At 41.7% G+C, this 61,986-nt stretch overlaps 2 protein-coding genes across 4 annotated transcripts; both read right to left on the bottom strand.

Moving 5' to 3' along the window:
- Positions 1-7,239: 7,239 nt before the first annotated feature.
- sh3d21 (SH3 domain containing 21) lies at positions 7,240-29,533 on the bottom strand. Its single transcript, XM_083903759.1, has 17 exons — positions 29,378-29,533; positions 28,733-28,890; positions 28,601-28,658; positions 27,544-27,653; positions 27,046-27,136; positions 26,895-26,956; positions 26,756-26,795; positions 25,737-25,831; positions 20,154-20,255; positions 19,856-19,907; positions 15,245-15,295; positions 15,046-15,163; positions 12,444-12,606; positions 11,361-11,435; positions 11,031-11,227; positions 9,649-9,712; positions 7,240-7,600 (listed from the first exon to the last, which is right to left on the bottom strand). The coding sequence occupies exons 1-17, from the start codon at positions 29,379-29,381 to the stop codon at positions 7,568-7,570; spliced, it is 1,473 nt and encodes a 490-aa protein (XP_083759885.1). The 5' UTR covers positions 29,382-29,533; the 3' UTR covers positions 7,240-7,567.
- A 4,029-nt stretch (positions 29,534-33,562) lies between these two features.
- Positions 33,563-59,241, bottom strand: thrap3a (thyroid hormone receptor associated protein 3a). Of its 3 annotated transcripts, none has more exons than XM_083909248.1 (11): positions 59,129-59,241; positions 47,409-47,553; positions 43,185-44,090; positions 41,382-42,053; positions 40,248-40,420; positions 39,653-39,764; positions 39,289-39,373; positions 37,463-37,638; positions 37,194-37,374; positions 35,513-35,656; positions 33,563-35,382 (listed from the first exon to the last, which is right to left on the bottom strand). In XM_083909248.1, the coding sequence occupies exons 2-11, from the start codon at positions 47,528-47,530 to the stop codon at positions 35,137-35,139; spliced, it is 2,817 nt and encodes a 938-aa protein (XP_083765374.1). In that variant the 5' UTR covers positions 47,531-47,553; positions 59,129-59,241; the 3' UTR covers positions 33,563-35,136. The 3 variants fall into 3 exon arrangements, with proteins under 3 accessions (XP_083765374.1, XP_083765373.1, XP_083765375.1); XM_083909247.1 differs by lacking the exon at positions 59,129-59,241 and adding an exon at positions 47,656-47,816; XM_083909249.1 differs by lacking the exons at positions 47,409-47,553; positions 59,129-59,241 and adding an exon at positions 45,794-45,901.
- Positions 59,242-61,986: the final 2,745 nt, after the last annotated feature.

Genomic DNA, 61,986 nt, shown 5'->3' with positions numbered 1-61,986 from the left:
AACGGTTACTACATTCAAATTCAAAATACCGAGGTCTTTTAGGATTTTTCGTTTTTCTGACGTAACTGGCAACCCGTGGTTGCTCGGCAGCTGAGACTCTACCGACTGCAATGATTGGTAGATGGCGGTAGGTGGCGCCACATGCCAAAACATGATTTCAAAACATAATTTGCAGTCTGCAGCTCGGACGCTTGCCCCCTAAGAATATGGTTCCCCCCCATTATTTTACCTTCACACATAACTTAAAACTTAAAGGTGCCATATGTAAGAATGTGACCAAAAACAGTTACTACATTCAAATTCTGACGTAACTGGCAACCCGTGGTTGCGTGGCAGCTGAGACTCTACTGACTGCAATGATTGGTAGATGGCGGTAGGTGGCGCCACATGCCAGTTTCCCCCCCATTATTTTACCTTGACACTTAACTTAAAACTTAAAGGTGCCATATGTGAGAATGTGGCCAAAAAAGGTTACTACATTCCAATTCAAAATACAGAGGTCTTTTAGGATTTTTCGTTTTTCTGACGTAACTGGCAACCCGTGGTTGCTCGGCAGCTGAGAGTCAACTGACTGCAATGATTGGTAGATGGCGGTAGGTGGCGCCACATGCCAAAACATGATTTCAAAACATAAGCATGATTTGCAGTCTGCAAAATATTTTTTTTTTATGCAAATATTTTGTCTGTACTGTTGTTGTTGGTGAGTTCAGTTTGTTATATGAACATTATTCCTGAGTCTCTGTGACATATTAGGAGGATTTTATGGCCAGTTAGCTTTAGATTTATTACATAATGCACCTTTAACTATTTTAAACTCCATAGAGAAAATCTAGGCTTTTAGCTCCAGGGGACACAGGAGATGCTTCCAGATGCCAAAGGACGCCGAATTTAAATTTACTGACAGAGGTAACAGTGGAACAACAACTTCTGTGTGTCATGATGATGATCTCTGTAGACTTTGGTTTAGGGAGTGATTGGTTTATAGATATGATATGAGACATTTGTAAGATTCTATTGGGTGAGCCTTGTGTTAAGTGGCTAAAATTCACTTTTCCTTTGGTCCCCACAGACAAGCACTGTGTCAGTACATCTTACAACCAAACCTTATCAACACCTGAATTATCCCTTCAAGGACACTTAAATGCACAAAGGTTTTATGTAGGCTATGTAATAATTGAAAAGCAAAGCATAAATAAAAGGTTGAGGTTTATGTACTGTGTATGTTGCAATGAAGAATGTGTTTGCGGTTAATAGCACATATCAGTGAGTTGTGGGGTCAGATTCTGATGAGACGATTCAAATCGTCTCGAGTCTTGAATTTAAAAGTATTCATCTACGTCTTCAGGGTGTGCTTCCACCAACAGGAAATGACAGAATTAAAGTATTAAGCTGCAATAATTTGTTTCTCGCCGTAACGCTTTAAAATTTCCTTTTCCATACCTTTGGGCCATGAATTTTGAAAATAAAAAAGTTACATTCCAAAAGCCTATTTTTTACTTTCTGCCAAGGAGGGTTATGTTTTTACTGATGTTTTCTGACATAACTTCGTTAACAACAGATTTTTAGTGCATGTTTTTATGGTCAATTACATTTTGGTGGTTGGATCCAGTGGTGGATTCAAGATTTACTCCCACAAAGATGTTTAATCTTGCAGTTAAAAAATGCTGACATTGCTTTGAAAAAAAATAAAAACCCTATTTATTTACTTATTTAACAGTTTATTTGTCAAGGACAACGTGAAAATCATCATCGTCAAATCAAAGTAGTATGAAACAGATGGCTTGTATTTTGGATTTCGAGCCTCAACTTATTTGCAATCCCTGTCCTTGGTTAAACTTTTCTAAAACATACAGTAAATAAAAAAAATACACAACAGTGACAATCCTGTTCATTTTATTTTTTGTAACCTTTATTTTGCTAGGAAGCCCCTTGAGATTAAACATACATAGACGTCATAAAACCCTAAGAGTTTTAGACAGTCCTAAGAAAAGTCACTAAAAATGCAAGAGATACATTAGCTGAATATACTGTATATACAAAATTAACATTATCAAAAATATAACAATGTAATGGTACCTTTGCCAAGGCTTCTGTATCTGGATCAACCACCAAAATCAAAATCATCTCTTCTTTGGGTCATAACCTGCTGCACATCCACACAAAACATCATCAACATTTAAAAAATTTTTTTAAATGATGCTGCACACATTGCACAATGCAGCTAATTACTCATTGTATCTATATCCAATTGAAGAAACAGCTTTAAAAAAGAGAGATTATTTTCTAATAAAGCATCAGTAAACCAACATTTGTGTGATTCCTTTTTCCAACGACTCACGTTAATGGGAAAGATGCTTTTGGAGTGTGTGACACTTTGATGGAGGTTTGTTGACCGAGTGCTTTTTGTCATCTCCAGGACCCACAAATGGGTATTTGGTAAATACTTTTGGGTGTCGCCAAATAGATTTCCAGCCTGTTATATAAGATTAATTAAATAATACATATACACAAATTTAAGTTTTGATCCATTTACAAATATTTGTATGGCCATTTACTTCATTTGATTGAATGATTTGATGCTTCAGTTTAAATTGTGAACTGGGTTGTGATAATTAATTGCAATTATTAAAAAAAGTAGTCAACATTTAAAAAAATGTAATAAATAACAAAAAGTAATAATGATAAGAATTATTATATAAGAATATTATTATATATATATATATTATTTTTTATTTTTTAAGTACTAAAATATTGTACTCAAGTAATAATAAAAATATATATTTTTATTATTTATAAATAAATAAATAAATAAAATATTACCCAAGTAGAAGTAAAAAGTAGTTCATTTGAAATGTACTTTAAGTAAAAGTTACTGAGTTACTTTGCGTAAATTGTGTTTTAGTTCAGAGAACAAATAAACAAAGATACAGACAGACAAAAAAATAAACAAACAGAATAACTTGAAAAGTGATTTCCGGGAACCGACTTCCGGTCGCTCATCAAAAGCCACCCGTATGAAATTTGTGCTCAACGTAATTAGTCCGCACCTGCTCACTCTTTTGCTGCTTCCGCTCGTGTTCCTCCACTATATTACCTTTTCTTTTTTTTATTATATCACCCTCCTTCATTCATTCATTAGTATTCTTAATGTTTACGGTGTGTTTACGTCGCCGCTTAATTGGATATTGATCAAGAACAACAGTCCCTCAAACGCCTCTTCAAACCGGAAGTCAGCGTTTCATCGCCCCCCACCCCCACCTCCACCCCGACAGCGCGAGACCACGTTGCACAGGTAAGATCTAAATGTTTCTGAATGAAAATGGAGTGAAAAAGATTCACCTGCTAGCAGTTAATCTGCTCTGTGCTACAATGGTGTTAGCCTCGTTAGCATTGAGACGACTGTTGTTGTTGTTTGTACCATGTTTTGTTGTTGTGACAGACAATCACAAAACATGGCTTCTCCTGTCCACACAAGCACATCAAACCATAATAACATAAGAAATTAGTAAGAAGAAAACAATAAGGATGTAAACAAATGTGCACAATAACAAAAATGTGTGATTAAAAATGGGGATTGATAGCAACTGTGTTAATTCCTTGGAGTAAATCAAGCTAAAAGGCAGGTAAAGTGACAAATGAATTCAATTTAAATCTCTACAATCTCACTAATCTCTAAAAAGGAGGGTCTTGAATCTACATGAGATTGTTTGATTAGATTAGATTAGATTAGATTAATATACAGATGCTTGTACAGGTCTTTGAGTGTAGTTTTACCAAACTTGCATATGTTTGGATTTTGCTGAACTTTATGCAAGTTGGATGCACTTTTTTGGATATTTTTGCTATTTTGATATACTTTAATGTATGTTTAAATGAACATATTAATGGGAATCATGAACTAAGATGGTGATAATGTGATTTGTTTGCATTTGTTGTTGTTATTGTGCTGTTAATGATGTATGTGCTCGGCCATTTTCTGCTCCTTTGCGGTTGTTGATGTTGATGATTTAATTTCTTTAATCGTTCTGTGCTGCTGATTATTTGCTCTCACGCTGCAACACTTGACTGATTTTTTTCCACTTTTCCTTTGCTGTTGATGATGATGATGATGATGATGCTGACTCCTAATTCCTGCTCTTTTTTTGTTTTCTGCACTGCTGGTTATTGAATTTGCTCATGTTGCAACACAATGCAGTCCGTTTCCCATGCTCTTTGCAGTTATCTGGCCAAAATAATTTGCAATGCTTTGCACTTCTGCAGGTCTTCAACTAATGATTATTTTCACAACTGATTCAATTTTCTTGATTAACCGAGTACTTGTATTCTGTAAAATGTCAATCTCTGTTTACCAAACCTGGAAAATAAGGATGTTGTCAAATATTCACGTTTTAAGACGCTGAAAAATCAAAGATCCCGTTTCTCCAAACCAATTCATCGATTATCAAAACAGTTGACAATTTATCTAGTAAGGGATTAATAATCGAACGTTACGTGAACGTCTTAAAGTGGGAAACGAGGATCTTGCGTAAGACCTGTTATAAATCATGGGTGTTTTGGGATGACTGGGAAAAATGCAGGTTTCACCTTTTGTGGCACTTAAGAACATAAATTACAAGGACTGTATATTGTTTTTTTTTTATTGCAATGTCACTCATAGTTGTATATCATCCCATTGCTCCACATTTGTACTGTAGAGAAACGCTATTTAATTTCTTCAATTCAGTTAAAATAATAGTGTTTTTCTTTTAAATATTGACATCTGGACATCGGGAAAAGGCTTTGTTTGGGGGTGGCGATATAATGCCCACCCCACAGAAAGAAGCGTGCACAGTAAATATTGTTCTTTCGTTCCCTAGAGGTAGTAGCCCACACGTGGTACATTCCACATAGTAGCTGGTGTCGAGCCCCGTTTCTCGTGTGGTTTTTGAGAAACATTGGCGCATTCTCGCGGGGGGGTGGGGCGACGACGAGGTCAGAGCGTAGATGGCGAACGGCAACTCTGTATTCACGTTATGAATTCGTTCCAGCGCGTTCAACGACTGGAATATCGTTTGGCTGCCAATAAAGACTTTTCGAGAACATTGATTAATGGCTTTAAACGTTATGAAACGATGAATTCTTGGCCTCGTTAATAAAAAGCAAAGTATACTAAATGCTCGTCAGGGGGTATGGCGAGGTTTCCACGTTCTTTCTGCCCGGCCCAAAGCGAGAAATTGCAGTCCTTGGTCCGCGTGCTGCGTGGCTGGTGTAGTGTTGCACGGTGGTGGGACGTCGTCTCGCTCGGGAGAAGGAAATGAAGCCCAAAAAAAACGTGTACAATAGTCGTATTAAAGTTCACGCCGTGCTGCAGGAGCAGACGGGGTTCAGGTTTGCCTTGGGGGCCCGACTCTGTTTTCAGTGGGAGACCACACTGAAAGTCCTCTGTGTTGGCGTCTCGGAAAAGGCCCCCTCGTGCGGTCGAAAGGCCTTTCGCAAAAAATCGGCGGCGCTGATGGCGTCGGCTCTTTCGAAGAAGCCGCGTGTAATTATATTTATATAAACCTCAAAATCATAGGACTCGAAATATGTTTTTTTATAAGACCCGTGATTGACTTTTTTTTTTTTTGTTGTTGTTGCAGGATGTAATTAGAAACAACATGTTTTTAAAACTGTGGTAATTATGAAACAATACATCAGTGAAATCCACTTCACAGCGTGGGAAAGATCTGCACAATGATGATGATAATAGAAAATATGAGGCTCCCTTAATAACATATATCTGTTTTATTGCTATTTAACCATTCCTTTAAATAGATAAATTCTTTCTTTTTTAATTACAATGATCGAGTTGAAGCAGTTTTGGAGTTTCAGATGCATCAGAGAATATCGTTATTATAATGGAGTCGCTGTGTTTACAGATTTATCACCGTTTCCCCTTGAGGTTGTCTTTGAATCGGCCCCATCTACTTACTTCTCAGCTCCTCTTTTGCCTATTTCTAAATTTATCACAACATTTTTGACCTCTAAACTCAGAAATTCTTTGGTTTTCAAACAAAAACACTCTCCCAGCAGCAGCAGCAGCAGCCATAAATATCTCCAAAATGAATCGTCTACTGCGCTGATTGGTCGTCGTCTGTGACCCACAGTGCAACGTTTCTTCCAGGAAAGTCCTACAATAGTTATATTGTTGTAATTAATAGGATCACTGAGTCGTCGTTGAGATTATTGTAGCTTTTAAAGGTCCCTCAGTGGAAGTAACTAAAACTACCCCATATTTGCAAGGCTTTTACGAACAGAAACATTATTTTTTTTTAATATCTTTATAAAAAGTCAGACAACTGTTCTATCATTTGTCCTTTTGTTTGTTTACACTGTCCTCGATGACCGTTCTCCAACACAGTTTTTTTAAAAATAGTATGTTCCCATGGCATTTTCAGAAGCACTTTGGTCCCTGATGAGCTCCAGATGTTTTCCAGATGTGGGGCTACGCTACACACTATGCTAAGACAGGAACACACACAGCACCACAACCACCACCACCACCACCACCACCACCACTCGGTGCCAAAACCCAAACCTATGTGCCTTATCGTGACGATGTCGTGATCCAAATGTGGTCGAGTGAAGTCGCTTTCTCTACGGCGTGTGTGCGAATAATCCCGCGTTTATCTTCTCCGTGTTCACGTTTGGTCACAATGAGTCACTGTTTTCAGAGCTTTTTGCAGTGAGTCAGTTTTTCTGAGTGGCGTTGGTTGTCGTTTTTCGCTTCACTGCGGCCAGTGGATCACACTCTCCATGAATTGTGTCCCATTTTGTGGAGATTTTGTCTTTTTATTTTATATATATAAAGTAACTTTTACTCTCACTCTTAACGTATTTATTTCTCATCTAATTTACTTCCACCAGTGCGTCCCCATTCATCCAGCATTCACTGACAACACTTGCGAATGGTCATATAGTGCCCCCCAGTGGATTAATACAGCAGTACATTCGTGTGTGTATAGAGCTTCACCTGCATGTCAGTGGTTTGTTGTTTTGACAGCCGAGGTGCTAACATTCACATAACAGTGCTCCTTTCGGCGACATAAATGTATCCTTTTAAATCTTTCACTTCTTTGCAAAAGACGTTACACTATTTTCCTCCTATTAACATTTGCATATATTACACATTCTGCTGAGTCATAACATTAAAAAAAAAAAAAAAAAAAAAAAACTACCTGAAAGCTGTCAGATAAAATAAAACAGTAATTTGTTACCAAGCATAACCCACTTTGAACCAGTATTTGTAATTTCCAGCATTCATATTATGCAGTAAAACAGTTAAACGATGCTGTAAATCGTTTATCAGAGTCTCTCAGATTGTCCAGCCCAGTGCAAGAGGAGTGTTTTGATCTTAACGTCGACTGTACTTTGTGATGTAACCGTGGTTTGTGTGTGTCTGCGGTAGAAGAGCCCACTCTTCTTCTTCTTCTTCTTTTTCTTCTTTTTCTTCTTCTGTGGCATAAAAATTGTCTGAATCTGCAGAGAGGCCTGCAATGTCCACACGGTATCAGGCGGCCTCCTCAGTCACAGTGTGTGTGTGTTTTGATTATTGCTTCATCCTCAAACTGTGCACTTCCTCCTGGAAAAGACATTAAAGAAAAAGAAGAAATAGTTCAGGTTTTTTTTGCACGTTTGTCTGAGATATTGACACGTAGTCGGCACTGAATGCAATGTGAGTTCCCAAAACATGGCTGATATATTGATTAGAGCTGAAACGATTAATCGGTGAATCGATTATTAATCGATTACTAAATTAATCGTCAACTATTTTGATAATCGATAATCGGTTTGAAGCTTTTTCATGATTAAAACAAGATTTCTGATTGTTTTAGCTTCTTAAATGTGAATATTTTCTTCGTTTCTTTGCTCCACATTAACAAAGAAATCTTTAAAACTGAATTATTTTGGTTTGTGGACAAAACAAGACATTGGAGAACATCATCATTTCCAGGTTTGACGAACATTGATCAACGTTTTTTAACATTTTATGAACTAAACGATTCATCGATTAATCGAGAAAAAATAATCGACCAATTAATCGATTACCAAAATAATCGTTAGTTGCAGCTCTAATATTGATTATGTTTGATGCTTTATCTCATTAGCTACAGTAGTTGGTGTGCAGCAAACGGGTTTGCTCCCTTGGTTCGGTTTGTTTGCGTTGGTGAGAATGTAATCTCGGTACTTTGGTGCGTACCAAATCAACCGGTCTGGTGAACAAGCCTATACGCCTCTCTGTATTCACATTAAAGATGAAAAATGTGTGGCTAGGCTAGGTGTTGGACTAATGGGATAATACCGGATGGATCTGCCAAAAGATCACAGGCTAATGATGAAATGGTCATTCAGGAAGTGGGGTGCAGTGCAATGATAATAAATCATGAAGTTTGTTTGGAAAGTTTGTTCGAAAGTAATTGTTTGGAGAAAATTACCTACATGCACTTTGTAATGCGTGTAATGAACTTTGTAATGCGTGTGCGCCATAAGCGCAACTCAAAGCTGTTCCCCCGTGTTTAATCGGGCGCGTTGGTCTGGTGGAAAGCAAACCGGACCCATGTCCGTTTGCTATATTGTGACATTTTTATGACTGGTGCGGACCAAAGCAATCGAGCTATAGATGTGAAAGCGCCCCTTAGACAAAGTAAAGGCACACATTATACTTCTCCGACTGCGTTAACCGCGGAGACCCCTCGAGCCTTCACACTTCTGCGTCGCGGTGACGGAATACGCGCTGCAATTTCCCGCCCCGATCAGTAGGGGTCGCTGCGCAAGGTTGTTGTGCTTTTGTGCTACAGTGAGCAATGGCGACCGAGAGAGAAAGACTCTTGTTGTTGTTGTTGAAACAGTGGCCGTTTCTCACTTTTCTGTGTCCCGGAACGCAGTTTTGAGATAATTTGAGGCGAGAAAGTAGCCATTTAGAGTCTAAACATGTGTTTGTGTGTGTTAAGATATGACATATTTATAGTTTGGCAGCGACGTTGTCGGCGGTGATCAGCTCCGCCTCTGTGGACGCTCGGTGCGCACTGTGAGCCGGCACAGAGCAGCGTTAGCTCGGCCTGTCCTGAGGACCAATCGCAGCTCTTGCCGTCTCCGTTGTCCCTTGACGGAGTGACGGACACTTAAAAAATATTGCGCGCAATTGGAAGACGACGCGGAGGGCTCTGCATAACCTACGCGGAGCACTTTACGCAGGAGTATAAATTAGGCTTAACGTTGTAAACCAAAGAAAATCAGTGATTTAGCATCATGGCCAACAGGAGTTCATCTGTGCTGTTGTGTTTAAAATCCTTTTTTCCGATTTACCTAAGCGGCAAACTTACCAAATGAGATGGCAGCAGACCAGCAGCTACCTTGTCCCTGTGAGTTAAAATCAGTTTTTCTTTGTTTTACCACAGGGCAGCCATATTTTACCCTGTGTCTGTATACAGTGAAGTGTTTATTTTGTGTACAAGTACCTCACACAGCCGTGCGTCAAACAAACCGCACAATTACTTAAACATCAAGAGACCTTTTTTGCAATCACTTCCGCTACAACAGGGATCACAGTTAAGCGATTTGCGTATTTGACAATAGGCAGCGCACACACGGTTAAGATTGCATGCAAATCTCAAGACACGCTTCACTTACCTGCAGTGCCAGTTGCTTGTTTCTCTCCCTCTGCAGTTCCTGTTTCACTTCCTGTATGTCTTGCCTGATCAAAAGAGACAGAGGCAAAAAGAGGAGACTGTAGACATGAATATGTTTTAAATAGGTCAACTAAACTTTGTGCGGCGGGCTGTTCAGTCAACTAAAATAAATGGTGCGAGTGGATTTGAAAGTCTTTTTTTTTTTAGTAGATTTGCAATTTCAAGATAAAAAAAAAAAATGGATTTCAACATAAGCACACATGCATGTGCATGTGATTAATTTTTTTTCAATGCAGTAAGCTGTAAGAAGAACATGGACAAATCCGTCATTGATGTTGATCATAGAGTGAGAAAAGTCAGTAAACATGATGCTTTATGGACCAACTTAAAGGGGAAATAAGTAGTTTATAGTGCCATCTAGAGGAGAGGCTGAAATTTACAACAAAGACCTGCTGCTCTGCTCACCCCCTCCCTTCCCTGAGCGCTACGGTATCCGCAGCTGGTCAAATGTCGTCCTCGTCGTCTTTCTCCGTGTCAGCAGATGAGGTTCGTGAGGCGAGGGAGAGGGCGGAGCTACCGCGACCGTAGCAGACGAATCGGAGAGAGAGGAGGCGGGACTTCCGCTACAAGTAAAGAGACGCTTGTTTTGTTCTCTCGCGTTTGTCCTTACAGGCTCCGGTAGAAACATGGCGTCTCGCTGCTAACGTTGGCTATGCAACCGCGGCCCGCGGTCATGTTATTTTACATGACTTTTTGAAACACGGAGAAAATGAAACAAAAACTATTATACAGCGACTAGACAATGCAGGAGCACATAATATGTATAAAAAAAGTGGATTTTGGGTTATATAAACCCATAAATACTACACATTGTACCTCAAAATCCACTTTCTTTTGGTTTCGATTGCTGGTATGACAATTGTACGATGCCGGCACCATAATTTCACTATATTTAATAATGCTACATAATACAAGCATATCTTGAAGATGAGCCCCTCGGAAACAAAAAAGGTTGCCTGGAAAGTCTGTTCAATGTCTGGGGCTCCATCTTACACAATTCGCTGCGCAGCTCAGACCACGAGTAGTTTTCCAAATGACACGGTTGTTCTTTGCATACCCAGCACCCACGTTGTGTAGGTATCAAATGCTCTCTTACGTTCATCAGTGCACCCGTGGGTGTAAAAAGAGTTATGGTTGGGCACATTGACGCATTGCTATCATGAGGCGGCAGAAAAACCAATGCATCATTGACCGACAAAAAATCTGGTGGTCTTGAATCAACGGTGCAGTTCTTTGGTTGTTTAAACTGTGCATTAGATGCACCTACAATCATATCTTAATGTTAAATGTGACACATGTCAGGGTTCCAAACGATTTACTCACGCGTGTCGTGTCTGTAGCAGCTCCAGAGCCATTCTCAGCTCCTTGATCTCGGTCTGCAGGCTTTCCAATGTGGGCTTTTCTTTGTGTGCCACAGCTCGACCGTCCACGACTACTTTGGGCGGTGACGGTCGAGCGGGAGGCGGCGTCTTGGGTCGAGGCTCAGGCTTCGGAGGCGACGGCAGGAGGTTTTCTGTACCCTGGAATGAATAGTTTTGCACCGTCAGCGGAGGGACGACGACATAAACATGAAAACACACTTCAAAAAACCTGAACTCATCGCAGGTTTATTCTAACTTGTATTGCATATAAAAGTCAGTCAACACCACAAACCTTTTTCAAGCTAGGTAAAACCTCTGGCTGGAACTTCTTTGAAAGTTGTTCTGGTTCTGTCTGGTTGGTGGCAGTCTGTGGAAGCGGGTCAGATTAGGGCCATAAATGTTAATGACGTTCAGTTCTCACGACTTTCATACGGAGCCCTCTGTTTCCAGTCGGGCCCAAAACGTGTTGCCTTCACAGTAAAGTGTGAATATAGTCGGCTCATAAGAACGTAGGTGTGTCCAACATTTGGGTCTTTCCAAGTCAGGCAACTGCTTGGGGCCCCGAGCCTGTAGGGGCCCCCCGACACTCGGAGCCTGAGGTGCTGTTTTTACTGAAATGTGCAGTGAGCAGCCGCCTCCCCGTCCCCCTTAAACAACAATGGGCGATTTGCAATGACATCTCAGTAGGAAACCCCCCCCCTAAAGGGGCCCCACCTCACTTTAACCTGTGTGAAGTTATCGTTCTGCAAGTCGGGAAAATAAAGAGGATTATTTACAGTGTAATGCATATCTTTTTTTACTCAGTATATATGTTTTTTTTCAGTTATTAACAGTATTTTATTCTTTTATATATTTATATTGTTTTATTATGTGGGTTCTTTAAAGTGTAATGAAGTTTATATAGTTTTTTTTAAAAGCTATTTACAGTATTTTGTTCTTTACATTTATATATTCACATACTTTTTAATTACAAGGTTATTTCATTCATTTTGAAAAAATATTTTTTTTTGCACTCATACATTTTTCGTTGGTGTCAGATTATTTATGACATAATGGTGATGAACACTGGTTGGAAGGAAGGGGGCCCCCTGGAAATTTTTGATTGGGGCCCCTACAGACTCTAGAATCGCCTCTGGTCAGGGAAATGCGTAGTCGTGCACAGAAAACATTTATCTACTATGGCATAGTTTGGAAAACATTTTCTATCAAATATGGAAACATTTGGGCTACGGTAAAAGTAAATATATATATGTACGTACATATAGTAGTGCCAACTTTGTAATGAGTATAATAAGAGTTGCACTGTTTCAGTTCAAAGAACAGAAGAGGCAGAATAATGTTATTTGTTATAAAGAAGTCAACAAAATGGCCGTACCGTTGTGACTTGGCCTGATGGCGGTCGCCTCTGAGGAGGTTTGGCTCTGTTTGCCGTAGGATGGCTCAGCTTCTCCGTCGCCACGTCCACTCCGTCAAACTGATCGGATTGTTTCTCCTCGGCTTGTTTCGGTGAAGGAGGAGCCGCGTCGCCATTGGTTCTACTGGAAATAAGAAATAAGTCATGAAGTAAATAAAGCGTGGGGTGGGGGGGGGAGAATGGGAATTAAAGCGGAACTAGACCGGAAGTTCCTATTATCGCTGTTTTTTTTTGGTGTGTATCTGCGTCATTACCTTGTTTATGAAGCCCTGACGGTTCGAAACAAACAGTTCAGCCACTGCTGAGAACGTTGTGTTTTATTGTAATCTCGGGGCTCAACGAGATCACTGAAAATCCCGTAATAGTTACGTAAACAGCGGTTCTCCGGAACAACCGATCGTCCTGCTCCGGGCGGTAGTCCGAGCACATCCGGTTGCGTACATTGAACCGCAGAAGAAGAATAACGTCCGTTGTGGAGGTGTTTCACGAGCAACAGTGTCTTCTGACTCTGGGTCTGACTCCGGTTTAAAGTCATTAAAGGGACTGCGGCGGGGAGTCGTGACAAAGCTATTTTTAAACACTGTTAAAACAATGTTTTGATAATGAGGAGCAGTGCATCCGCCGTTCCAGAGGGGGGCGCTGCGCTTCTGAGAACGGATGTGCTGGATAGTACTGGCCAATCACAAGACTCTGTCTTCTGGGGGTGAAAGTTCACTCTGAAACATCGCGGCTGAAAAACTCTGTCAGAAAAGAGGATTTCTATGGGCTAGTTTACAGCAACTAGGAGGTTTTTGACCATAAAAACAAGTTAATGTATGTAAGTAGACCTCCATAACTAACATATATGTGCAACAGGACCACTCTGTGACCTTTAAACAAAAACCAAAACACCTTCAGCCTTCCATATATTTGCAAACTCTGGTAGATGCTATTTAGTCTAAGGTATTGGTTCTCAAAGTGCGGCCCGGGGGGCCAACGGTGGCCCGCAGAAACATTTCTGGCGGCCCTCAATGAATTACAGTTTTAATAATAAGGTACTAAGCTTGTTAAATGTTTATTGGGCATTACTGGATGACAGACCAATAAGTGTAAACTTCAATCTGGTGATTAAAATTATTATTAAAAGGTCACATAGAGTGGTCCTGTTGCACATATATGTTAGTTATGGAGGTCTACTTACATATATTAACTTGTTTTTATGGTCAAAAACCTCCTAGTTGCTGTAAAATAGCCGATAGAAATCCTCTTTTCTGACAGTGACCCCCAGAAGACAGAGTCTTGTGATTGGCCAGTACTATCCAGCACATCCGTTCTCAGAAGTGCAGCGCCCCCCTCTGGAACGGTGGATGCACTGCTACTCATTATCAAAACATTGTTTTAACAGTGTTTAAAAATAGCTTCTTCACGACTCCCCGCCGCAGTCCCTTTTATGACTTTGACCCCGAGTCAGACCCAGATTCAGAAGACACTGTTGCTCGTGAAACACCTCCACAACGGACGTTATTCTTCTTCTGCGGTTCAATGTACGCAACCGGATGTGCCCGGACTAGTGCCCGGAGCAGGAGGATCTGCTGTTCAGGAGAACCGCTGCTTACGTAACTATTACGGGATTTTCAGTGATCTCGTTGAGCCCCGAGATTACAATAAAACACAACGTTCTCAGCAGTGGCTGAACTGTTTGTTTCGAACCGTCAGGGCTTCTTAAACAAGGTAATGACGCAGATACACACCAAAAAACAGCGATAATAGGAACTTCCGGTCTAGTTCCGCTTTAAATGTTTTCCTTTGGTGGCCCTCAGTCCAACGTTGGGTTCCCAAATTGGCCCTCGGGTATCAAAACGTATTATTATCATAAAATCAGCTGTGACAAGAGCACATTTGTGCATAATATAGTGATTAATTAACAGCCATATCAGTAACACAGGTCTCCACAGTTGCGTCTCAGCTTCAGTAACCTTTAAACATAGGTTTCTATCAGATATGATGCTTTTAAACAATCTGACTAAATGTTAAGAATTTGGTAAAGTTCATGTTACGGTAAGAGCCGTTCTTTGAGAAGCTGGAAAATGATCCCTCCCAACCGTTTTTGGAAAAAAATTTTTTATAAAAGGTCACCCGCTATTAGCAGCCCCCTTATGACGGTGCTGTTTATGTTTTCTCAGTAATTTTGCAAGCACGTTTGTGTGTGTGCGTGCGTGTTTTTTGCTCAGGAAACAGGAAATGGGCCGCGCTCGTGTGTTTAGGCTCGATCCGTGTCTCGTCCCCGCCGTTTCCACTGAGCCCGCTAAAGGTCGGGCATCCTGGCATTCTTCTTTAAGGAAACCATGGCGACCGGTGGCAGCAACAAAAAAACCTTTAACATCTAAACCGGCTTCGCTGCCGGTGCCAGACCAAAGAGGAGAAAGTGTTCCTGACATTTCCCACAAGTGCTTCTCTTTTTTTGCCTCAGAACGGTTGCAGATGAATCACTGCTCATGGCACCGAGTAAGGAATATTATACTAACTGTTGTGCATGAAGAGCAATGGTGGCATGTGAGCATCGCAGCTTTGTGGCAGCACTCACTTGGGTAAAACCTTGACGGGTTTGTCTTTGACGGGAGGCGGACTTGGCTTGTTGAATGACGGCAGCTTGACTTTGGTTGGAGGATTGCTTCTCAGGTCCTTAACTTCTGGTTTGTCATCTGTGAAGTAGATTCATCACATTACTTCTTATTTTTTAATTAGATTGAATGTGTCCCAGTATATGATTTATTAATTTATACCGTTCATCTTTGCTGGACCGCCTTTCTCCATTGGCGTTGCTTCGGCCTTCACTGAAAAAACAAACGGACAAATTCAAATTAACCCCAAATAGTTGCATTTTGGTACGTTCTGTGCACATTTTGAGCAGTGACTGCATGAACCATAAACTTAAACGGACATTATTTCTCTCTTTCCCCTGGCTCGGTTCATTCTGTCTCCGTTATTATATCTAATGTTTACAATGTCTTCTCTGTTGTTTGTAACCCTAACCCACTGAGTGATATTGAGGCTTTTATTTTATCAGACCATGGTATTTTCTTTATTTATTTTTGAAGCATTAAGGATGAGGACATGCACAGATTGGGCTGTTTGCAAAAAAAACAAAAAAACAGAACCACATCCTAAAGAAGTGAAATAGAATCACAGGTACCTCACGATATGATATTTTTTGTCTTTCTTTTTACAAAGCAAAATAAGCACCAGCTTATCATTGTTGCATGTTTACTCCATTAGTTTTTTTTTTTTTCCTGTGACCCAATTGGCGTCACACGTGTCGCTGAACTGTATTGTGCAGCTTTGCTCACACTGCAAACGGCAGCAGTTGAAAAAATGTCGATCAAATAACGCAAATGCAATTCAGCTCAAACGCTTCACTGTGGAATCAAGTTCTCAGACGAGGCTGCTCTTCCCATTCCTCAAAATAAACCACCATGACTGGATGATATGAATACTTATGAGTGGTTACAGTTGAACAAGAGTTGATGAAGAAGAAATGATTGTCAGTAAGTGTAAGACTGAACGTTTATTGTACTCGTAAGTGCAGCCGATAACTCGCAAGGTGTGTGACTTGTGTGTATCTGTGTGATGTGGTCATGGGGCTCACGATTGCTTCCACCTTGATGGAACAATAAACTTTTATCCTTTCCCGTATCCATAAATTAATGCTACAACCAACCCGCGTGACGGTCAGAGTAGCTTCAGCAATATTCTATTTGGGCTGTACTAAAAAACATAGAACTCGTGTCAGTTTCATGTTGTGTTCGGTCAATGTTCTCTCGTCTGTCAGGTTCAGCCAAAAACTCTACAGTTCACCAAAGAACAGCAGAAACTATTAGCAACTCTTTGCTAACGAGACTACACTGCTCTGCAAACTTCTTATAGCCCCCTCGTGCCCACTGTAAAGCATTGAAGTAATAATTGTGTCGCACTAAATTAATGATTTCTATCTCTCCTGGTCTACTTATAGTGTAAATTTTAGTTGCATGCAATAGCAGAGATGAGTACTACACGAGAGGTGTAGTCATTACCTTGTTTATGAAGCCCTGATGGTTCAAAACAAACAGTTGAGCCACCGCTGAGAACGCTGTGTTTTATTGTAATCTCGGGCTCAGCGAGATCTCTGAAAAAAACCCGGTCCGGTTACGTAAACACCGGTTCTCCTGAACAGCAGATCGTCCTGCTCCGGGCACTAGTCCGGGCACACCCGGTTGCGTACATTGAACCGCAGAAGAAGAATAACCGGGTCAGAGTCATAAAAAGGACTGTGGCGGGGAGTCGTGAAGAAGCTATTTTTAAACACTGTTAAAACAATGTTTTGATAATGAGTAGCAGTGCATCCACCGTTCCAGAGGGGGGAGCTGCGCCTCTGAGAGCGGGTGTGCTGAATACGTCACTTTCGGGTACTGGCCAATCACAACACACTCTGTCTTCTGGGTGTGAGAGTTTAGTCTGAAATATCGCGGCTGGGCAACAGCGTCAGAAAAGAGAGATTTCTATCGGCTCGTTTACAGCAACTAGGAGGTTTTTGACCATAAAAACAAGTTAATGTGTGTAAGTAGACCTCCATAACTAACATATAATGTGCACTCTATGTGAGCTTTAACACAACAGTAGTAACCGTCTCCTGATTGGTCGCTCGTGGCCAGACACCCACAGTAACACAGCCAATGTGTCAGTTTGTTCAGGACACAAACAAAGAGCAGTGATTTTTTAAACCGTGACAATACCGTGAATGTGAAAGTGAGCCGGTGCCCGTTTGGAATCAAAGTTTAAATACCTGACACCAGATAGACACACATATAGGAAACCGTGGTTACACACACCGGCTTATATTTAAATCTAAATCTAAGAAGAACCGCTTTAAAAGCATCACCCTGAGGAAATAGAGCACACCACTTTGCATAAACACTCCTCAGACTCTGAGAAATCACAGAGGCAGATGACAACTCGAGAAAGCCTACCTTGACTTTTTGCATTGTGTAACATTTCCCCTCTCAAACAAACAATCCTCCTCCAACACTTTGTAGCTGAACTGCTGCTTCTCGTGCCGGTTGTGAAAATCTGTGCGACAGAGCTCTCCTCCTCCTCCTCCCTCCCTCCCCCCTCCTGCTTCCTCCAAGACTCTTGAACTGTGCCACATGACCAGTCTAACCACCCCCCCACCACCCCCCCCCCCCCCTCATTTCACTATAGTCTGAGACTTCCTGTGAGAATTCTTATGAGAGATACTGTGCACAGGAAACAACGTAAATGCTGTACACAGAGCGGCGGCGATGTAGAAAAACATGACGGTGCTGATGTTTAGTTACTTTAGGTCACAATCTCTGAAAGTTTGTCTGCCCGTTGACCCACCGTCGATTGGCTGTGTGTGCATTATTATTCCAGCCAACAGTGTAAGGAGGAGGAAGAGAAGGGTAAAGAGAGACATATTTGGTAAGAAAAAAAAAAAATGTTTTGCAAAACTTTGCATCTTGCACCAGTGAGAGCGAGCTCCTAAGCTGAAACTGAACCATAAGCCACATCCTGCTTTCTGCATCTTGCAGGCTATGTTTCCACATCTTCTTGTTACAAGGTAACAATAAGATTTCTTTTTCTTTTTCTTTTAGGGATAATCAACTGAAAATAATTGTGTAAATTATAATAAAAATGGCCACAATTTATTTTTGTGGGTCATGTCCCACATATTACATAAGATACGGTTTATATGAGCCTATTTTTTCAATTCAATGTCTAATCCAGGGGTCTGCAACATGCAGCTCTAGAGCAACATGCAGCTCTAGAGCCACATGCGGCTCTAGAGCCACTCTGCAGTGGCTCCTTGTAGCTTTAGAGCACAAGGCGACAAATAAAAAGTCTTTTAATATGTCGTGCGACACATCCAACGTCGAAGTAAAATGCAATATTAAGTCCACATGTGGACGTCCTGTCCATCTTTGGAATCCACATGCCTTTTTTAACACACAATCCGAATGTTTGCTTAATTTATTTCAAAGTGGGTTCATTTTAATTTCAATAATTTGTCACAAACAATGAAACGACGGAAGAACTAGGTCTACATCATTGTGTGTTTTATTTTTGCTCCACTTTATAAGAGGCTGGGTATAAACTGAACATTTTGTAGTTCTTAAAGTTCATAAATGAAAAGAACTACTGCTTTTTTATGTATTATATCTGCATTAAAACCTTTATTCCTGTCATTATCTTCATTTTGTGGGTTGTTTTGCGGCTCCAAATGAATATTATTTGGGCGGAGAGGCGACAAAAATGGCTCTTTTCATCCTAAAGGTTGCAGAACACCTGGTCTAATCTAATGGAACCAATAGCCTCTTTATATATATATATATTTAATCTCTATATGTAAACCCTTTAGTTTCTGCAACATGTATATTGTAGGATAGATGAAATAAACTATATTTATTATATTTTATTATAAATGGAGTTAGAATGAAAACCAATGTACTTCACACACTGGTATAGTGAAATTAGATTAAGAAATTATTATTTGTATTATTAGGGTTCGAGCACGACTGTGCAAGAACCCTATTGTAACTGAAAGAGTTGTTATTATTATTATTCTTCACACGAGGAATGTGCCTTTTTGAAGGCCTAGACGTATCCCAAACCTCGCGAAATTTTTGGGACAACATCAGACCTGGCTTAAATCGCCGAACGAAAGTGGTTCGGGGAATGTGCGTCAAAAAACGGATGCGGGCGGGGCTACAGACTGACGCGAAAAAGTGCTACCAGGTCAACTCCTGTCGGGTATAACGTACATGAACGAAACTTGGTACACACGCTCATTAGGTTGTGCCATGGGCAAAAGTCAATCACAAGTTTCCTGTGAAACCTACAGGAAGGCCGCCATTTTGGTTTGAAGGCGAAAAACGGAGGCGTTTTTTGTCGAATTTACAGCATCGCTTGTCGTATATTTATTATTATTCAAATCGAGGCTAAAAACCTATTTATTTAGGATGGCTTTTAATACCGAGTAGTATGGTGACACTTTTTATCTTTTGTCTTCTTATCTTTTATCTGATTCTATTTTGCACTATTTTATTGTTTTTATTTGTTTTTAATTACTTTTATTTGTTTCCTCTTTATTTATTTATTTCTTGTAAAGCACTTTGGATCACCGAAAGGATTGTTGTAAAGGGCTGTATAAATAAAGTACATTTACATTTACATTTACATTATTATTATTATATTTTTTTTTAAAAATGGCCGAAATGGCACAAAGTCAGGCCAAACACCACTGCAGCCAGAAATCACAAGTCAATCAAGAACCTCTTAACCACTAAAAGCCCAACCCAGCTTATATCCCCGTGCTACTGGAATACCCGCCGTTCTCCTACCTGAGAGTCTCTTGTTGATGTTGCGTGCAGGCGGTTGGCTCGTGGTCCCAGACTAAAAAAAAGAAGAGAGACGGAAAACATCAACGCGATGGCTAAGTGTTTCCCCCATCGTGCATTTTAAAGACATCTCTCTATATATTCCGCGCGCTCTTTCCACTGAGGGAATTTTTTTAGTGAGTAATTCCAAAACAGAGGATGTTTAAAGAGAAGGGCTGAGTCACTGCAGACTGCAGACTGCTGAAGATAAACACATTTTGCAGGACATGCTGTATATGAGACTGAGTTTGGGTTCACTCACTTGTAGACTGTCCACTGGCGGTATCACCATGACAAAGTTATCGGGGAAGAGGCCGCAGCGTCCGTTCAGCTCTCCCTCGTACCAGCCTTCGTCTTCCGTTTCCTTCAGATGGAGATTAAAGAGTCACATTAGAACATGGGTGTCAAACTCTGGCCCGTGGGCCAAATTTGGCCCGCCGTGTAATTTCATTTGGCCCTTGAGGCAATATCAAATTAACATTAGAGCTGGCCCGCCGGTATTATACAGCGGCACCGCTGCTGTAACACCGCATTCACCGCTAATACTACAAATCTAGGGCCCTATGAAATCCGTTTTATTTTTTTCCAAATTCCGTTTTATTTTTTCCCAAATTCCGTTTTTTCCGTTTTAATTTTTTAGAATTCCGTTTTTTCCGTTTTATTTTTTTTTATTCTGTTTTTTTTACCTTTTATACTTACTTTACCACCATATAATGTGTGCTTTTTGTGTCAGTGAATAAAATGTCCACTGAAATGCAACTTTCTTCTTGAATCCACTGACTTCTCAATTGTTCAATTGTTTTGACTTAAGTTAAATCCTAATTAAGTAAATGCCAGTGAATCTTAAAACAAGCCATGCAATGCTGGTCACATTTAAAAGTAAAATAATTAACATAAAAGTGGTAGTGCCCCCTCATCTGGTGCAGACGGATTTCTGAGCACCGCCTCTGCGCTGTACTGTTCTCCCTCTCCTGCGCCGTGCGCTTCTCCATATCCGACTGGATCATTTCTCTACACGCAATATTACCACTACAACTCTGCAATTAAGGGAATAAAAGATGCATCAGATGAGCTGATGTCTTTAGTGAACTGTTCAAAGAGAGAGAATGTTCTCTGCTGTGAAGTGAAAGTCGCGGGGAGTTCATAAGTTTCACTTTTGCGCAGAGACTTTCCAGCATTTAACAGGCGATGTTCCACAGTTTACTCGCCGTGGTTCGGCCGCCGAATTATCGGTGCATTCCTTAATAAAACATCTTTATTGACAATAACAATATAACCGTAATAATCGCGTATTTGATGGTGTGACTTGAGTTTCAATCGGCACCTGGACAAGGGGACGCTCGCCGGTTACATGCGTGCGCAGCGCATTTGTTCCGCGGTTTAGAAAAAAAAAAGTGTATATAGCAACACGCACTGGGGGAGACCCTGGCCGGGTGAGTGTTTGTGAGGAGATGCACGGGTGGTGTCACGAATGAGCGTTCCCCGGAACATTTCTCCAGACAAACGTTCCTTCTCCTCACGATGACAGCATTTCAGTCACATTATGTCAATTTCCGCGATATTCCGCGTTTAACATTAGATTCCGTTTTTATTGGCCAATTCCGCGATTCCGTCCGCGATTCCGTTAACACGGAAATCATAGTTATTATTGTTATTATTATTGTTATTTTATTTTCAAATTTATTAGCTTGTGGAAAAAGTTAATGTTGATATTTACCTCAGAAGGCTGCAAATAGAAAAGAGGCATTCAATTTTTTATTTCAATTTTATTTAATATGCCATTGATGTTTTTTCGTTTGTTTTTTGAAAGTTGATTTTGCACTATTAAGTTATATAAGCGTTGCTTGTTCCATGTTCAGTGTTAAAGCAAATCAGTGTAGCAAACTGAGCAATAATTAACGTTTTATTCATGCACTTTCTCTTGCTACTTCAAGGCTTGAATGTTTGATTCATTCATTATTGTTATATTGTAATTTGTCAAATTTATTATTAGCCTGTGGAAAAAGTTTATTTTGATATTTACCTCAGAAGGCTGCAAATAGAAAAGAGGCATTCAATTTTTATCCATCCATTATCTACCGCTTATCCTGTATTTAAGGTGCATTCAATTTTTATTTAAATTTTATTTGATATGCCATTGATATTTTTTAATTATTATTATTTGAAACTCGATTTTGCATGTCACTATAAAGTTATATAAGCCTTGCTTGTTCAATATTCAATGCAAAACTTGGTAACGCTTTCTTTTACAGTCCCCTAATTACCAGGTATTTACCTGGTAAATTCATGGTAACACAAAAGTGTTACTAGGTAATTACCAATGGTAATAAGAAAGTAAATACAGTGAAACTGTTGCCAAAATACTGGGCATTTACCTGGTAACTATATAGTTAATTATAGCGTGTTATTACTGCTGTTAATAAGAAGGTATGTACAGCTAAACTATGGCAAAACTATGGTAAATGTAAGTGTATTATTGGGTTATAAACTGGTAATAAGCAGGTACCTACAGTCCCCTAATTACTAGCTATTTACCCAAGGGGTAATCTAACAAACCTAACCCTAAAAATGTGTGTAATTACATGGAAACAAGCTTGGCTTTCTTTTACAGTACAGTTTTACTTTACTTACCGAGTACATTACCGTGCATTACCCAGTATTTTGGCAACGGTTTCACTGTATTTACTTATCTTATTACCCTTGGTAATTACCTAGCAACACTTTAGTGTTACCATGAATTTACCAGCTAAATACCAGGTAATTAGGGGACTGTAAAAGAAAGCGTTACCCAAAACTTGTTTGGGTCCCTATTAAAAGGTTAATTTGTTCAACCTTGGCCCCAACCTTGGCTTTGTTCAGTTTTAAATTTTGGCCCACTCTGTATTTGAGTTTGACACCCCTGCATTAGAAGCTCAAACGCACCAACTGTCTTTTGGGGTCGTGAACCGACTGCACGGGAGGTCACCGAATGGTCGAGTGAAACGCGGCTGCTGTGTTTATTATATAGTTTATCACGGTTGCCGTCTCCATCATGTTTCTATGTATCACAGGACTTCGTGAGTGGCGGATTGTTGTCCTTATCTTTGTCCTAATGATGCTTCACACTACATTCTGTCACACGAGGAAACAAATATTGTCTGTGTAAATAGTGGAGTAAATGACGCCTTGAGTAAATGTTGACCTCGCGCGTGTTCCGCGTGTTGTTTTAGGTCAGTTAGTCCAGCAGTTGCATTCGTGGTACAACAGGAAGTGCCACATACACGTTCAAATTTTCATCGTTTACCGTCTTCTCCCGATGAGCCCGTTTGAACGTTACGCTCTTCATATTTATTATGACCGGTTAACGCAAACGTTTCCGGGGAAATTGGCAACTTCAGGATGTCCTGTGTGTGTATGTTGTGATAACACAGTGTGAGACGAGCTGCTCTGAAGAAACAGAGAGTTGTTGAACGTGTCTGACTTTCCTCAGAAGACGCTTTGCTCTTTGGCTTAATAAGGCTTTATAAACAAGGAGCGAGATAACATTGGGGTCAATACTAGCGCTGTAACGATACACAAACTCCCGATTCGATTTGTATCACATTTTTGACACACGGTTCGATACATTTAAGATTTACTTATATAGCAACTTAATGTAACATTTAATAACAAATATTTTTGGAACACTGTGGACAGATTTGAACATAAATAAATAAATAAATAAATAAATCTTTTCCGTAACAAAATAATACTGTTGAAAAATACAAAGTAAATGATCAATCAGACTGGGATTTGTCCCCAAAGCATGCTGGGAAGGGTAGTTCTTCATGAGAAGCAGTTTTGTTCCAGTGGAAAAGCTAAGACAACATTTCCGCTTGTATTTCCGTTAGAATCTGTCAATTCTCCGCTGTTTAAATAATCACGCCGACGCTCCGGCGCCGCTTTTAAACGTGTGCGCTGGAACGTTTTTTTTCACCTCACTGCGGGTTTGATCCATCTGTGTTTTAATTGTGTTTTGGTGAACATGAGAATAGTTTATATGAGCTTTTAGCTGAGTTTCTGACCTTTCTGTGGGTATGCAGCATGTCTGCGTTTGTTAAAGTTAGACGCGGTTTTATGACGCTTTTGTCGATGCGTCTGACGTATGGAAGTAAATCTGTGCCATCTGAGTTTGAATTCGAATTTCTAACACTGAATTTTTTTGCATCGAAATTAGACTTTGAATTTTAAAAAACATCAAATTTCAAGCACTGTTTTTTTTTGCCATTGATTTTTTTTTTCAACGTTGAAATAAATTCAGTGTAAAAAAATTTGATGTCTCAAAAAATTCAGTTGCAAAAAATTCAATGTCTCAAAAAATTCAGTTGCAAAAAATTCAATGTCTCAAAAAATTCAGTCTCAAAAAATTCACATGAACTGAATTTTTTGAGACATTGAATTTTTTGCAACTGAATTTTTTTCGACATCAAATTGTTTTACACTTAATTTTTTTCAAAGTTGAAAAAAAATCAATGGCAAAAAAAAACAGTGCTTGAAATTTGATGGTTTTTAAAATTCAAAGTCTAATTTCGATGCAAAAAAATTCAGTGTTCGAAATTCGAATTCAAACTCAGATGGCACAGATTTACTTCCATACTGACGCTGCCCCCGGTAGCGGGGACATCAGTAAAGACGAGATTAACGCGGTTAAAAAAACATAACATAATTTGACACCCCTAATAAAAATAATAGTAATTTGAAAAGTTTGCTAGCACTAACAGCTCATGTCATGTGGCTGACTGGAAAAAAGGTGGGAAAAAGTGAGAGGGAGGGAGTTAACGATTCTGTTTTCTCACGACACGAGACCGGTTCGTGGCTCTGAGTATCGAGATTTCGATACGCGTATCGTTACAGCCCTAGTCGATACCGATCTGGCATTTCTCCTATACAAATGTGCCCTACTGTGGGTCAAATGACGTTTTGCATCACAGTAGGGCACATTTTGAAAAATGGAAAACAGATTTTTTTTACAATCCGTGAAAAACTGAGGAAGCACATTTTCTAAAAAAAAATACTACTGTTATTCTAGCAATACAAAGCCACATTCAAATCGGTGAAGTATCCCTTTAAAGGGGAAATAAGTAGTTTATAGTGCCATCTAGAGGAGAGGCTGAAATTTACAACAAAGACCTGCTGCTCTGCTCACCCCCTCCCTTCCCTGAGCGCTACGGTGTCCGCAGCTGGTCAAATGTCGTCCTCGTCGTCTTTCTCCGTGTCAGCAGATGAGGTTCGTGAGGCGAGGGAGAGGGCGGAGCTACCGCGGCCGTAGCAGACGAAGCGGAGAGAGAGTGGAGGCGGGACTTCCGCTACAAGTAAAGAGACGCTTGTTTTTTTCTCTCGCGTTTGTCCTTACAGGCTCCGGTAGAAACATGGCGTCTCGCTGCTAACAGTGGCTATGCAACCGCGGCCCGCGACCATGTTATTTAACATGACTTTTTGAAACACTACGAAAATGAAACAAAAACTATTATACAGCGACTAGACAATGCAGGAGCACATAATATGTATATAAAAGTGGATTTTGGGTTATATAAACCCATAAATACTACATATTGTACCTTTAACTCTCACAATTGTTTTTGCTTTGTCATACTGCTCAAGTATTACATATTGCACCTTTTGAACACGCGTGCGTCACCTTGCGCTCTGTGACACATGGTTTTCCTTGAAAAGCGACACAACCAGTTTGGGGGCGGGATAGACGATACGACTACTTTAGTTATAAAAAGAACCGGCACCTGGAGGAGTCAAACGCGTGATGACATCATGAGAAAAAAAGGAAAAACAAAACCCCTCTCGGTCCATAACAACAAAATGTTGCTCAAACCTTCCTCAGTATCACGACGATGTCTCCCTTTTTCAGCTCCAACTCGTCCTCTGCTTTGGCCTTGTAGTCGAACATGACTTGGCAATACTCCACCGCTGAGGAGACACAATAAGAACTTTGTAGTGTTGTAGAGTTTTCAAGAATAATGACTAATCTTAACAGCCCCGGTCATGACTAACTGCAGATAAAAGCGCTTGTAAACCTCTGATCCCTGATGGAAATTCCACACACCTGTTCTCCACCTACGAACCATTGTGGTAAAAGTTATGTAAAAATCTCACGTGTATCGCGTTGCTGGGTATGTTATGACATAAACCCGTTCGTTTGCTTTTCAAACTTTGCTGTTCACAATGACATCGGTTTAAACGTGAGAATGTCCCCCGAGGTGTGACTTTACCAACACTTAAGCTACAATTAAAAAAAATAATACTGACTTTAGACCATTGGTTCTCAAAGTGCGGCCCGGGGGCCCAATGGCGGCCCGCAGAAACATTTCTGGCGGCCCTATCAAATGAATTACAGTTGATAGTTTTAATCCAGGAGCTACTAAGCTTGTTAAATGTTTATTGTACATTACTGGATACAGACCAATAGGTGTAAACACAAATACTGGGTATTTACCTGGTTTCTATATGGTGAATTTTAGTGTATTATTGGGTTATAAGCTGGTAATAAGCAGGTAGCTACAGCCCCCAATTACTAGCTATTTACCCAGTAAATATATGGTAACAGAAATGTGTTACTTGGTATTAACCTGTAATTAGAAGGTAAGAACAATGGCCAAAATACTGGGTAATTACCCAATAAATTATAAAGCGTTATTATATTAATGCTTATATTACTTAACGCTAAACTGTAGAACTGCAATCTGGTCATTAAAATGATTACAAACGGGATTTCTTTCTGTTTTTTTTCCCCCTTTGGCGGCCCTCAGTCCAATGTTGGGTTCCTAAATTGTCCCTCAGGTATCAACACTTTGAGAACACCCTGCTTTAGACAAAAGAATGACTTGAACTGACCTTTCTTCTCTTTTTTCCTCAGACTCGCTTTTTGGGTCATCTTCATCGAGACAAAAAAAAACAAAATGAATTTGAATTAAAATGTCTCGTGTGTGCGTGTGTTCCAGAGAAAGTTTTTTTTTCTCTCTCTCGTACGTACCTCCTTACAGAACACTGCGTCCGTCAGTTTGGGTCTGGTCTTGCCCTCGCCGTACTTGCCGTCTGTAAAAGGAGTACGAACAATCGTGATGGCAGCAGTTTTTAAATTTTATTTAAGTCTAAATGTAACAGACGAGCAAAACTTCACTCACCTTTGGGGGAAACGAAGATCTCTTTGACAAAATTTGAAGGAAACGCTCCGACTTTGCCGTTTTTCACTCCCATCCACCACCCGTCTTCGATCTGCATCGCAAGACATTGCACGGAGCAGAAGAGTGACGGTTTTTAAAGACATACTAATAAGCAATGTGTGTGTTTTATAACTAATCTGACGCTCACCAATCCCCAAGATCTGATTACTTGACAGCTTGAAGATTGCACATGAATTCTATTATGTAAGACTGCTGTTTGTCTGCGAAACAGTATGTCAGGCTGTCGGCCAAATACAACACGAGACTACAACACCCATCAACCAACGATTAATCTCAAGATAAATTGCTCTCGGGAACACTGGCAGTCAAACGTTGAGTATAAGAATGACTTTGCTCAGGGCACCTCGACAGTCGGCTGCTACAACTTGTTTGCAGAGTTGAGTCAGCGTTTGGTTATTTGCGTTTGCATGCGATTGTTTGAGAAAAAAAACACTTTACCTCTTTGATGATCTCGATAGTTTCCCCAACGACGAGCTCCAGCTCATCTTCGTTCAGGGCGGCGTAGGCGAAGAGCACCTCGCACCTTCTCGTCTGTTTTATCCTCTTCGCTGAAGACGCAGAGAAAGAACCGTCATCAGCAAAGCTCATAATCTACTGCTACTACAAGGGATAGAAAGCAAATCGCCGGGCGCCGGGTTCACGTTTCTGTCATGTCTGATCTCCGAAAGACTCTCGTCTGTCTCGTCTCTGCCTTATTTTCATACGTTATAATTAGGCTTCGTGCGGTGAGGATGTGGTAAACGTACGTTTACTGTCGGCTCGCTCGTCGCAGCGTCTCGCTGAGCGCGTCGCACCACGCCGACCACAGCTTGTGATTTCACGCTGTAACAGTAACGGCAGATAAACCAACCAGATTTGAATAGCACTGTGGTCTATTTTTAAAGGTCCCATATATTTCTCCGAGTTAAACTAGTTCCCTGGTGTCCTAATGAGCATGTCTGTGACATGCTTTGGTCCAAATACCATAATAATCAAGCACCACAGCAGTTCAATCAACCTGCCAAAGCAGCCCAGTTTAGTAGTAAAACGAAACTTAAGGGACAGGAAATGACATCAGCCACACAGGCTAGTGGGAGCTAACAGCAGTTAGCATTTGGAAAAGTGATCATTTGCAGTCCCAAATATAAGGATTTAAGTTGATTTTGCATAATATGGGACCTTTAAGTCAACTCTAATGCATGCTGGATGCAGATCAGGACGTCCTATTACAGTAGGTGCAGACTGAAGGAAGTGAAATGTATTAAAATCATCTGCAATCGACCGGCACTGTCTGATCTAATCTGCCGGGAAGCAGTTAAATCTTGATTTTGCGTGTTTAAACAGATTTAATTGATAGCGTAATGAAAGGCTTCATTCAAAATGGCAACGTCATCCATCTGAAAACTAAAGATTACATTGTCCACTGTGGTTTCGTAAGGAAAATAGATAAAATTCTTGAAACCTGACATTTTATTATAAACAGTTAAAAAATAATCATGTTTTGCTGCTTACATACATTTTCTAATGCTTCGTGGTTCCCTCTTGCTGTCGCCCATCAAATAAACTGGCACTTCCTGTAAAAAAAAAACAAAAACAGTGAGATGAGCATGAGCACACACATTAAAATAATAATTAAAAATAAAAATACCTTGACAAAGTTTGCAGGGAAGATGCCTCTCTTCCCTCGCAGCTCCCCCTCCAGCCAGCCCTCCTCTCCAGCCTTGGTCACTTTCTTGACCACGTCTCCTGCCCTTATCGTCATCTCGTCCGCCACGGTGCCCTCGAAGTCGATCAGCACCAGCACCTCTGCGGCGGAGCCGGGCGTAAATGGGGCGTGAAAAAATGAGATCCTGTGCTCAAAGGCCTTTGCAGACAGTTGATGCGTCCTGACATTTCGAAAAAAAAGCACTAAAAGCTAAAAAGCAGCGAGCGGAACGTGGATCACTACAGATAAACCGAGACGTTTTTTCTTTATTTAGTAATCGTTCCTAACAAGTAGTGGAAGGTTCCCCCCCCCCCCCCCCCGCCTGCAACACTAAACTAACTTTAGATGTTTGTTTTCGAACACGCACCGACACGCATACGAGAGTGTTTACCCCTTTTTACACACAGCTGCATATAATTAGTCTGTTGCCAAAAGTGTGAATCGTGCCACTTCTTCTCTTTTGCATGTCAATTAAAACTTGGTTCAAACGTACAGCCTTTTGATAGCAGTAAACAATAAGCCATGAGGTGAAAAATAATAGAGATTCTGTTTGTTTATCCAAAAGAAGGAGCATTAATGCCGACTCACCCATTGTGTATTTCTTCCCTCGCTTCCTTCCTCTGATTAGAAACTGTAATTCCTTCACAAAGCGACGGACAAACTCACAAACAGAAGGAGAACTGAAAGAGTGTTCCGTTCTCTTAAGACGCAGATATATATATATACGGCAGTCGAGGCCCTTCTTCTTCTTCTTCTTCTTCTTCTTCCTACTTGTCAAACATTAACATTGAGCAACTTTTCCTGAGGCGGCGAGTCATGACAAGTCAACAGCAAGGAAGGAGTAGGACGGGTCATGCAGGCGAGAGAGAGAGAGAGAGACAGAGGGAGCAAGGGAGAGAGAGAGAGAGAAACAGGCGAGACAGGTTTGTGTGCACAACTTAAAATGCAGCGTAACAATAAAGTTTATCTGCAGTTGCAAAAAAAGAGAAAAGAATTGGACCACATTAAGTTAATTAACACAATTACACTTTACTAATACAATACGATCTTATCTTTTTACTGTAGCATAAAAAAGGTTTATCAGAAATGACTTTATATCCGTTTACTTGTATTTTGTAGATTGGGATTTCGTCCCGTAATGCTGCTTTTGCAGAACCACGGTTTTTCTTATTTTCCAATCAAATGCACCAATTTGTTACATAACGACGACTGCTGTCGTTATACTAAAAATATTTTTAGTCATCATCTACGGAGGCTGACTCCACTCAAGTACTTCCTCATTGTTGTTTCTGTTGACAAATTTAGTCGCGTCAGGAAAGACTTAGTGGTTGTCACTCACCGGCCTCTTTTGTCCTCTACAGGCTTTGTCCTGGCCTGCGTTAAAATGCACATAATATGATTGTGATTATATAATCATCGTGATTTTGACCGAGAAGCAAATAAATCGCAGAAGAGAACGATGACTTTACGGTGTGTTTTGACAGCAAAAGTATCAGAAATTTACAGAATTGGACACTGGCTACTTGTGACCTTAAAGCGGAACTAGACCGGAAGTTCCTATTATCGCTGTTTTTTTTGGTGTGTATCTGCATCATTACCTTGTTTATGAAGCCCTGACGGTTCAAAACAAACAGTTCAGCCACTGCTGAGAACGTTGTGTTTTATTGTAATCTCGGGGCTCAACGAGATCACTGAAAATCCCGTAATAGTTACGTAAGCAGCGGTTCTCCTGAACAACCGATTGTCCTCCTCCGGGCACTAGTCCGGGCACATCCGGTTACGTACATTGAACCGCAGAAGAAGAATAACGTCCGTTGTGGAGGTGTTTCACGAGCGACAGTGTCTTCTGACTCTGGGTCTGACTCCGGTTTAAAGTCATCAAAGGGACTGTGGCGGGGAGTCGTGACGAAGCTATTTTTAAACACTGTTAAAACAATGTTTTGATAATGAGGAGCAGTGCATCCACCGTTCCAGAGGGGGGCGCTGCGCTTCTGAGAACGGATGTGCTGGATAGTACTGGCCAATCACAAGACTCTGTCTCCTGGGGGTGAAAGTTCACTCTGAAACATCGCGGCTGAAAAACACTGTCAGAAAAGAGGTTTTCTATCGGCTCGTTTACAGCAACTAGGAGGTTTTTGACCATAAAAACAAGTTAATATATGTAAGTAGACCTCCATAACTAACATATATGTGCAACAGGACCACTCTATGTGACCTTTAATGTAATAGTGTAGTAGTTTTGAAATCTAAACACAATGTTGATTTAGCCTCCACATGACTTTCTTTTCATACAGCAGTATCTCCCCAGTGACATTAACATGCCTCTCACAGGAAGTGATTAGTTCTACGTCGAGACAACGGCAACATTGTTCTAGTAAAGCGAGACGGCTGCACTCTGAAAACACACAAGGCGTCCGCGGAAACTTTAGAAGTTTCAGAAGCGAATTCTACATCTCCAAAAAAAAACATTTTGACAGTCGGACAGTTAACGAGAGGCGTTTATCCCGTCGATCTCTGTGCCGCCGCTGTATACGCACAAATGCTCCCTCAGTCAGGTCTGATAGTATTACCGGGCAGAGTCTGGGCCACTTTACATTACGCTTTTCGTCTTTGGACACACCGCCCGGAAATCTGGCAGGACACCCGCGGCGCTTACAACTTTCCTCTTTACTTGCTCGACTGTACGATCGCTGCTGTTGCATTTTTTTTTTACGTCGGCCATCTTGTTCCTGGATCTCGTCCTCCGACCGGATACCGATCGGGCACTTCGTTTCGGAGGTGCTCCGCGTACAGCGTCCGGCGCCCTCCTTCACCCCCGCCATTTTTTTTTTTGGAACAAAAGTCCCGCGGGTATATGCTAATTAGCGCGCGATATATGCTAACCGCCTCAACCCCTGACCTCCCGCCGCCGCGAGCCCGACGCGCTCTCTTTATACGCACTTTGACGTTGTCGGGGACTCCCCCGCTGAGTTGTCGGGCGACCACTTCGCAGTTGTCGGGAGAATTTTTTTTAAAACAGCGGGAATTCTCTTTACTTTACCGATGTAAAATTGGCCTTAGCTTCTTGAATGTGAGTATTTTCTAGTTTATTTACTTCATATAACGAATAAATCATTAAAACTGAATACTTTTGTATTTGAATACTTTATTTTGAGGGTTTTTTTTTTTGACATTTTATTCACCAAAAAACAGATTCAATGAAAAATACCCACCAGATTAATGTGCCGCCACAGTAGCTCAGTGGTAGAGCGAGTCGCCTTTCAATTCAAAGGTGTGATATGTTCAGCACAATCACAATTAGAGGTCCTGTATTGGCATAGTAGTTATAATAATATAAATTAAAGGTGCATTATGTAATAAATCTAAAGCAACTGGCCATAAAATCCTCCTAATATGTCACAGAGACTCAGGAATAATGTTCATATAACAAACTGAACTCACCAACAACAACAGTACAGACAAAATATTTGCATTAAAAATTGTTTTTTTGCAGACTGCAAATCATGTTTTTTGTTTTGAAATCATGTTTTGACATGTGGCGCCACCTACCGCCATCTACCAATCATTGCAGTCAGTAGAGTCTCGGCTGCCGAGCAACCACGGGTTGCCAGTTACGTCAGAAAACGAAACCTAAAAGACCTCGGTATTTTGAATTTGAATGTAGTAACAGTTTTTGGCCACATTCTTACATGTGGCACCTTTTAAATAACTATATCTTATCCATTTCCTCAGACAGTGCAGTTGAGAATGCTGAGTATTCTTGCTGAGGGTGTGTCTGTGTTGGACTCTGCACAATGATAGATAAATCTGGTTGGTTCCCAACAGATTGTTCTGGTACCTTTTGTGCAAGGTAAAGAAAGGATCAGTGAGTTTTGGCGTGTGGTTTGAGTCCATGAAGAGTTGAGTGAAACCAACAGTGTGTCTTATTGATAAACAGGTTTACCATTTGTTTATATTCAGGTTCAGACTGAGATGAACTGATCTTTAAAACTAGATGCGCTGTAGATAACTGTGCAAACTCATGCAGTTCTATCCGTGTTCATACATAAAGCTGCTATTGTTTTTAAATGGCTATTACTTTAGAGCGGGGGTTCTCAAAGTTTTGATACCTGAGGGCCAATTTAGGAACCCAACATTGGACTGAGGGCCGCCAAAGGAAAAAAACCCCAGAAAAAGTCCCATTTGTACTAATTTTAATGACCAGATTGCAGTTCTACAGTTTAGCGTTAATATAATGTAATTTAAGCATTAATATAATAACGCTTTATAGTTTACTGGGTAATTACCCAGTATTTTGGCCATTGTTCTTACCTTCTAATTACAGGTTAATACCAAGTAACACATTTCTGTTACCATATATTTACTGGGTAAATAGCTAGTAATTGGGGGCTGTAGCTACCTGCTTATTACCAGCTTATAACCCAATAATACACTAAAATTCACCATATAGAAACCAGGTAAATACCCAGTATTTTTGTTTACACTTATTGGTCTGTATCCAGTAATGTCCAATAAACATTTAACAAGCTTAGTAGCTCCTGGATTAAAACTATCAACTGTAATTCACTACGGGCCGCCCCAGAAATGTTTCAGCGGGCCGCCATTGGGCCCCGGGCCGCACTTTGAGAACCAATGGTTTAGATCATTGGTTCTCAAAGTGCGGCCCGGGGGCCAATGGCGGGCTGCCCGAAATGTTTCTGCGGGCCGCCATTGGGCCCACGGGCCGCACCTTGAGAACCAATGCTTTAGAGAATAAAAATAGACACATCAAGGTGAGCATCAAATGTCTTTAATTTACAGTCGCTAAGAAAAAAAGAAAAAAAGGAAGCAACACCTCTATAAAAAAGAAAAACCCAAGGCAGGCAACCTTTACACAGCTGAACACAGATGAATTTCAACCTGTGGGCCTGTATTGTACAAATAAGACCAAAGCACCCACAGTAAGGCACAAACTGCAACAGCGGTTAGCCAAACACAAATCGACGTAATCCTCGGCGCAGAAAATCTTCTTTTTTTTGTTTTTATTTACGTAAGTCCTATTCTCAATCTACACTCTCACAATCCTGCACACACATGGCATATTTGAAAACTTTGCAATCAGCGAAAAACAAATCACATAATCTACAACAATACAATATACAACTAACGTCTCTAGTTGTACAAAAACTACAATGAATGTCTCTGGAGAGGGGTGAACAAAATTTTAATTCAAAACAACTGATCAGTGGTACCAAAGACTACGTTTCTCTAACAGTACAGACAGTGTTTCATGAACACATTAAACGTGCAATGTAGTTTGCCTAATAATGAAAGAATCCTTTGCTGGCAGCTGGTTTCATAGACCTGCTGGACGTTTGACTGCAGAGGTCGACAATGATCCCCGCGCAGTTTGGTCCCACCGTTAGAATCGGGGTCGTGCTAAGGTTGGTGAAAACAGTGATGCTTTTATCTCAGCGTGAACTACAGTGCATTTATTGCTATTAAAGCTAGCTCTTTTTTTTTCCACATTCATTCATTTTGGGCCTGGGCCACCCTGGATGCGTGCGCAGTGCGCGGACCGGCTGCTACGCTACGTCCGCGACATCTCGCGTACCTCTATGGTTTAACTTTAAAATTACCGCTTAACTTGACGTGCATCTGTACTCGGCTAAACGCCTGGACTCTTTACGGTGAATCTGCACGACTATCAGTCCTGCGGATATTTTTTTACAATTAAAGCACACAAAATCAGTGGCTTCAGGAAACTGACATTTCAGTGCTTTTACTTTGAAATGGATACAGGATGCGGCGCGTTTGTGACAGCTGTGACTTTTGTTCTTTGAGATATATTATTAAAAAGAGGCCACTTTGTGTGAGAAACATCAGGAGTAGGTTTCATATGGCCGGCTGCAGTGTGGCTGCTCTAATCGGCAAGTGTGTCTGCTCGCATATCCATTGTGGACCCAATGCTTAGATTTCCTTGCAATTACAGATGCCAGTTTCTACTAAGAAGCATTTATCTCGAATTCTACTCGGGAAACATTTCTTCCATGTCACAAATTCCTCGATTATGTTGATTTGAGCTACAATGCAAAAAACTTTGTTTCATATAAGAAATTTGAGTTTTTATCAAAAAACTTTCCAAAAAATGTCACCCTTTTAAAACAGTCACACATAGGAAGTCGTGATATAGGAAGTGGTTGTATCCAGGTAATGATCCTATTGGGAAATTTAATCTTTAATGGCAAAAGTGGAGTCATAAAAACCCCCATCTCTTTTCTACATTTATTGATCCATAATTTTGCTGAGCGAGATCCCACGACGACGCAGAAGACGGTTAAGATTTTCCAGAAGGACTCCTTCACAACTCAGTGATCATCTCCGTCGGTTTTCCCCCCGTTATGGTCCTGTCCTCTCTCGTCCTCCTGTGAACCACCTTGTTCCCCATTGGCCTGGAACTTGTCATGGGCCCACCTGGGGCCATTGGTGGTGGTGGTGGTGGTGGTGGAGCCTGCTGTGGCGGCTTTGCGGATGATGAATCGCGCCCTTCCGTGCGAGACGCTTCCCCGCCCTCGCCCTCTGTTGTGGTCTGCCTGCCCGTCTCTGTTGTCGTGCTGAGAACGGCGAAAAAGTACGAGGGAAATGTTTAGACGAGGACAAGCTTGGGCTAGATTAGCCTAAATGACACGACGTGATCGATCTGAGCAAGATAAGAGGCATGAGTGAACAAGAGATTGACCCTACCAAATAGTACTGTTTACTCTTGGGAGTGTACTCTGGTTCCCATCCTTCACTTTTTTGGTGCTCTGCCATTTTTACGGGGTTAATGTGTGGACTGTTCCCCAGACAGTTGCCTCTGTTCCAGCCCCTTCCACGAATTCGTACTTGCTGTAATTAGAAGGAAGAACAAGAAAGGGGACGCAAGATCATTGACAGAAGAAACTGCGAAAGTCAAATGTTAAAATGGTATCTCCTACAAGAGAATGACACCACTTTACATTCCAGTGTGCAAGAATTGGTGACCTCTAGTGGCGAGACTGAAGCATGCCAGGGGAAGTATGGAGTCTACGCATACCAGAAAGGATGAACACCCTCTTTCACAACTCTCTTCACTCAAAATGCAAAATGCATGTCTATTCAGGCTGCTGTAGAAAAATGTAGGATGATGGCGGCCTCCATTAAAGCGGATCTAGACGGGAAGTTCCAATTAACGCTGTTTTTTTTTTAGTGTGTATCTGCGTCATTACCTTTAAGAAGCCCTGAAGGTTCAAAACAAACAGTTCAGCCACTGCTTAGAACGCTGTGTTTTATTGTAATCTCGGGGCTCAGCGAGATCTCTGAAAAAACCCGGTCCGGTTACGTAAACACCGGTTCTCCTGAACAGCAGATCCTCCTGCTCCGGGCACTAGTCCGGGCACATCCGGTTGCGTACATTGAACCGCAGAAGAAGAATGGAGGTGTTTCACGAGCGACAGTGTCTTCTGACTCTGGGTCTGACTCCGGGTCAAAGTCATAAAAGGGACTGTGGCGGGGAGTCGTGAAGAAGCTATTTTTAAACACTGTTAAAACATCCATCCATCCATCCATTTTCTACCGCTTATCCGGGGCCGGGTCGCGGGGGCAGCAGTCTGAGAAGGGACGCCCAGACCTCCCTCTCGCAGGACACTTCCTCCAGCTCTTCCGGGGGACCCCAAGGCGTTCCCAGGCCAGCCGGGTGACGTAGTCACTCCAGCGTGTCCTGGGTCTTCCTCTGGGTCTCCTCCAGGTGGGACATGCCCGGAACACCTCCCGAGGGAGTCGTCCAGGGGGCATCCGATACAGATGCCCGAGCCACCTCAGCTGGCTCCTCTCGATGTGGAGGAGCAGCGGCTCTACTCCGAGCTCCTCCCGGGTGACAGAGCTCCTCACCCTATCTTTAAGGGAGCGCTCTGCCACCCTGCGGAGAAAACTCATTTCAGCCGCTTGTATCTGGGATCTTGTTCTTTCGGTCATAACCCAAAGTTCATGACCAAAACAATGTTTTTATAATGAGTAGCAGTGCAGCCACCGTTCCAGAGGGGGGAGCTGCGCTTCTGAGAGCGGGTGTGCTGAATATGTCACTTCCGGGTACTGGCCAATCACAAGACAGTTGGGAAGCCGGTGTGAGAGTTGGGTCTGAAATATCGCGGCTGGTCAACAGCGTCAGAAAAGAGGATTTCTATCGGCTCGTTTTCAGCAACTAGGAGGTTTTTGACCATAAAAAACAAGTTAATGTATGTAAGTAGACCTCCATAACTAACATATATGTGCAACAGGACCAACTCTATGTGAGCTTTAAAGCGACGCCTAACGTAACCAGACAGATTATTTTAAGATTAAGAAAGCAGTTATACAAATCTTAACTCTGCACACTGGATCTATTCAACCGTAATTTTGATCAACTTACAAATCCTCCAAGTGGTCTTCCTCTTTCAGGCCCTGGTGATCCTCCCTGACCCAGTCGAGTCTTATTAAAGCCTTCATCTTTGGGATCAGACTTGTTTGCGGGCAAATCTTCTACTTGCTGGGATGTTCTCGATGAGGAAGACGAGGACGAACTCGAGCGAGAGCGCTTCTTATTGCTTTTTCTAAAAAAAAAAACAGATGTGCAAAATCTTTCACGACCGTCTGTTTATATTCACACACGGAGACAGAGGAGGGGAAAACTGTACATACTCTGATCTTTTGTGGCATTTGGAGAACTTTTCCATCGATCGCTCTCTGCTCGAATTCGGGGAATCTCTTCCCTGTTCCTGTTTGTGTTCACTTTCGTGGGTGGTATATTTTTTGCGGCGCTCGATATCCAAACGGAGGTCCATCGAGTCGCTCCCCTTTGGTTTTTCCCCGCCGTCCTGAGCAAATCAAAGCAGAGCAGAACGTAGTGGACAGACTTTGAATTAGCATGAAGAGCTTTTTCAGTCTGATCTCAGCCAAAGCTGGTTTGCAAGCCAAGATATTCTACATTAATGACATATTAATAGGAGAAATGGTGACAAACCTGTGTATCAGCCAGCCGGCATGAATAAAAGCAAGTCATAGTGAAGTGAATCCTTCAGTACAATTAATGGACCAGTAGTTTTGCATGTTTTTAGTAGGACCTACAAATCTGAAATTTTCTCCTAGAGCATATTTTCATATCTGAAAATAAATAGGCAATGACTAGACATTATTAGCAGTTAGCAATTATCAGTCAGCTTTATTTTAAATCAGTGTTATGTTACTGTTTTCTCAGGAGAAAACTTATTTACTGGTGCATTCACTTGCTTTTGAGACATTCCAAGAACTAAAGAGTCCACAAGTACATAGTTTTCTTGCATATTGGTCTCGTCTTTTACTTTCTGATAATCAATGAATTGGTTTAAGACTTATTTATCTGAAATTTGAAAAAACTGAACATCTTTGGTTTATTGACGAACAAATGTATTTCTGAAATTTGGGAAATACTGATCAATTTTGTGGACAACAACTAATTGAATAACTTAACTGCAGCCCGATATCATATCGCGTGGATATCCTGTAATGATACCAATATCTGGCTGGTATTTATCTGTACATGCAAAACCAATAGAAATTAATGATAAAGAACATGAAAATGCTATATTTCATGCTAGTTTGACTGTTAAAGGTGCATTATGTAATAAATCTAAAGCTAACTGGCCATAAAATCCTCCTAATATGTCACAGAGACTCAGGAATAATGTTCATATAACAAACTGAACTCACCAACAACAACAGTACAGCCAAAATATTTGCATTAAAAAAAATATTTTGCAGACTGCAAATCATGTTTATGTTTTGAAATCATGTTTTTGGCATGTGGCGCCACCTACCGCCGTTCTACCAATCATTGCAGTCAGTAGAATTTCAGCTGCCGAGCAACCACGGGTTGCCAGTTACGTCTGATAACGAAACCTAAAAGACCTCGGTATTTTGAATTTGAATGTAGTAACCGTTTTTGGCCACATTCTTACATATGGCACCTTTAATTGTAACTGCTTTTTGGGAGGGAGGAGGGGGGGATTTTTACACTTGTTTGAAAGCGGTCGACCATTATAGTCAATACAGAAACATTGTCTATTTCAATTTAAGCATGTAAAAGTAAGCACAAGTGCAACACAGTACTTGCTGAAGGTAATTTCCGTTGCTTATTTTCTTTTTTTTTTTAAAAGAATACTTACGAAGATATCGTTTAGTCCTTTGTACAGCTTTGGCACAGTGGCTTCCATTTCTGACTCTTTTTTTTTGATTCTTTAGCCTCGGTCAGGCTTGTGCCCACAATATAATCAATTCACCCAGTGTGTGAAGGTGACATAATCAAACGACAAAGTCAAAGTGCCTTGTTTTTTTTTATATTTGCATTTCTTTAGACTTTGAGCGTCTCTCCCGTCAAAGGAAAGCCATAGGCTTTTTAGGAGAGCGCAGTCAAAAGGCATCTGTCCTGCTCACTGTTTTGTTGTTTGGTTTTTTTCCAACAAACGTCATAGTGCAAAATGGTGAGTCACCTTGTAAGTGCCATCCTCTGAGCATTTCACTGCCTCAAAAAGCTGCGAGTGTTTCTTAAATGCACTTGTTGAAACGTCAATTATCCTGCGGGGAAAAAGAAACACGAGTTAAAATGAGACGCATTAAAACACACGCGGTTATAGAGACGCTGTACACGCAGATGCCAAAAATAACAAACTCCAAGCACAGTGATGAACCATGAAGCCGAAAATAAAACTGACCTCCACCGAGCATGAGAACAAAATTAAGGGAAGATTTTCAGGTAGGAAAGGTGAAAGAAATACCTGAAAGCTGTTAAAAGAGGAGGTGAAGCCACAGCACACTGAAGGTGAGAGGGGGGGGTCACTCAATAGGCGACTCTACCTGTGAATCTCTGGGCTTTTTCTCGGCTTCATCATTTCCTTCTCGGCGGCTCGTCGTTGGTACATGGTGAACCGCTGGTTTAGAGTCAAGCCGGAAGATGGAAAGTGCTGAGCTGTAAGGAGTTAACAGTCAGAAAGTGGCTCTATGTGGATTTATTTTTAGACCGTTGTGAATCATGCCGCCAGTCACAATTAATATTGTATATTTTGTCGTTTAAAAGTTTAATTAAGTGTACGAGTGTTTTCCAAGCATTCATTTCCATGGATTAACCAAAACCAGACCTACCTGTGTAGTCACTGTGTCCATTAACATTTTTTTACAACTGATTTTTCCAGAACATTTACTCCGTATTTGCCCACCCCTAATGTTCTGTTTTACATCTTTCAAAACAAAACGGTTCTTTCTTTTTTTTCTCAGAAACAAAATGCATTTGTGATGTTTTGTCAAGTAAACTTGAGCCCTATTATGACTAAGTTCCGTGGGCAAAACAAATGCTTGTATGGCTTGCGATTCTGAAAAAATAGATGCTTTACTTCATTATTGAAACACTTGATTTTTAGGATTCACGTACGTCGAGACGTGGAGTTGGACTCACCTTTGATGTGGTGAAGGATGGTGACTATGTGATGAGCAAAGAGCTCAGACGGACTCCTGTGGAACTGAGCAGCCTGAACGTGTTGGAAGATGGAGCGAAACTCCTGATCCTTTTTTGACGACTGCACGAGATCCTGAGACAACTGTCGCTCCTCAGCTAAAATATCAGAAGAGCTGAAAAATAACCCAAGAAAAGACGAAAATGTTGTTTTGTGGGATAACGGCGTAAAAACAACTACTACAGCACAGGAATGCGCGGTATTAAAGCTCCCTTAGAGCGGTCCTTTCGCACATATGCGAGTTATCGAGGTCTACTTGCGTAAATTAACTTGTTTTTACGGTCAAAAACCTCCTAGTTGCTGCAAACGAGCCGATATAAAAATCTCTCCTTGCTGACGCTCTCCTCAGCCGCGGTGTTTCAGACTGAAATCTCACCCCCAGAAGACGGACTGTGTTGTTGTGATTGGCCAGTACCCGGCAGTGACATATTCAGCGCACCAGCTCTCAGAAGCGCAGCTCCCCCTTCTGGAACGGTGGATGCACTGCGACTAATTAACAAAACATTGTTTTGACAGTGTTTAAAAACAGCTCCGTCACGACTCCCAGCCGCAGTCCCTTTGACGACTTTGACCCGGAGTCAGACCCAGAGTCAGAATACGCAATGTACGCAACCGAATGTGCCCGGACTAGTGCCCGGACTAGTGCCCGGAGCAGGAGGATCTGCTGTTCAGGAGAAGTGATCCTTATGTCACGATTCCAGGCTTTTTCAGACCGCTTGCAGAGCCTGAGAATACAATAAAACCCAGCGTTCTCAGCAGTGGCTGAACTGTTTGTTTAGAAACTTTAGGGCTTCATAAACGAGGTAATGGCGGCAGATACACACCAAAAACAGCGTGAATTGGAACTTCCGATCTATGAGAGCTTTAATCATCCAACTTATTATTTCCGGACTCTGTTTTTGACGAGTCGTACTTTATATTAAAGGTTTTGTTATGGTGATGTTTTAATACTACGATATACCTTGAAATCAGTTATCAGCCCATGTCTATGACTTCTAGCAGTGCAGATACTGCAGGAGGTTTTTTTCGTTTTTGGTTCAGTGAGGAAACGTCAACAACAACTTTTAGATGCTCACCTTATTAAGCCGTCTCCGAGAAAATCCATTCTGACATTAACTTTTGTTTCCTTTTGTCTCGAGGACACGAGAGGCGAGTCCTCTCCCCTGATCGTAAACATCTCCCTGTCAGAGTTCCTCCTCGCTGGAGGAGATTTTGCCATCTTCCTGGCTTTACAACTCCTGTCCGGGGACATGCCTTCAAGCGTCCCCGCCAACTCCCTCTTTGCGAGGGCGGCGACGAGGGCGGCGGAATCGTCCGGCTTTCGACCGCGATGCGTCTCCTCTGCCGTGCCGTCGCGGTCGCTGTTGGCTCCCTGAGAATAGGTCGCTTTCTTCCATTTGCCAAAGCATTCCTCAAATAGTCCATTGGCCGAATAAGTGTCCTTGCTGTTTGGCTTAGAGGACTCGCCCCCGTTGTGCCAGTCCTTGTGCAGCGATTTCGAATGAGGCACGAGGACCATTTCCTCCTCGTGTCCGCTTTCAATGTGCAGAAAGGGAGACGTTTTCAAGAAGCTTTTCAGAGACATTTCTCTGTCAATGTCCCCTTTGTACTTCTTGGACATTGAGTCAGTGTGAAGTTCTGACGCTTTGCCATTAACTTTCCTCTGCTCCACGTCCACATCGTTTGCCTCCGAGTTAGTGCATTTTTCCGAAGCAGGAGTGGCTTTCTTGTTTTGCTCCTCCAGAAACCTAAACAATGACAAAGAGATGAAGACCTGCATCAAAGGGTGAATTCCAATTCCTTTGCTTAACCCTCAATCTCAAAAACGCGCGTTCCCTCTAGTGCAAGTGCTGTCCCGATTCTCAGAAAAATTAAGTCGAGTTGGGCCAAGTTTAAGGGCTGTATCGCCCTCAATATTGAGATTTTACAAGACCACACCTTGGGAGCAAGGGCTACCCAGAATGCATTGCGTGTTTTCACATGAGAAAGATGGCGTCGAAAGCAACGAAGCGAGTGCGAGTATTTTCTTTAATAGAGATATAAAAATGATGAAAACCATTGTATTATCTTAGTTTAGGCCCATATTATGGATTACTGACGTCATTGTTGCGTAACATTTATTTTTATTTTACGATCTTTTGTCAATAGTCGGCCGGTTGCGGACAAGCGATGGTTTGCTATGGTTTACTTTTCAATAAGTCGTGGTGTGTGGTAACTGTCAGCTGAATATTTGTATGAGTATCATCTTATAACTAACTGACAACCTAATAACTTGACTGACAAACGGATCGTAATAAATAATCCTGACGTAAACGTGTTCTTCTTCTTCTTCTTCTTCTTTTTTGGGAGTTGACAGACTGGACGCTAGCTTTGGCTTTATTCTGCCCCCTACAGTCTGAAGACGTATCTGCATTTAAGGGGTGTCCCATTTCTAAGTGACAAAATAACCCTCAACACTTGGTTTTGAGGGCCAGTTAAGATTAAGGGTTGAGCTTGAGGGTTAAGATAGGAATTGGAATTGGCCCCAACTCATGCATTTAGACAATTGGCTGACAATTTGCAATATCTAGGAAACCAAATAAAAATCAGTGTCAGATCTATGCAAATACACACATCTGTGGTGATATTAAACAGTGTAGTTGGGCAACACAAATCTTCTTTTTTTTTTTATGACAACCGCACCCAAACCTTGCAATGCCAAGGAATTGCTAAGGTAAAAGTGTTTTTGTGATCTACAAACACACATGAAAGCATTTAAGAACCAAACAGTAATTCATAACGTGGCTGTTGCACGTCTATAAAGCTCGCATAGTTTTGATAAAAGCAATGTCGGAACCGATTCGCGAGAAGAAGAAGAAGTAAAATCTCAAAAGTCTTACTTTCTGAAGGCGATGGAGATCGCCGTTTTATCTCCGTCCAGGTATTCTTCGCTCGAGAAGAAGTCGTAGCTGGAAAGCATTGGATTCAGATTTTCGTGCGAGACCTTTTTGGAGGAGGGTGAACTGCATATCGCCTTCCATGAGGGGGCACCGTTGTTGGTGTCATTTGTGTGTTTAGGGGAGGGACCAGACTGGTTTGTGGTCTGGCTGCTAGGCCCAACAGTAAGAGCAGAGCCGGGTCTCTTAGGACTGCTGCTGCTGCAGTTGTCCAGACTCTGCCACTTGCCCTCACTTTTCCCATTGCCCGTGCCGTCTTTGGCGTCTCCGTTGACGTCTCCGAGGTCCACTTGCTCCCGATCGCTCCCTCCGTCCTTCTGCGCGTCCTTTAAGGCGGCGTTGTCGTCTTTCGCGTCCTTTGACGTCGGATTAGCCAGAAACGAGGCCGGCCTGCACTTGGGAGAGGACGAGTGCGAGGATGAAGACGAGTGACGAGATTGCCTGGACAACGGCGAGGAGGATCGGTCCGAGTGGTGAGAGGGACCACCGGGAGGCGGGCTTCCCGAACGTTTTTGGAGGTTGTACGATTGCCTGCGCGAATTGTTTTGTTGCTGCTGTTGCTGCTGTTGTTGTTGTTGTTGCTGCTTCTGTGGGTGCTGCTTGTAATTCTTCCAGTTGGGACGGAAGTTGTTGTTGTTGTTGTTGTTGTAGCCCCCACCGCCGCCTCCACCGCCGCGCTGGTAGCGTCCACGCGGGAAGTAGCCCCGCCCTCGGCCCCTGAAGTTGTACGGCCTCCGGAAGCCGCGGTGGTAGCCTCGGAACTCCCGGTTGTTTTGGTAACCTCTCGGATATTTCTTCTCCCGGTTATAAGACGGAGAATGCGATCTTGACCGTGACCGAGACCTAGAGCTGTGAACAAACCAAGGATGGGGGAAAGAATGACAATTTTAATGGGTTTTTTTTGTCACAAACATTTAAATGCTCTGCTATCTATTACCTCTACTAGGGCTGGGCGATATGGCCTCAAATCAATATCACGATATATTGACCCGACACGAACATACCGGTAGCCTGCCTACCTACGCACACACACACAGCCAAAAACTACTTTTATTTTGTTATCTTTTAAAAGAAAACAAACATTTTTGATTATCGAATATATCAATAACGGCAAAATGACGTAGATTATCGTCGTAAATTCCGATAACGATAAATTTTCGATATATCGCCCCGGCCCTAATCTCTACTGCCAAGACCTGTAAATGTTAAGTCGATTAACAATTAAAATGATCTTAAAATTAAACGTAGACTTTGTGAAAATATTGTCTCATAGCTAGAGCTGCAACTAACGATTATTTTCGTAATCGATTAAGCTGCGGATTATTTTCTCGATTAATCGATGAATCGTTTGGTGCATAAAATGTTAAAAAACGTTGATCAGCGTAACCTGGAAATGACGATGTTCTCTAATGTCTTGTTTTGTCCACAAACCAAAATGATTCAGTTTTAATGAGTTCTTTGTTTATGTGGAGCAAAGAAACCAAGAAAATATTCACATTTAAGAAGCTAAAACAATCAGAAATCTTGTTTTAATCATGAAAAAAGCTTCAAACCGATTATCGATTTATCAAAATAGTTGGCGATTCATTTAGTAGTCGATTAATAATCGATTCATCGATTAATCGTTTCAGCTCTGATTCATATTTTAATGAAATCTCCTGTACTTCATTGTGATTCCCTTGGTGGCTTAACCAGGCAATGCTGAACTGCACAGTAATGGAAGTCGGACCTTTATGAAACCATAACATAGGCACATGAAGTAAAGCAACCTTACAAGTTGGATCAAACTTCCTGAATAATGTTTAAAATTGTTTACATTCCTTTTTTTCTAAGCTTTAATATCAGAGTAAACATAACAACTTGGAAAAAGTGAGTCTGAATGCAACATTTGATCAGTACTGTGTTGTACAGAAATCTGAAACCACTTTTCCAAACCACAAAAATGCACAATGGACGGAAGTGCAGCTTATATCCAGCAGCAGCAGCCATACATCAGTTTGACTTGGCAAAACATACAGAATGTTAGCATTAAACATGTGGGCCTCCACGCTGATGGGAGCCCACAAAGGAAAAAGGCAAGGGTGCAGTTTCAGGCTTGTCCACACGGTGTCTCTGTCGCGCTTCTGGTGATAGTGAACGTGTCTTGAGATGCATTCATGCAAAAAAACCTTTCAACATACTCGACACAGTACAGCACGTTCTTTTATGTCGGATCGCTGATTTTTGACTTCTGTCTTTGAGTCTTACTACATCGTAACAGCACGTCCACAACGTTTCACTGTCCTCTGAATTTACACCGTTGACACCATTAACAACAATGCATCTCTTGTTTTGTCTTCAACCTTTCCTACAAACTGTCAAATAAATAAAACCAGTACTGGGGCAGTTTCCTCGACCAGAATCTGTGACTTTTACATGCAAAACTTTCAGTAAACTGCAAGAATTATACTCCGAGCTGGGAAGAGAGCGAAGCAACGCCACGCGCTAACGTGATGACAAACACATGTTAAAGCCATGCATATAAAAGGCTGGATAAAGCAACAACAACTCACCCGGTGTGTTTTTTCATTGGAATACAGAATGTTTAAAAGAAGGGCAGCGCCACTAAGCAGCACTGCATACTCACAGTGCGAGCCACAGACACTGCACCTCCTCTGACCAGCTCTGGTAAAGTGGGGGAGTCACATGGACCGTATGACGGGGAGGGAAAAAAAAAAAAAAAAAAAAAATCTACTTGAATTGCTTTGACTCTATGGTTGCCAGTTACCAGAGCTGTTCATGCAGTTCGGTAAAGGCTTTAGAGAAAAATTCAATAGATGCTTTTAATTAAGCGATCTTAATGTTGTATTCAAGCGAGAGGCACTACAGTTTATTTTATTAAACAAATCACTGTGGGAACAAGCATTGTCCCTTGGGATCATTTCTGCGTGTGTTGTTGCTTTTCTCGGCCGTTTATTAGTCAGCATTTGTACCGAAAAAAAAAACCCCGATGCAAATTTGTGCTTTCGTGCCTTTGCAATTACCACGAACCCACGATCCACACCGTGTGCAAAGGTGGTTTCAAGGAAGAGAAGTTTTATTAGATTCTTTCCACGTCTCTTCTTTATCCTAATTTTAATACGAGCTGCAAAGCGTTGCCAGGAAATGGAGCTGCCCTGCCAGTTTCGCTGCCATGCCACGGTCGTTCTGCCAGAAACAGCAGAGGCTTCGGAGCCAGAGGATCCCTACCCTACAACTGGGTGCTTGTTTTTTCCATCAGCAAAGCGACGGACATCAAATGCCGCTTTGATTTGCTTGATAAAATAGTTCTGTGTGCCGCTGACGTTTAAGGACGTGTAAATATTTCCCCGATTTAACGACTAACGATTCGCACAAACTCCAGTTGTGTTTGCCGAGCGACAGCTGGAATTTTTCTCAAAACAACAATTTCCTCTGGACACAGGAGCTGACTCAAGACTTTGGGTCGGACCCAAATCCTTTTTTAAAAAAAAAGCTGCACCAGCAAATTCGTCACGAAATCCATGACGGGACGAGGTCTGACAGGAAATGAACAGAAAATGCTACGTTCTATTATTTTAAAGGTGCCATATGTAAGAATGTGGCCAAAAACTGTTACTACATTCAAACTCGAAATACCGAGGTCTTTTAGGTTTCGTTTTCTGACGTAACTGGCAACCCGTGGTTGCTCGGCAGCTGAGGCTCTACTGACTGCAATGATTGGTAGACGGCGGTAGGTGGCGCCACATGATTTCAAAACATAAACATGATTTGCAGTCTGCAAAATATTTTTTTTAATGCAAATATTTTGTCTGTACTGTTGTTGGAGTCTCTGTGACATATTAGGAGGATTTTACGACCAGTTAGCTTTAGATTTATTACATAATGCACCTTTAACCTGTATTTTCTAAATGAAATGTCTGGATATATGCATTGTTCTCATCTGCTGCACCCGTTACCAGTTTCTCTCTTGTCCATAACTGCCAACTTTTACGGGTCACCGTTACTTCCGAGAATAAGGTGGATCGGTGTTTTCACCACACATAGTATCTCAAGTATCAGGTAAGACTCGAGACTGTAACATCAAACCTTTTAACAAGGGAACGGCCAAAGAAAACAAAGTTGCTCGTAACTACAAAGACCGTAGAAGATGGTAAAATGCTCCTCTACCTGTAACGACGCTTCCTGGAACGAGACCTGGAGCGACTCCTGGAGCGGGAGGTGGAGCGGGATCTCGACCGGGATCTTGAACGGCTCCGGGACCTTGAGGCGGATTTTGTGGATCTGGACATCACTGCAGCCAGTCCACCTCAAACTGTCACACAGAAAGAAAAAAAAAAAGAGTTGTACGTCCAAGTTAGGATTCGGAAAATGTTAGAAGGCAAATCGTACAAAAAAAAAAAATAATGCCTGTCACCTTTTTTAAAACACGGTCTGGAAAAAAAAAAAGTATTAATCATCTGTGCGAACAGCTGAAGGAGCATTTAGCCGAGCCGATCAAAATCCATTTCAGAGTCCCTGAAATCCATGAAATAAAATATATCCAGCACAGAGTAACCGTCGGAGATCGACTTTCAAAAATCAGTCGCCGAAGACAGAGCAGCTGTGAAAAAGGAAGGCAAGCAGCGTGTCGTCGAGCAGGGCATCCAAACACAACCTGTTTTATTTAGACTCTGATCATTTGCATAAAGGGGAGTCTCGCGTCAGTCGCCCGACTACTCGACTGTTGGGGCGACTAATGAATACCAACGCAATCGGTAAGATCCAACAAATATGAGTCTCCTCAACAACAGAGGGTAAATAAATCAGTGACCTAAGTCACAGCTTAAGTGTTTAGTATTGTTTACCTCTGGTCAGAACTGTATTTCTTAACCCCGTTTAATTTAATATAATATTTAGTGATATATACATTAGTATTGTAACATCAAACCTGACTGTTATCGTCTCTATCGGCCACAGAAACACCTATATTTGTCGACCTCTACTTTACTGAAGTTCCCTTCAATCCCCACTTCATCTACATAAGTGTATCCAAAACTGTTCCGAACTGAGAAAGTGACAAAGCCAAGTTCAACTTCTGTTTGTCAATATCCAAGGCAGTTGGGATACCTGAGGGCCAATTTAGGAACCCAGCATTGGACTGAGGGCCGCCAAAGTAAAAAAAAAACGAAAGAAATCCCATTTGTAATAATTGTAATGACCAGATTGCAGTTCTACAGTTTACACTTGTTGGTCTGTATCCAGTAATGTCCAATAAACATTTAACAAGCTTAGTAGCTCCTGGATTAAAACTATCAACTGTAATTCATTGCGGGGCCGACAGAAATGTTTCTGCGGGCCGCCATTGGGCCCGCGGGCCGCACTTTGAGAACCAATGACACTAAGGAGGATGATGAATACTAAGTAATGTGGAGTTACTGTGTGACTTGATGATGATTTCTTTGAGAACTAGAAGTTTGTTGTACATCACATTTTGATTGTTTTTTACAAAAGTCAAATAGTACTTAAAGGAAGTTACTTTATGAGCTTGACTTGGATATTATCGGTGCATTATGTAATAAATCTAAAGCTAACTGGCCATAAAATCCTCCTAATATGTCACAGAGACTCAGGAATAATGTTCATATAACAAACTGAACTCACCAACAACAACAGTACAGACAAAATATTTGCATTAAAAAAAATAAAAAAATTTGCAGACTGCAAATCATGTTTATGTTTTGAAATCATGTTTTGGCGTCATGTGGCGCCACCTACCGCTGCCGTCTACCAATCATTGCGGTCGGTAGAGTCTCTGCTGCCGAGCAACCACGGGTTGCCAGTTACGTCAGAAAACGGAAACCTAAAAGACCTCGGTGTTTTGAATTTGAATGTAGTAATCGTTTTTGGCCACATTCTTACATGTGGCACCTTTTAAAATAGAGATTTATTTATTTATTTTAAATCAAAAGAAGTGTGATAAGCCTGAGAAAACAGCGCCTCCTTCAGGAATATTAATGCAGCCTTGAAGTTGCTTTTTGTTCCAGTTTTTCTTTATTTAATACCCTTGATCCAAAATAATAAAGAAATTAATTTAGTTACTTGTCGAAGGAGTAATATGTAATAAGTAAGACTTGGCCAGCATTGGTCACATCAGTGGGAAAGTAGTTAATTTCAACAGTTGCCGCTTCACCTCATCACATTTGCCTGTGGTTAAGCATCTGCTGCTGAACTTGTTCTGTTCCCAGAGATAGGAACACATTTAACTGTGTGCTCGGTGAACGCAGACCACAATATTTGTGTATTTTTTTTGTTTATTTCCTGTTCTTTCAGGACAGACGCAGAGTTCTCTGTGGCCCCACGATACCTCTGAATACATGTAAATGCCCACCGATCGAACATAAATGATCTTTTATTATTATTATTATTATTATTATTATTATTATTATTGTTATTATTATCAGAGTCATCCTCTGGGGGGGACGGCGGAAAGGGGAAATTGCCGGGCTACGCATGAGAGGGATTTCACAACTCGCCTCGGTGTATATCCCCCCGCTACTATTTTGGAGAGGATTGGAAATGGATCCATGTCACCCCCGGCACCACCTCCTCCTCCTCCTCCTCCTCCTCCTCGTGCACTGTGAACTTCCCCACTCTCCTCGTTACTTGTTGTCTTTGGCTTTCAGAGAATCGTTTCCTGAAGGTTTCAGCCTCGACGTGTACCCATCAATGCAGCTTACTGTGCACATTTGAAGTGTGGCATTCACACGTTCCCTCCTCTTTATCCTGGTAGTAGCGAAAGAAATGCTTCTCAATTTTTCACAAGGAAAACTACTACGTTCCACTTTTAGAAAATGTATTACTTTGAATCTGTATTAAAGGGACACTGTGTAGTATTTATGGGTTTATATGACCCAAAATCCCCTTTCATATACATATTATGTGCTCCTGCATTGTCTAGTCCAGGGGTTCTCAAAGTTTTGATACCTGAGAGCCAATTTAGGAACCCAACATTGGACTGAGGGCCGCCAAAGAAAAAAAGGAAAAAAAACAGAAATAAATCCCATTTGTACTAATTTTAATGATCAGATTGCAGTTCTACAGTTTAGCGTTAAGTAATATAAGCGTTAATATAATAACGCTTTATAATTTACTGGGTAATTACCCAGTATTTTGGCCATTGTTCTTACCTTCTAATTACAGGTTAATACCAAGTAACACATTTCTGTTACCATATATTTACTGGGTAAATAGCTAGTAATTGGGGGCTGTAGCTACCTGCTTATTACATGCTTATAACCTAATAATACACTAAAATTCACTATATAGAAACCAGGTAAATACCCATTATTTTTGTTTACACTTATTGGTCTGTATCCAGTAATGTCCAATAAACATTTAACAAGCTTAGTAGCTCCTGGATTAAAACTATCAACTGTAATTCACCGCGGGGGCCGCCAGAAATGTTTCTGCGGGCCGCCATTGGCCCCCGGGCCGCACCTTGAGAACCAATGGTCTAGTCGCTGTATAATCGTTTTTGTTTCATTTTCGTAGTGTTTCAAAAAGTCATGTAAAATAACACGGTCGCGGGCCGCGGGTTGCATAGCCACTGTCGGCAGCGAGACGCCATGTTTCTACCGGAGCCTGTGAGGACAAACGCGAGAGAACAAATCAAGCGTCGCTTTACTTGTAGCAGGAAGTCCCGCCTCCACTCTCTCCGCTTCGTCTGCTACGGCCGCGGTAGCTCCGCCCTCTCCCTCGCCTCACGAAACTTCATCTGCTGACGCGGAGAAAGACGACGAGGACGACATTTGACCGGCTGCGGACACCGTAGCGCTCGGGGAAGGGAGGGGGTGAGCAGAGGAGCAGTTCTTTGTTGAAAATTTCAGCCTCTCCTCTAGATGGCACTAATAAACTACTTACTTCACCTTTGACGTTTGAAAGCGTTTCTGTAAATCTGTATAAAAGGTTTTAATTTGCCTGAAACTGGTTCACATGAAACTGCATACAAAACGGCTGAAGTTCCCCAGCTAGTGTGAAACTATTGATTTATGACCGTTTAACAACACAAACTAAATTTAGCCATGTAAAGTACGTGTGAATACACGGATGCCGTGGCCTCCTGACCTCGGGGTAGGAAAATCAGACAGAACTGCGCGGCAGAATCGGTTTCAATAGCTCCGCACTGAAACCTCCATTGATAACCAGCTGCAGCTGCTGCTGCTGCTCCGCCGCGCTGTGTGGTCCGTAGCGTAATCACTGGCATTTTCAGTTACTCAAACGGAGCCTTTTGATGTCCTGCTACTAGAATGCAGTGCACGCACAGTCACCAACACACTTGAAGGCACCACGGTTGATTTTTCACCTGTAACGAGCACAACCTAAAACTGAAAAAACAACCACCAGCGTCCAAGTCTGACTCATAATTAGGCTGTAATAATGTTGTGACTATTGATACCATGATGCATCTTATTGTGGTGCAGTCGCACACAAGCGCACAGCACTGAAGAAAAATAACATCCATTCCTAGTCTGCACCGTAACTTCAGCCAGTTTTATCACTGTAGGTGAACTTGTTATTGAATAACTTAAGGAAAAATATTCAAAAGTCTGACAGTTGATGTAAAGCAGTGTTTCCCATTGTTTTAATATTGGGAACCCACAGTTTTAAAGCGGATCTAGACCGGAAGTTCCAATTAACGCTGTTTTTTTAGTGTGTATCTGCGTCATTACCTTGTTTAAGGTAAATGACGGTATGAACAGTTCAGCCACCGCTGAGAACGCTGTGCTTTATTGTAATCTCGGGCTCAGCGAGATCTCTGAAAAAACCCGGTCCGGTTACGTAAACAACGGTTCTCCGGAACAGCAGATCCTCCTGCTCCGGGCACTCGTCCGGGCACATCCGGTTGCGTACATTGAACCGCAGAAGAAGAATAACGTCCGTTGTAGAGGTGTTTCACGAGCGACAGTGTATTTTTAAACACTGTTAAAACAATATTTTGATAATGAGGAGCAGTGCATCCACCGTTCCAGAGGGGGGAGCTGCGCTTCTGAGAGCAGATGTGCTGAATATGTCAATATGTCGGGTATTGGCCAATCACAACACACTCTGTCTTCTGGGTGCGAGAGTTGAGTCTGAAATATCGCGGCTGGGGAACAGCATCAGAAAAGAGGATTTCTATCGGCTCGTTTACAGCAACTAGGAGGTTTTTGACCATAAAAACAAGTTAATGTGTGTAAGTAGACCTCCATAACTAACATATATGTGCAACAGGACCACTCTATGTGAGGTTTAATTAATTATGGCGAACAAGAGGCTCATGGCACTTTTCCGTAAAGTTCTAGCAATACTCGGCTCAGCTCAACGCTACTCGGTTTGTGCATCAGTCATCAGCATCGTTTTCCATGACTTCATAGTATTGCTGCGCGAAACCGCCGTGACGTTATACGTGGCACAAACGCCACCAAACATGGTGTATTTTAGCGGAGAGCTGCCGTGCGTGCACGCTGTAACGCTCTTGAACGTCATGCTCGTGACCATCTATGATGTTCACTGACCAATCACTGACCGGCAGTCTGTTGACATCGCATTTTAGTATCGGCTCAGCTCGCTCGGAAACCTCGGGCCAGAGCAGGTATCAAAAAAGCACCAGGTACCAGGTACTATCACTAATGGAAAAGCAAAAAAAAAACAGTACAGTTGAGCCGAGTAGTGCTAGAACTGTATAATGGAAAGGCGACCATTAATACAACTAGAGTTTAAAACAGGTACTGCAATCCATACTAAAACTATTGGAGAGCACAGTCTCCCCTCCAGCGTGGGTGAATCCATCCAACCTCCTTGACTAAAAAAAAATTTAGATTATGGTTATTATGGTTATTTAAAGGGACAGTGCGTAGTATTTATGGGTTTATATAACCCAAAATCCACTTTTTTTTATACATATTATGTGCTCCTGCATTGTCTAGTCGCTGTATAATAGTTTTTGTTTCATTTTCGTAGTGTTTCAAAAAGTCATGTAAAACAACATGGTCACGGGCCGCTGTTGCATAGCCACTGTTGGCAGCGAGACGCCATGTTTCTACTGGAGCCTGTAAGGACAAACGTGAGAGAACGAGAGTCCCGCCTCCACTGACGGAGCTGATACGATATACAAAAGACACACTTATACTATATCTGAATAAATACTAGAACCTCATCTGCTGACACGGAGAAAGACGACGAGGACGACATTTGACCGGCTGAGGATACCGTAGCGCTCGGGGAAGGGAGGGGGGTGAGCAGAGGAGCAGTTCTTTGTTGTAAATTTCAGCCTCTCCTCTAGATGGCACTATAAAACATGCTGTCAGCGACTGAGAGGCTTTAAACCATGTCTAACATTGTCATCAGTGAAACCAGTTTCTAACATGTATCCTTAATCTCTGACGACGTACCGTGGATATTTTCTGACTTAATGCAATACATTTCTTACAGTATGCAGCTCGTTTTAGTTCAAGGTTGGAAACGGTTCTGCAAATACACCGACAACGCTGAATAAAAATCAACCTGCAAACCATCTGTAGGACCCGCCCTAGTCTTTTGGAGAACGACGGATTGACATAGTCGTAGTAATGTGAAAGCATATCAATAGCAATAGTGGCTGAATTGAATTGATAGAGGGTCTCACGTGGACAGTGACACACCACAGACATTCCCCCCCCCCCCCCCTCCCTGGACTGAGCAGCGACAGCTGTATAATCCTCATCAGCTGTGTATTTCATGTAAGCGCAAAAGTAGCTCGATCAACAATGACCCAGCAACCCGATACGCGGCTCAAAGCACACGACGAGAAACCCCTCCGTTCAATCGAAGCCGCTCGTCGTTAAGGCCGGGATGCCGCAGCGGCAGCTGGAATCACATTTGTTATCTATGTGTTGCCCCCTGCTGCAGACGCCCGTTTCAGAAAAACCACAGCAACTGTCACTGGCACGATATTTCATTATCGAAATGCAGCGAGAGACGCTTCGGTTAATGGATAGTAAAGCCCCCCCCCGACAACACTCGCTCGCACAAGATAAACCTTACAGCTTCCTCCTGTTGGTCGTTTTTTAATGAAACAAAAATAACTTGTTCCACAACAACAACAACCTGCCTCGTTCGGTTATAGCCGAATATAGACTTGTTTTTCCTGCGGGGGAACCTCCGTTACTGTTAGACGCGCGGATGACCTCGTGCTGAGATTTCATGTAACATTATTCTTTGCCATTCACCAACAATGACAGATGAGAACACAGTTCAGCTTTGGCATTGAATGAAGCGTCAAAGTTTAACACTAACATTATCCCAGTAACTGAGGCAGGTCTATATATCGTATTTACTGGCTGCAGGGTAATCTGTTTTTGGAGGATCTGTGTTGCTTATCCTTGGTGTGGAAGGTCCTGCAGATACTAATGTAATAATTAGGGCCTAGTTACAGGACTTAGGTGCTGGACAAAGGAGACAAGAGGTGTGGAAATATCCTATTTCGCCAAGTCAAACTCGTTCCCTTGTGTCCTAATGAACATGTAGGAACAATACCATAAGTATGAAGCACCACAGCAGTTTAAATACCCTACCAAAACAGCCTTGTTCAGAAGGCTAGTATCCCTAGTAGTATAGTAGTAGTATCCCTTAAAGCTCACATAGAGTGGTCCTGTTGCACATATATGTTAGTTATGGAGGTCTACTTACATACATTAACTTGTTTTTATGCTCAAAAACCTCCTAGTTGCTGTAAACGAGCCGATAGAAATCCTCTTTTCTGACGCTGTTTCCCCGGCCGCGATATTTCAGACTCAACTCTCACCCCGGCGTTCCCAACTGTCTTGTGATTGGCCAGTACCCGGAAGTGACATATTCAGCACACCCGCTCTCAGAAGCGCAGCTCCCCCCTCTGGAACGGTGGATGCACTGCTACTCATTATCAAAACATTGTTTTAACAATGTTTAAAAATAGCTTTGACCCAGAGTCAGAAGACACTGTCGCTCGTGAAACACCTCCACAACGGACGTTATTCTTCTTCTGCGGTTCAATGTACGCAACCGGATGTGCCCGGACTAGTGCCCGGAGCAGGATGATCTGCTGTTCAGGAGAACCGGTGTTTACGTAACCGGACCGGGTTTTTTTCAGAGATCTCGCTGAGCCCGAGATTACAATAAAACACAGCGTTCTCAGCAGTGGCTGAACTGTTTGTTTAGAACCTTCAGGGCTTCTTAAACAAGGTAATGACGCAGATACACACTAAAAAAAAAACAGCGTTAATTGGAACTTCCGGTCTAGATCCGCTTTAAATGATTAAAAAGTTGATTTTGCATAATATGGGACCTTTATGACATTTCCACACATCAGTTGAAGCTCTTGGAGTCATTTTGTAAACCTCACCCTCCGAGGCAACATTTAAGGCACCAGCCCTTTTTTTTTCACTTTGCTTGTCAGTGATGTGATTATCTGTGAGTGGAACACTGGAGCACAAGATTCATCCTTGATGACTCAGACCCAAATACTTGGAACTTTGTCTACAACACTAAATATTTAAGTGTGCAATTTAAGTTTTTCTGCTTTGGGATTGCGCTGCTGACATAAGAGCCATAAGACAGTGAGTGGCCTGTGCAGGCGCTGTAGGAAAATGAAATGCATTATTTCCACTCCAACAATACTGTTTTTAATGAATTAATAAACAATTGTCTTATGACTTATAATTATTATCAAATCATAATATAACTTGTGGCAAGCATTTTGCAGTGTCTAATTTACAGAAGCATTGTTGTAAATTAATCTTTTCCAAGTAGTTATTGGTAAATTAATTAAAAAACCTAATGTTATTTAAAACATTAGGCACATAAATCTTAGGAACTTTGCTTCTTTGGGACCACGGTGCAAACCCAGGCTTTGGATGTTCTAAACCAAAACATCCTTTACTACCTGGATTGTTGAAAAATCCAACTGCAATGTCTCTCCATGCACTTAACTAAGAAAATTCTACAATAATAATAATAATAATAACAATAATAATAAAAGTTCAAACCCTTTGGTCAGTTCTGGGCCCAAGGAACAGTCTAAAGAACCTAACGGTCCGTTTCTAATGTGACTTTGCATCACACTGTGCGGCGATCGTATCTTTTTACCATGAGATTCTTTTTGCATATCCATCACAGCTGTAAGTAGCAGCTAAAAATCACCCGCTGTGTGGTGTCCAGTGTGGCGCACGAGGCCACCTTTGCCTTTGAAAATGGCTTCACATCAGGGTGTCAGCGAGGCATCCTCGCACCGACACGCTCGGCTTCTCGACTGTCTGTCATCGCCGCGTTTCGCGGAACTCGCTCGCGTACGAGAGAGAAGTCGTCGGTTTAAAGCCCGTCTGTTTCTATTCAGGCAGGCTCTCGCACTAAATCACGACGTTGTACGACTGAAGCTGATCTTTAGTTTAGCTGCGTTTGGCACGGTCTGGACGCGCAATTGGCATCGGCTTTGTTGTGGTAAACACGAGTGGCATGTTGTACAACCGGAATGCTTTCATTCCTGCTGTGGACGCAGCGCTCACTCGCACGGCACCAATGAGGGCTGCACGCATTTCGTGTTCGTAAAGTTTTTTTTTTACTTCAGAGAAGTTGGACAAATGTGAGAAACACCAACGGTTTGCAACACATGCAAAGTTAATTGATCACTAAATCCTCACAAAGACAGTCTGCACTGCAGTCTCTGTACTGATGCACCGTAAAAACACGGTACCTCCCTTAACTTGTGCAAAGTCATTTTCTACCTTCACACCACTGATCATGACGATATGTGGACATTAGATCTTAAAAGATAAACCGAGTAACCCATAATCTCCATTTAAGGCCACATTATACTTTATATTTATCCGACTGCGTAACCACGGAGACCCCTCGAGCCTTTATACTTCTGCGTCGTGGTGATGGATACGCACTGCAATTTCCCCGCCCGATCAGTAGGGGTCACTACGCAAAGGTTGTTGTGCTTTTGGCTACAGTGAGCAATGGCGTCCGAGAGAGAAAGACTGTTGTTGTTGTTGAAACAGTGGCCGTTTGTCACTTTTCTGTGTCACGGAACGCAGTTTTAAGACAATTTGAGGCGAGAAATTGGCCATTTAGAGTCTAAACATGTGGATTGTGTGTATTAAGATATGAAGTATTTATAGTTTGGCAGCGACGTTGTCGGCGGTGATCGGCTCCGCCACTGTGGACGCTCGGTGCTCACTGTGAGCCGGCACAGAGCAGCGTTATCTCGGGCCTGTCCTGAGGACCAATCGCAGCTCTTGCCGTCTCCGTTGTCCCTTTGACGGAGTGACGGACACTTAAAAAATATTTTGTGCAGTCGGAGACGACGCAGAGGGCTCTGCGTAACCTACGTAGGAGTATAAATTGGGCTTAACAGACGTCCAAAGTGGTTAATTTTACTCGTCTGTTAAGGAAAATGTGAAATCAATACTATGATACTATTATGTTGACTCAGTGTGACGTTAAGGCAACTTGCCATTAATTCTACAGATAAGGAAAAAACCTCCAACTAAAATTGATTTACTCATTCATTTAATTAGCATTTATTGAACCAGTTTAATCCAAATGAGATCAAGGATCTCTTTTACAGTCGAGACATGGTCACAACAGCTACGTTAAAAGTCAGAGACGCATTTATCGGCCACATAAAAACTTAAATCCAAATACATTACACACACACACTTTTATCCAAAGCGACTTACATATAGTCTGGGTTACTCGGTTTCGAATTTGAAGATCAGACCGTTGTCTCAGGTAGTCGAGTGACTTAAAATGACTGCAAACTTTCTGCACCAAAACAATAACGCATCGCTCACTTGTGTTTACAAGACACAGCAGGTGCACTACATACGACTGGGCACACCTTTTCATATTGTGTGTGTGCCTTTTATGCACCTGGTGTTTGTTAAAGAGGATTGACCTCTACCCGGATCCGGTAGCCCAGCAGGAAATTGCATGATAATGTTTTCAAACGTTTTTTTTTTTTTTTCTTCTTTGCATCACTGGAGCAGAGAGAGAGAGTGTCACGTTACACCACCACAAACGCCGGCTTAGATGAGCGTTTACAGAGAAAAAGTCTACAAGGACGATTTCCAGTTTCCAGATTGCAGCCGTTTACTGTAGGTGGGGACGTTTAAGTGTAACCTGCAATCACAACAGTCACTCTGTCGTCGGGGCCGACCGCTAAAAACAACAGCACCTAACTGTATATGAAACGACTCACTTCCACAAGATCTCGCTCAAATCCTATGGTGGTTCCAAAGATTCCAGAATAATCAATCAATACACCTTCTTGATATGTTTGTTAGTTATTTTTCCATATAACAGACAATAGATCTATTGGTGTTTTTTTCCTCACGGTGCAAAATATTCACATTTAAGAAGCTTTGAACACTATGATAACGTGTTCAAACTATTTCATCAATGATGAAAATAGTTCACTTTGTAATCATTAATAAACAAATAATCAATAAATAGTTGCAGCCCTCGCCTGGACAGGTGTTTACCAGGTGACTTCCAGTGTGCATTGTTCACATATGACAAAATGAATAAAACTCATATATGAAGACGATAAATTAACATGACGTCAGAGAATATGATAATAAAAGTCGTTTTAATGACCAACAGTTGATATTTTATACTGGTCAGACATAAAAAAAAGAGCCTTCTTCTTGTTTATATTATAAATATTACTTTTGTTTTATGTTTATATCTGAGGTTAATATGTGCGTAATTGGTGCTGCGTAATTGCAGCCACAGCCTCGTCGCTAACGCGGAAAATTCATTCATTAATTTTACTTTTTCTTTCTTCATTTTCTATCACAAAATGAAGAGGATGCGGAAATAAATAATAAAAAATAAAAAAATCAACCTACCGTGTTGTTGCTGTGGTCGCCGAGTATCACTGCGTCACATTCAGACACCGGTGCGTAAAAATTGTGGAGGAAAGAAACGATGCGTAAAAGCCAGTTTCTCGCTGCTCTTCTGTTCCGTCTGCGCTCTTGTGCCCAAACTCGTTTCAAGTGTGTGTGTGATGAAGTGCGTGTTGCCGTGTTCGGAGTGAGCGGCGCACGGTCAGGGGCAGAGAAAAGGGGGGTGTGACTCCTCCGTGACACTCGCAGCTTCAGATTTCCTTCCGCCTTCTGTCTGAGCGGCTCCTCCGCGCTGCTCCTTTGAAGGCGTCGATCTGAAAGCGCAACAGTAGCCAGTTACAATAACTTTGAACAAGCAGCCGCCCTGTAATGACAACATCAATCTGTCAGCAGAGCATGTCAATCATGGGAAGGGAAGGCAGCCACTGTGTGTGTTCAGCTGCAGAAATACTGTCCTGTCTTTTCTTAAAGATGTTTAGATTAATGCGTTTAATCCGTGGGGGGATTAACAGGGTTTTCACCAGTGGAAATGATTTTAATTCACATTCACTCCTTGGTCTAATGCAATGATCACAGTAGCTCAGTGGAACTGAGTGTGCATAAGTTAGCAGGAGGTTTGATATTCGTTTTCGAAAGACATTTTCTCAATCAACAAATAGATATTTTCTCCTTCTGATTGCTGTAGTAGTTGCCAATAGTGGACAAATACTTACTACAGGTGACGTTTTGTTGATATCTGCCATTATTGCGAAACAGTATGGAATTAAATATTTAAAATATTCTCCAAAAATCCACAAATAGTAATTTTACCATCCTGATTGCTGTAGTAGTTGCCAATACTTTAATAGAGTGGTCCTATAGCACAAATATGTTAGTTATGGAGGTCTACTTACATACATTAACTTGTTTTTATGGTCAAAAACCTCTGTAAATGCTGTAAATGAGCTGATTAGAAATCTCTCCTCACTGAAGCTCTCGTCAGCCGCGGTGTTTCAGACTGAAATCTCAGACCCAACCAGCCAGCGTAGAGCCTTCCCAACTTGTGATCTTGTGGTTGGCCAGTACCCGGAAGTGACGTAATTAGCGTAACTAGCTCTCAGAAGCGCAGCTCCCCCCTCTGGAACGGTGGATGCACTGCTACTCATTATCAAAACATTGTTTTAACAATGTTAAAAAATAGCTTCTTCACGACTCCCCGCCGCAGTCCCTTTTTATGACTTTGACCCGGAGTCAGAAGACACTGTCGCTCGTGAAATACCTCCACAACGGACGTTATTCTTCTTCTGCGGTTCAATGTACGCAACCGGATGTGCCCGGACTAGTGCCCGGAGCAGGAGGGTCCACTGTTCGAGGGAAATGCCGTTTACGTAACCAGAGCGGGTTTTTTCAGAGATCTCACTGAGTCCGCTTTAGATAAACAAGGCAATCGGAGGTGGCAGACTTCACTCCATTCGCGCAACAAGCCTCTGGTGCCCTCTGCTGGTCATAGTGGCAAGTGCAAGTGCGGAAGTACAAGCAAACAAACACACAGAGCTGCAAAAACCAATACTTCACTCCCACTCTTCCCACTGTGGGGTGAAGTAATGAGACCTACTGTAAGAAATGCATGTAGGTGGAGTTAACAGGATTATTTACGTAGACATTGAACATGTGAATTTTACTTTCCTGTTCCTTGATTTCAAGTATTGCATCCCAGTCCCCAAAATTCCATTTTGCATTATGTTGCGTCTTGGACAGTAGTTTGGCTAACTTTAGCATCCGTTTGTTCACGACTGTGGTGGAACTCCCTCTTGTGGCTCAGAGGTGAGCTGCAGACATAATCTGAAACAATAGGCTGGGGAAAATATTATCGCAACTTTAAAGGTGCATTATGTAATAAATCTAAAGCAACTGGCCATAAAATCCTCCTTATATGTCACAGAGACTCAGGAATAATGTTCATATAACAAACTGAACTCACCAACAACAACAGTACAGACAAAATATTTGCATTAAAAAAACATATTTTGCAGACTGCAAATCATGTTTGTTTTGAAATCATGTTTTGGCGTCATGTGGCGCCACCTACCGCCGTCTACCAATCATTGCAGTCAGTAGAGTCTCAGCTGCCGAGCAACCACGGGTTGCCAGTTAGGTCAGAAAACTAAACCTAAAAGACCTCTGTGTTTTGAATTTGAATGTAGTAACCGTTTTTGGCCACATTCTTACATATGGCACCTTTAAACCAAATTTGACTCATTTCTCATATTCAGTCTAAATGAATTTAGTACAGGTTTCCAAAGTCCATACGACTTCAGTTCAGTGCTCCATTAATGTTGGTAGTTCGGGTCATGTTTTTATACTGGTGCTATCACTGTCATGGGTTAAACTGGATTAGTGTCGAAGCTTTTCCTTCCTGCCATTTGTTTTCTTTTGGTGGGAGGAAATGCAAATTCTAAACCCCGACATTTGATTACTATTCAAATGTGCAGGTACTTATGTCGATATTTAAATGGAACGAGACGATTGAGTGTCTGTCATTGTGTCGCGCTCTCTGTGAAGGTTTTACACAGAAGAGGGATGTTGGGTTTGAATCATGTTCCACAAATCTGCAGCGTTTCAAAGAGACATTAAATATGTCCGTTGTCTGTTTCAGTTTTCCCAGTCAGCTGGGAGTCATACAAGTCACCGTTCTGGCATCTCTTATCTTCTGCTTTTCTTGGCTTTGTTTGCAAAAGTGGTGCATTCCTTGCACAGAACAGTCCCGAGGATAAGACTTAATTGGTTTTCCCTTTTTTTTTTTTTTTTTTCCTCCCCCCCTTCTTAGGTAATGTCTAACAGAAACACGCTTTTATTATTTTTACATCTGCAGCTAGTTGCCA

Source organism: Microchirus variegatus, assembly GCF_963457635.1.
Source record: "Microchirus variegatus genome assembly, chromosome: 2".
NCBI lineage: Eukaryota > Metazoa > Chordata > Actinopteri > Pleuronectiformes > Soleidae > Microchirus > Microchirus variegatus.
The sequence above is the reverse complement of the archived record's forward strand: the minus strand, read 5'-3'. Positions and strand labels throughout refer to the sequence as shown.

Bases quoted from the DNA above. Each gene is read 5' to 3' on its own strand.
- sh3d21 (XM_083903759.1), bottom strand. The intron at 11,228-11,360 runs GTTTGTGGTGTT...TATTCATTCCAG, and splicing joins TTTTACCTAGCTTGAAAAAG to GGTACAGAAAACCTCCTGCC. The intron at 9,713-11,030 runs GTGAGTAAATCG...TCTTTTGATCAG, and splicing joins CTGCTACAGACACGACACGC to GCAAGACATACAGGAAGTGA.
- thrap3a (XM_083909248.1), bottom strand. From the start codon at position 47,530: ATGTCCAGATCCACAAAATCCGCCTCAAGGTCCCGGAGCCGTTCAAGA. The intron at 44,091-47,408 runs GTAGAGGAGCAT...GTTTGTTCACAG, and splicing joins TCCAGGAAGCGTCGTTACAG to CTCTAGGTCTCGGTCACGGT. The intron at 42,054-43,184 runs GTAAGACTTTTG...GTCATTGTTTAG, and splicing joins ATCTCCATCGCCTTCAGAAA to GTTTCTGGAGGAGCAAAACA.